The sequence below is a fragment of the Phascolarctos cinereus genome, unplaced genomic scaffold (genome assembly GCF_003287225.1).
Source record: "Phascolarctos cinereus isolate Bilbo 61053 unplaced genomic scaffold, phaCin_HiC Scaffold_4;HRSCAF=312, whole genome shotgun sequence".
NCBI lineage: Eukaryota > Metazoa > Chordata > Mammalia > Diprotodontia > Phascolarctidae > Phascolarctos > Phascolarctos cinereus.
Window position 1 is genome coordinate 622,942,515 of NW_027555847.1, and position 65,782 is coordinate 623,008,296.

The 65,782-nt window shown below is 41.8% G+C and overlaps 1 protein-coding gene across 2 annotated transcripts; it reads right to left on the reverse strand.

The window, feature by feature from the left end:
- Positions 1 to 20,242: 20,242 nt before the first annotated feature.
- Positions 20,243 to 46,553, reverse strand: KLHL38 (kelch like family member 38). Of its 2 annotated transcripts, XM_020964987.2 has the most exons (5): positions 46,302 to 46,553; positions 44,047 to 45,670; positions 29,929 to 30,034; positions 27,337 to 27,675; positions 20,243 to 20,652 (listed from the first exon to the last, which is right to left on the reverse strand). In XM_020964987.2, exons 2-4 carry the CDS (start codon positions 45,394 to 45,396, stop codon positions 27,386 to 27,388), a joined length of 1,746 nt encoding a protein of 581 aa, XP_020820646.1. In that variant the 5' UTR covers positions 45,397 to 45,670; positions 46,302 to 46,553; the 3' UTR covers positions 20,243 to 20,652; positions 27,337 to 27,385. The 2 variants fall into 2 exon arrangements, with proteins under 2 accessions (XP_020820646.1, XP_020820645.1); XM_020964986.1 differs by lacking the exon at positions 20,243 to 20,652 and having other exon boundaries at positions 26,222 to 27,675.
- Between the last annotated feature and the right edge of the window lie 19,229 nt (positions 46,554 to 65,782).

The following is a 65,782-nucleotide window of genomic DNA, read 5'->3' on the forward strand; positions in this document are numbered from 1 at the left end:
GAGAGACAGAGAGAGAGATGGAGAGAGATACACAGAGAGACAGTGAGGCAGAGAGAGAGAGAGAAACAGAGAGAGAGAAAGACAGAGAGGCAGAGAGAGATACACAGAGAGAGACAGAGACAGAGAGAGAGAGAAACAGAGAGAGAGGCAGAGAGAAATACACAGAGGGAGAAACAGAGACACACAGAGAGAAACAGAGACAGAGACAGAGACAGAGACAGAGTGAGACAGAAACAGACGGACAGAGACACAGAGACAGACAGAGACAGAGAGAGATGAGGGGGAGAGAGAAATAAATGAGGAAGAGAGGCGCATAGATAGAATAGAGGGGGAGAGATATATGAGGGGAGGGAGAGAGATGAGGAGGAGAGAAAGAGAGGTAGAGACAGAAACAGAGAGGACTTCAAGTTGCCTCTGGTGAGAAAGGCTGGAGTGCCAAGTCCTTGGCACTTGGCCCTATGCTGCCCATATCTGTGTTTGGGAATACGGGTGGCTAGGACGACTGGAGAATTGGCTAGACTGGCCCTTTGGCATCTCTAGTGATCAGGAGGCCTTTTCCAGGAGGCTCAGCGCTTCTCTCTAGAATCTTCTACAATCACATTTCTTTCAAAGCCTTTGTTTTCATTCTCCTTTGATCCAAGTACAATGAAGGGGAAGAAATCCCTGACTTAAGAGTTAGAAGATTTTGGTTCCTCAACTCTGTCACTTACTAGGTGTGTGATCTTGGGGAAATTGCTCAAAGGATTCATTTTCCTCATCTGTAAAACGAGCATAAGAAAAGCTAACCTGCTTTCAAGGGTTGTAATAAGAAGAAAACGAAGTCGTGTATATGGAGGTACTTTAAAATCTGTGAAACACTCTACAAGGGTAGGGCCTGGACCTCTGGGTCCTGGTGAAGAACTCCCTCCACCAGTACAGGTCAGCTCCTACTCTTGAGAGCTGCCCACAGCAGTGATAGGTTAAGTGATTTGCTCACACTTCCACAGCTGGTATGTACCAGGGATAGGATTTGAACCCAGGTCTTTCAGGCTCTAAGCCCCCTTTCAGTGTACCATGATGCGTTGCTTCTCCATCAAATATTATTGTACAATAGTGAAGGGTTCATATCTAATTGTAAATTATTTCTATTATTTAATTAGGGAGATGTTTCTTTCCCATCAACTATGTCACCATCATATCTATGATCCACTTTTCTCCATCTGACTGAACTAATGCGGGAGGGGAAAACAACAATACTAAATTCCATTTACCTAACACTTTAACATTTACCAAATCCCTTCCTCACAACAACCCTGCTAGGAACAAGTATCATCTCCACTGTAGGAGGTAAGGAACTCGAGGATGAGAGAAGTAGGTACAGGTCCTTGCCCAAGATCACACAACTAGACAATGTCGGAGCCAAGATTCCGTTACAAGTACGTCTCTCTTGCCACCAGGTCCAGTTTCTTCCATAAGGCCAAATTTCTCAGGACAACTGAGAAATTGGAAAGGCCAGGTTTGAAGCTAAGAGCTTCAGCTCATTGTTGATTAAATTCTGGTTGCTGAGCCAGCACCTGATGGGCAGTGGCCGAGTGGAGACCAAGGGGCATGAGTCATCCAGTCACGGGATGTGAAGAATGACTCAAGGCAGTCTGTGGGGTGTCAGGAGGCCGCTGGAAGGCTGCAACTCTCTGAGGTATAGATTACACAGTCAGTTATGCAAATGACCTCTCAATCATTATCTGTGGCACCATGATTTTCCTCCAAAGCTACATCTGGGAGAAAGAGTGCTCCTATCTCTTCTATCAGGGTCCCAGATCAAAGGATCTTGAAGCCTTCTTCAGTCCATCTCCAAATGCCACAAGACCTTGTCTCCTCAAGGGAAGGGGCAACAGCCACAGTTCCCCTAGTTGGCAACTTGTACCCTCCCTGTTATCCTCCCCTTCGACCTCTGGACATCAAAAGCAGTTCCTCCTCAGCAATCAGTTAAGGATCCCAAGATTATATAGGCTCTTTTCCTGCGCAAACTGTTCTGTTCGCTCTGGGTCTAAAGGAACAAGGCCGGCCTTACCTGTAGCCGGAGTAAGTGTCTGCCTACAAGGGCTAAGTTTACCCAGACAGCTATATATCTGGTTCCCTGATGCCTGAAATTTGGTCATTAAAGAGTCATTCCTTTGCTTAGAATTATGTCTCCCATCAAGATACAAATGTTCCATAAGAAGGCTAACTCACTGATGATAATTCACATTTATATAATGCTTCAAGAGTTACGAGGTGCTTTTCCCCCACAACAAAACAACTTTTTATGAGACAATCCAGTATTATCTCAATTTTATAGCTGAGGAAATAGACCCAGAAAGGTCACATAACTAATAGCTCACATTTATATTAGTGCTTTAAGGTTTACACAATCCTTTGTATACATTATTTGATTTAGCACGGCAAGGTGGGTATGACCGTTATCCTCATTGTTCAGATAAGGAAACAGAGACTCTGAGAAATTAAGTGTTTTGCTCAGAGACACACAGAAAGTGGCAATAATAACAACAATAATACAATAACTAGCTTTTATAGAGCCCTTTAAGGTTTGCAGAGCACTTTACAAATATTTTCTCTTTTGATCCTTGTAACAACCCTGGAAGGGAGGTGCTGTGATTATCTCCATTTTGCAAATGAGGAAACAGAGGCAAACTGAAATTAAGTGATTTGCCCAAGGTCACACAGCTAGTAAGTGTCTGGGGCTGCATTTGAATTCAGATCTTCCTGATTTCAAGCCTATTGCTCTATCTATTATGCCACCTAGCTGCTGTGGATAGTAAAAGGTAATTTTCTATGAGCTTAGTTTCTCCTGGCTCTGAGTCCACGGCTCTTTCCAGTGTGCCACAGTACCCTAGCCATTATCATCTTGATGTGAGTGCATTTAAAATAATAATAGTACCAGAGACACTGTTTCATTTGATACTCACAACAACCCTTTAGGGTAGGTTCTATTATTATACCCATTTTACAGATAGGAAACAAGGTCAGGAATGTTAAGTGACTTGTCCAAAGTCACAGTGCTAACTTTGACTAATGCAGAATTCAAACCCAGGTCTTTCCAATTCCAAGCCCAGTGGATGATCCACTAGGATACCTAATGGCCTCATTCATCAGAACTTTGCCTGACTTGAGAGTTCTGGGTAACTTGTGAAAAAACGGAAGATTGGGTACCACAGACAAATTTGATTTATTTTACATTTTCCCATGGGGCTAAGTATTAATAAGAACTGACATTTACACATACTTTAGTTTGCAAAGTGACATGTGTCTGTGTATATACATGTATATGTACATATACACACACATATGTATGTATTATATGTATAATCTTGTTTGAACCTCGCAACAGGCCCATTTTACAGATGAATACTACTAGCTAGCATTTATACAGTGCTTTAAGATTTGTAAATCATTTTATGTATGTCATCTTGTTTGATGCTCATAAACATCCTGTGAGGTGGGTGTTACTATTATCCCCATTTTACAGAAGAGGAAGTTGAGGTCCTGAAAAGGTAAGGGATTTTCCCACGGTCATACAGCTAGCAAGTGTCAGAGGCAGTGTTTGACACAGATCTTCTTGACAACAAGTCCAATGCTCCCTACATAGGAAGAGAGATGGCTGGAGTGAGGGGTGGGAAGCAGTACTGTTGTTTAGTTATTTTTCAGTCATGTCCAACTCTTTGTGACCTCATTTGGGGTTTCCTTGGCAGAGATACTGGAGTGGTTTACTATTTCCTTCTCCAGCTCATTTTACAGATGAGGAAACTGAGGCAAACAGGATGATGTGACTTGCCCAGGTCAAATAACTAGTAAGTGTCTGAAGCCAAATTTGAACTCTGATCTTCCTGATTCCAGGTCTGGTATTGTATCCACTGTACCTCGCTGCTCCTTTCTGAGCAGTCATTCTTAGAAACCCTTGCTTTAGAAGATGCTTTCCAGCAAGAAAGGTCTCTATGAGGGAGACATGACAGAGGGAACCTTTGTTTGAATCTAGCTTTCTCTTCTTCCGCAATGCTCTTCCTGGGCAAGGTAGAAAAGGAAACAAGCCTTCTTTATTAAGTGTGCTATGCCAGGCACTGGGATGTGCATACAAAAATAACAAAACAGAAAGACAGACTGCCATCAAAGAGCTTATATTCTAATGAGGAAAGATAGAACACAAAAGGGAGATGGGAAAAATGGTGGTGGGGAGGGCATGATTTTGAAGTTCAGAAGCCAGAAAGAGGCAAGGAGGGAAATTAAGCCTGGCCTGAGCTGCTCTACAAAATGGAGGCTCCAGGAAGAACCATAAAAAGATCTTATAAACTCATGGGAAGCATGCAGGTACAGTGGAAAGAATCCTTGATTTGCAATAGGAAGACCTGTGTTTTTGTTTTTAATTTTTAGCTAGGCAATGGGGTTAAGTGACTTGCCCAGGGTCACACAGCTAGTAAGTGTCAAGCGTACGAGGCCAGTTTTGAACTCAGGTCCTCCTGACTCCAGGACTGGTGCTCTATCGACTGTACCATCTAGCTGCCCCAAGACCTGTGTTTAAACCTTCTGCTATTTGCTTCCAGTTTGACTGTAGGCAAGCTACATGACCTATCTGGGCCTCAATGTCCTCATCTGTAAACCAGGAGGTAGGGAACTAGATGGCAGAAGGTCCCTTCCAACTCTACATTTTAGTGATGGGGTGATGGCACCTGGACCCCTAAAAGTCATGTCTTTGAAAGCCCAGTCCCTGAATTTTCCCATACATTTCAGTAGCCCAGATCACTGATGCCTCTGCCTAAGGCACCTGGCCCACCTTAGCCCACCTAGATCACCTAACTAGCTTATTTGATATTCCTTTCACTGTTGCACCTGGCCCACCCCAGACTCCTTACCACTCCTTAAGCCCATGCATTCACTGTCCTTTTGTATATAAGCATCATTAGTTTGCAGGTGCCCTAAGACTCTCATTTGCTTTATTGGTGTTACAATAAACTGCCGCTTGACTAGAAGATAGTTTGAGTGCGTGAATTCATTCCAGGCAGACACTGCCTTGTACCCTGACATTTCAGAGTTCCCATCAACCCTAAACTTCACCATCAGGGATTCTCCTTTCCTCCATCACTTAGAGCTCTCAGCATGGTTAACTTTAAATTAGTTTGTGATTGGAGCTAATGATGGGGTATTGTCCCAATTTGGGCCCCATTTGTCTATGGGCCCTAGAAAACCTTTGGACTGTCCTTGAACTCTCCCACTTGATCAAGGAGATCTCTGGCATTCCTCTGAGGCCATGATTCTGTCAATTGGCCTTTCCTTTTGGCTACACTCAATCCCCCAATTGTTATCCTTGACCTAGCCTGGCCCTCCATTGTCTTTCCTCCCTATGGCCCCAGACCACTTCCCACCTTGGTCCTATCTAGGCTCCATTTCCCTGGAATTCAATTACGTCATAGACTACTTGGCCACTCCTAGATCCTCCATTTCCCTAGAATTCTATTACCTCATAGACTACTTGGCCACTCCTAGATCCCTCCCAGTTTTTCTGTATATAAGGTCCATCTTGTCTCCATTAAGATGCGCAGATTTTTACAATCTAGCCAATAGCCCACAAATGCTCAGATTCCTTAAGAGTCTAGCTAATATGGCGAATCTTTAATAAACCTTGTTTTTGGCTGAAAGAAGGCTTGGGTTGAATTCTTTCAGACAGAACCCGCATGTCATGACTTTGGGATTCCAGGACCCTTACCCTCTAGACCTCATCACTGGGAGAGACCTAAAAAAGCATCTGATTTAGTAACCTAACTTTACTAATAAGGAAACTGTGGCCCAGAGAAGGTCACCAAGTAACTGAGCAGGGGCTCCAAACTCAGGTCTTCTGACTTGGTTAGATGTCCTTTCCATTAAGTTCTGCCTCAGTTGTACAATGGGAGGAGACCTGCATTTGGAGATAGAAGACTCAGGATCAAATTCCCCCCCCCCCATCCTCACTTGACTTCTTGCTTGGACCTCAGTTTCTTCATTTATAAAAAAAGGGGTTAGGCTTCATGGCCTCTAAGGTCCCTTACTATTTTAAATCTATCATTTTCTGTTGCCCTAAATTTGTTTTTTCCCCCAGAAATTCTACCTGGCTCTGAGCCCAGTGGCTTGGATACTCATAGATTCTTAAAAGTTGGAAGGGACCTGAGAGGCTTAATCCAACCCCCTGTCTATGCATGTACTTCCTGGGCCTGTGGGGGAGGCTTTCTGGCCAGCCAAGTGAAAAACAACTATTTCTATTCTAAAGGTAGGTGTGTTCCTTAAGAGAAACAAGTAGGTACATAGTTTGGGATGCAGTCCAAGCCTGTTGTTACCCTTGAGTAACTTTGGCCTCTTACCTGCATTATACCCTGGGGGATTTTTTTTTTAAAAGAATGGATTTCTCAATAAGTTCCATGTTATGGCTTTTTGGAATGAGAAAGAAGAACCCAAGTACCCAGGGGCATGTCAGACTCTGTCCTTTCTTCCTTTGGGGGCAAATCCAGATTGTCAACAGGCCTTTTGTGTTTCATATTCATCACCTGCTCCAAATTGCTGGGGGAGAAGCTTTTGGACTCTTTAGTGATGTCTCTCTTCTGGAATTTTCTCCCAGTAGATAAGATTCTTCTTTGGTTTAATTATTTGTGGCTTTGTATGAAGGGGGGGGGGGGGGGGCAGGAAATGACCCTTAAAGGCCCACATCTCTGTGATTCTCCATGCTTTCTCCTTGTGGAAGCTAATATCTCCAAGATTTCTTTTCATTGCACCTATGAGACATTAACTCTGTTTCCCTGCATCTCCATCTGTGAAAAGAATGTACTATCTTATGTCTCTCAGGCTGGAATCCTCAAGAAGGGTAGACTGTAATCCTGGATTAAAATGTTTTGAGGTTGATGTATGTGTGCAGGGGTGGAGTCATAGGAATCTTTTGGATTGTCAGATTTCCTTGAATTTGATATTTCTGCAAGAATATTCAGCTACATTAAACAGAAATTTGTTTGTATCTGTTACAGTGAAGTGCTCTTCTACTAGGTGGGAAAAGATGGGGATATGGAATTGTGGACAGTGATAAATATGCAAAAGAAGCACCAATAAAAAAATCTAAAAATGCACAGAAGAAAACAAAATTTCAGAAGGGAGCACAAACAAACTGAGCAGTTTTGTACTTACAAACATACATACATATTTTTAAAAACAAACTGCACATAATGGAAGCTTGCAGTTCTTTTTGTATATTCAAATATTCATTTTATTTTATTTATATTTAATATTTATTTTATTTATTATATTTTATTATGATACATTCACAATGAAAAAGAGTAAAAAAAATTTTTAAATGAGATCTGTATAATCAGCACGTATTTTTCCTGGAGAAGAGAAGACTTGGGGTGAGGGGCATGATCATTGTCTTCAAATATTTGAAGGGCAGTTTTATGTAGAAGAAAGATTAGACTTGTTCTGCTTTGGCCCCTCTTAAGAGAATTAGGATGGACATGTGAAGGTTATAGGGAGATATATTTCAGCTCAATATAAGGAAAAAAAATTCCTTATTTGACAATCAGAACTGTCCAACAGCCAAGTAGACTACCTGGGAATGTTCTGAATTCTTCATCTGGGGAGGTCCTAAGGTAGAAGCTAGATGACCATCTGCCATGGCTGTGAAAGATGGTGTCCATGGTTCAGGTATGGGTTGGTTGGGATGACCTCAGATAGCCCTTCCATCTCTAAGATTCGTTCTGAGTATTTGTATGAATGCAGTACACCCATTGCATATACATCATTTCCCATTGTGGCACATACACTGAAGAGTTCACCATTAGGTGCAAATGGGAATATCCTCCAGTAACCAAACAATGGCTTTATCTGCAAATTTGACTTTGTGTCAAACTGAAGTCATCATATAAAAGTTGTCTATGTATCTGTTGATGTGGTCCCCTCGAAGTGGCAAAGAAGATAAAAGAATCAAATAGTCAATACTGGATGGGCAGTGGAAACTGAGGCATACTTGTATACTTTTGTAGAACTATGAACTGTTTCAGTGGTTTTGAAAAACAATCTAGAACTATTGAAGAAAAGCTACTATTTGTATCTTAGACATGGACCTCTTAGAAAGGTCAGAAAGACCTCATATATATTCATATGTATTACATATTTATTAATTTATATATGTTTATACAAATATATATTACATATAAATATATCTATATCTATATCTATATATCTATATCTATATCTATATCTATATATCTATATCTATATCTATATCTATCTATATCTATATCTATATCTATATCTATATCTATATCTATATCTATATCTATATCTATATATATCTATTCATAGAGGCAATATTGTGGTAGCAAAACAAATCCCAACTGAAACAAAGTGAGTACCCATCAACTGGGGAATGGTCAGATGAATTATGAGGTATTAATGTAATGGAATATTTCTGTGCAGTAAGAAGCAATTTATTTGTGGAATGTAGAGACACATGAGAAGACTTGAATAGATGCGAAATGAAGTAAACAGAACCTGGAGAACAATACATAATTATAACAACATAAATGATAACAATGAAAAAAGGCTTACAAACCAATGACCAGCGGACAGAATGCTAGTGTACGAGCATAGGGTCATAGGGTCACAGAGCTGGAGCTGGGAGGGACCTCAGGTGTCATCAAATCCAATTCTCTCATTTACCAGTTGAGAAAAAAAGGGAGATTAAGTAATTTGCTCTAGGTCACACAGGTAGGAAGCATAGTCAGAGGTGGGATTTGAATTGAATTGGGATACTAGCTCTTACTCTCTGTGTGGTCTTGGCCAAACTATTTGACCTTCTGGGGTCTCAGTTTCCCCACCTGGAAAATGGGGGTTGGGACTTTTTGCCCTTTGAGGTCATCTCACATTTTGGGTCTAGATCCATGATCCCATGATCCTATGATCGACTTCATTTCTGGAAAATGGATGATGAAACACACACCTCTCTACCTGCAGAAAAGAGCTGGGGTATAGAATCTGATACACACAGTCAGACCAGGACCGTGATGTCAGTTGGTTAAATGTTTTTCTTTGTTTTCAAGGAGGGTTCTGTAGAGGTAGGGAAATGGCCGAGGAATAAGAACAAAAAGCAACCATGAAACTGGAGAAATGAGACACAGCAAAAGGAGGCCTGGACTAAGAACCAGAAGAGTGGAGTTTGAGCCTCTACTTTCTCCTTCAGGTATTCACCAAGTGATGTAGACAATATTGTGATTATGACAAAAGACAACAGGTACAAAGCATTGTTGCAAACTGAAAAGCCATTAAATGAATTTTAGCTACTGTTATTTCCGTATATTACCCTCACAATTAATCTGTGAAATAGGGAAGATAAGCATTATTTACAAATGAAGAGAATGATGCAAAAAGATACCAACTGTCTTGTCTACATCATTTGGTGAATACCTGAAGGAGCAGTCACTGATGGCTTAATGTCAACATGGAAGGACCCCTCCAGTTGTGGCAGTTAAAAGGGTTCAAGAGACATAGTTTCTGGGTAATTTAATCATTTTGTTAATAAGGCCAGCACGCATATTAATAAAAGGATGGTCAATTGACCTTCTCTCTTAGACCGAAGACAATCGTGGCAGCTGGGCTCACAGTTTATATACACTTAGAAGAGTAGTTGTTTCCCAGGTGGGAATCAACCCTGATTGGTTAACAATTAATGAGAGGATGGATATTACAATGGGGCTGAAAGTGACAGCATGTCACTCTTGGACAGAGAGATTGTCTCTATACCCACCCCCACAGCCTTGGGCAATCTATTCAAAGAATTTATGCCCCAAGCCTGAGCAGGCAGAGGCTACTCCACCTGGGTGGAGCCTGAACGAAAAAGTGAGTCTGATCTCATTATCAGAAATGTTCTTCTAGAGACTGAACTTTTAAAATCAAGACTTCAGAAAAGGGGGAGAAACTCTAGATCTCCCCAATCATTGGTTATTAATAATCATTTCTCTCACAGTAAAGTGCCTCAAAGGTTTATGCTTGTTCTACGATGTTCAGAATCTTTGTCGATGCCTTGGGTAAAGGCCTGGATGGATATTCAGATTAGGAGATGACACAAAGTGGGGATAGCTAGCATACCAGATGACAGAATAAGGATTTAAAACAATTAAAAAACTAGAACATTGGACTAAACTTAATAAGGTGACATTGAACAGAGAGAAATGTAAAGTGTTAAAATTGAGTTTAAAAATCAAGGTCACAAGTATATAAAGTATATTATGAGATACTAAGGTAACGGAATATTTCTGCGTGGTAAGAAATGATGGATGAGGAATTTAGAGACACATGGGAAGACTTGAAATGGATGCCTAATGAAGTAAGGAGAACAATCTACACAATGACTACAGTAATGTAAATGAAAACATTTAAAAGACTGCCAAACTTAGATGTACTCTAATGACCAGGGTCAGAGGGTCATGGGATCCTAGATTCATGGCAATTCTCTTGAAAATGATATGGGAGCTTTTTAGAGGACTGGGAGCTCAATATAGGCTCCCCATGTGATATGGCTCAATGTGGAATAAGGGGTGGAAACTGTAAAGAGACAAATTTAGTTTTGATATAAGAAAATGCTTCCTAACAATTGGAACTGCTCCAAAGTGAAATGGGCTGCCTTGGGGGTGGTGGGTTTCTCTTTCCCAATGTCTTCAAGCAAAGGCTTGTGGGACCACTTGTTGAGGAAATGATAGAGGGAATTCTTGCTTGGGTCTGGTTAGATTAGATGGGTTCTGAGGAATTCAATGGTGTGTTGGAACCAATTAAATAGGTTCATAGGAGTCTATTGTTAAATTTTCAGTGTGAGTATTTACACCTCTGAAATCAGCAAAGGCTACCAATCAGGGCTTGACTTATGGTTTTGTTGATTATGTAGACTTAAGGAGGTCGAGAAAATGTTAATAATGCAGATTAAAATTAAAAGAACATGTGCATATACTTTTTCAGAGAGCAGGCTCTTTTTTTTCCATATAAAATCACTATTTAATATTGCCCTTAATAAAGAGAAATCATTTACACTTCAACTTGTACCCTTTCCATTATACATCTATGGCAAAGTTGAGCTTGAATTCTGTAATTTTGTCAATCCTCAAAAATAATGAGTACTTAGACCCTTATTGCTTTATATTAAGGGTAATATTAACATTGTATGACTTAATTCAGCTTTTTTTTCTGTTTTAAAGTATGGCACAAGGATCACATACAAAGATGTTCCCACAATTTGAGTGGATCTTTGAATAGATCATTGCTACTTACTCAACCATTGTGAGAGCTCTAGGGCTCTGACTCTAGACTTTTTAGCCACTGGACAACCCAGCTAAAAAAAGAATTCACTGCAATGAAAGATTTGGGGGGAGGAGAGAAATGCGGGTGAAGCTACACCATGATAAGGAAGCCTAACTACACCAGAACTACAGAGAACAGGTTGTTAAACATTTACTAGAACATCATGACTTCCAAATCTAAAATTCTATAATTCTGCAATGGGTTGCCATTGTAGGTTTTTTGAGTAGGGATATGATGAAAGCAGTGCCTTAGAATGGATTCATTCTTTCTCTCTCTCTCTTTTTCATTCTTCTTCCACTTGGATCTTTATTCTTAATGTGTAACTCACAAGGATATACCTACTATTAGAGTTCTCTGGTGATATAAAATCTTGACTAGTGCAGGAATCTGCTATAATTGGGTCAAGATAAGGGGGAAGAGCTTCCATTTATACTACACTTTTAAGTCATTGGTTCTAAATACCACCCTCCAATTTCACAGCTTGTGCACCGATAAGTAAGAGTTAAGGCTGTTTAAGGAAGAGAACTCTAATGGATGACTCAATTGCTGTTATCAGGAATATGAAGGATTTCTGTGGGGATGCAATTTTGTATGTCTTCAGAAGGCTAGGTCAAGAGGAAATTAGGATAAGGCAGTGAAAGCCCCTGATTTACAGTCAGGAGAGAGCTGGTTTTGAATCCTGGGTACAATACTTACTAACTCTATGACTGTGGGCAAGTCACTTACCCATTCGGACCCTCGATTTCTTCATCTGTAAAATGCAAATAATATCTGTAGCATTTACTTCACAGAGTAGTTGTGAAAATGAAATGAGATGGTATATGCAAAGTACTTTGTAAATTGTAAAGCACTGTATAAATGGCAGCTATGATGATGATGATGACAGTGATCATTATTAATTAAACAGCCTCTCAGTCATTCATCAAATATTTAAGTATTTGTGCCAGGCACATGTTAAGCATGGAGGATACAAAAAAAAGTCAGTTTCCTCATCTGTAAAATAGGGTGGTTGTGAGGAAGACACTTTGTAAGTTTAAGGCAATGTACAAGTGTGTAATTATCATTGTTGCTATCTTTATCCCTTTATACCTATTCTACCTCTTGGCACTAATCAGATGTCACGTCCCTTGTCTATTGCCCATGTCCCACTCTAATGGGGACCATTTCTTCTCTTGTCCATGGACTCATAGGGCCAGGAGGTGGCATGACCATACTCCTTGCCCATCTCAGTCACTTGCAGACTTTAATTTTCCATTCTCATTTATTCATCAGCCTTTCCTCCCTTACAGTTCACTCCGGGGTTTTTAACTCTATCCAGATCCCACCTTCCTCAATTCTGTGATTCATTTGAACAAGATCTGTATTTGTCTTTATACTTAAAAGCCAGGAGTTCTAATCTGAAAGAAATGTCAGTGCTTAGAAAAAAAATAATAGCCAAAACTTAGAAAAAAATAGCCAAACACTTCATCCCATATTAGCTACTGATAAGAAGGAGGGTAAGAGTTTCTTTTGAAATCATTATTTTCATTGTTTTCAGAAGTAAAGCCTATCATTTGGCTAGGAAAATATGTCTTTTCTAATTACCATACTTTAACAATGATGGTTTTCATTAACAGAGCAAAAAAATGTGCTTTAAAATTTGGACGGTGTTTCAGACCTATAAAACTTGGGTGGGGGTGGGGTGGAGGGCTCTTTGGGAGGCTCTGCACAATGGTAGGCTATGCCAGATTCTGAAATGACCATATGTCACTGTGTATGACGCACGTTTGATGAAACCACAGAATTGTGTGGATTTGTAGACACTGAATAATGTAAGAAATCAGCATTCCAGATGAAAGGACTGAGGCAGGTCCTTGGACAGAAAAGTCTGTGTCATCTGGTTGCTCTGCTAACTCAAGCATAACTTTGTTTTGCATCTCTCTAACATAGTCATCATATAATATTCTGTATTAAAACTATTGGGGCTGGGGCGTTATCCCTTCACATGAGGGTAGGTACTATATCTTTCTTATCTAAAGTTTCTTTCCCCTAGAGCGCAGAGCTCTGCACAGAAAGCATTTACTAAAGGTGTGTATGTATTGATTTATCCACTATTTCTCCTCAGCTTGAGTCCACCTCCCCACATTTTGCTTCACATTCTCAGGGCACTGAAGTGGATGTTAAGGGAGAATTTTTTTTCCTTTGGGGTTGTAGCTTTTCCTTCATCTTTGAAGAGGATCAATGACATCACAGGTGATGTCTTGATTTGTGTATGAATTGCATTTAAGTGAGGCAAAGTCGCACAAATTCATCAGCCCCACTTTCTCTTCCTATGTCATCAAAGTCCAGTGGCAAGAAAAAAGTCAAGATGACTGGTGACGGCTTGGGATGAAAGGGATGACCTCGGCATCTTTGATGTCTGACCAAGCTCTAAGCGCTCCAAAGCATCTGCTTCAGCCACCTTCATGGTTGTTCTGGAACAAATTGTTTGCATCTACCCATTCTACTGGGGGTAGATACTTTCCTAACTCACAGGATGTTACATTTTTGTAGTACTTTAACATCACAATAAACTTCACAGATCGTCTCATTTCATCCTCAAAACAAATCTGTAGGCAAAGCAGTCACTTAACCTGCTTGGTCCTTGGCTGTGTCATTTACGAAATGAGGGGTTGGGACTAGAAGTTCCTTCTCACTTTGTATCTGTTGTTATTGAGTCATTTCAGTTGTGTCTGAGTCTTTGTGAGTCTATTTGGGGTTTCCTTGGCAGAGTCACTGGAGTGGTTTGCCATTGCCTTCTCTAGCTCATTTTACAGATAAGGAAACTGAGGCAAACAGGGTTAAGTGACTTGCCCAGAGTCACACAGCTAGTAAGTGTCTGAGGTCAAATATGAACTCAGGTCTTCCTGACTCCAGGTCTGGTGCTCTATCTACTGTGCCGCCCATATCTATCATCCTATAATTTTAAATAATAATAGCTAGAATTTATATAACATTTTAAGATTTACAAAGTGCTTTAAAAATATTTTCTCACTTGATCCTTACAACTACCTTGGCAGGTATGTGCCATTAATATCCCTATTTTACAGATAGGGAAATGGAGGCAGACAGAAGTTGTGACTTGCCCAGGGTCCCCTAGCTACTAAGTGACTGATGATGCATATGAACTCTGGTCTTCCTGACTCTAAGTCCTGTGCTGTTTCCACTGTAATGCTTAGCTAGAATAGATGACTTCTACAGTATGATGACTTGATCTCTCTAAAGTAGGTGCTATTATTATCATCCCCATTTTACAGATGAAGAAACTGAGGCAGACTGAGGTCAAAATAATTCTGCTAGGGTCACACAGCTAGTTAAGTCTCTGAGGCTGAATTTGAACTCAGGTCTTCCTGAATCCAAGTCTAATGCTCTAACCACTATATCACTTAGCTAATAGTTGATGAACATGGGACTTTGATTGTAGGATTTATAACTACTCCCTCCTCATCTTATACATGAGAAAACCAAACCCAGAGCAGAGAAGAGACTTTCTTAGTAGCAGACCTGGGATTTGAAGCCAGGCCTTCTGACTCTAAATCTATTGCTTTTTTAGAATCACCATGCCATCACAAAATCACAGAATTTCATGTCTGGAAAGGATTTGACGGGCCGGGGCAGGGGCAAGATGGCAGAGGAAAGCCAGCATTTTTGCCAAGTTCTCCTGTCACACCTCTTCTGCAACAATTTAAAAAACATTCCAAATTGAATTCTGAGATGGAAAGTCAACAAAAAGTCATAATGAATCTTTTTCTAGCCTAGGATAGCATAGGAAGACAGAAAGAGAGATCTACGGACACTGGGCTGGGAGCTAGCTTGGATCATTGAATGGCAGAAGTGGCACTGGCTTTGTGCTATAGCAGTAGCAGTAGCAGCAACAGTGAGCTGAACACCTGGTCAGAAGAGATTCAGCAACCCTAGTATAAGCAATTGGAAGCAGGATTCAGTGGCATCTGGCAGTTCTGCTGCCTATTACCTAGTTCTGGGTTAGAGTTCCAAAGCAGAGAGGAGTGGTCCCTATTTTGAGGAAGCAGGTGCCCTACTTATGTAAGGGCAGCGTACAGACAAGGAAGCCAAACCTCTCCCTGGATCACACCCACTTTGGAAGCACCAAAAGTGTATAGGCCCCCAGTGAATTGTCAAAGCAGCAAAAGAACATGAAAGATAAGCTCAAATCAGACATCTCCCCTACTCCCAGAGATGAACAGAGACCAACTCTAATATAAAGTCCCAAGTCAAGAAATAGGCTGGAAAAACAAACAAATAACAACAACAACAAAAAGAAACTGACCATAAAAAAAATACTATGGTGACAGGGAAGCTCAAGACACAAACTCAGAAGAAAGCAATGACTTTAAAACATCTATAAGCAAAGCCTCACAGAAAAATTCAGATTGGACTCAACAAGAATTCCTAGAAGAGCTAAAGAATGAGATTTTTAAAAAGAGGAAAAAAGATTTTAAAAACCAAATAAGAACAACAGAGGGAAAACTACAAAAAAAAAATGAGAGCAATGCAAGAAAATTATGAAAAGAAAATTGACAGTTTAGGAAAAGAGGCACAAAAATATTGAAGAAAAAAGCTCCTTAAAAATCAGAATTTGTCAGGTGGAAGCTAATGACTTTATGAGACATCCAGAAACAATAAAACAAAGTAAAAAGACCAAAACAATTAAAAGAAAATATTAACTATTTAATAGGGAAAACAAGAGACCTGGAAAATAGATCCAGGATAGAGAAATTAAGAATAATTGGAAAGGGCTTGCCATGGCTTTTGAGTTCAACCCATACCTGACTCCAACTATAATTAAATGTAAAATGTTAATTGATTCACAGAGAATAATAGAGGTTGCTCTTTATGTGGGAATGGGAACAGAATAGTTTAGCATACCCCTGAAGAACAGAATAAAGATAGAGAAAATCTGAGAGGAAAGTTTTTTTAGTTCAGAGGAAGTCAGTCATGAGAAAAGACCTCTTGTTTGAGTATAGTTCAGTCTGTGCTAGGAATAGAAGTGGGAATGTAAAGAGACCTATGGCTACTTCGGGAAAGAGAAGCTCACTAGTAGCTTGGCTGGGATTGGCTGTTGGAACTAGGGTAGAGTGAAGGGGAGGGTACGGGCTCCTCTGGGATGAGAGAGTGTGCCAGGGAGAGAATGATCTGTATTGGAAATAGAATGAATTTAGGTGACTGGCTGCAGTTGTTTAGATTTCAAACATGCATTAGGAATTCATTCATTCACCCCAAAGCACTGACTCTGTGTGATTCGTGGTGTTAAGTACTTGGAGGGACTAAAAAGGCAAGCATTTTTGTTTTCATGGCATTCATAGTCCAGTAAGGCTAGTAAGACATATGCACAAATAAATATAATAAAACCTAGAATAAGATAAATGCATGAGAGAAGCACAAGAAAAATGTGATGAGATCTGATGGGTGAATACTATTTAGTAAGAAAGAGTCATGGGAAAATGTTCATGGAGGTTTGCCCAAGGTTGCAGTTTCTACATATGCACGTCTGTGTTTATATATAGAAGGTGGGGTTGGGTACATTGGAAAACTCCTTCTAATTTAATGCTGAGCCATTAGTGACTACTCTGGGTCCAGCCATTCAACCCATTCCAAATCCACCTAATTGTCTAGTTCACTTCTCTCCATCTTATTTCCAAGAATACCACAATAGGTTTGGTTTAATGCTTCGCTAAAATATTTCCCCAACATTCCCTTGATCCTACTAATCTCACAACCCTGGATAAAAAAGGAAATGAGATTGGTCTAAAATGGTCTCATTTTGTTGATGCCATACTTGTTCTTTGTGTTCATTTCTTTCTTTTCTCGATGTTCCTGGAATAATAGTTCCAGGATTTTGTCAGCAATCAAACTCAGGGTCTATAGTTTGCAGACTACATTCTCTTCCCTTTTTGAAAACGGAAATGTTTCCCTTTCTCCAAACCTATACCTTTCACATTCTCTCTCCGTGAACTTCCAAAGATCATGGAAAGCGGCTGAGCATCATTCAATTGTTTCAGTACAGATATAGTTCATCTCTGCCAAAGGATTTGTTTTCATTAAGGGCAGCCAGGTGCTCTCCTACTATTTTCTTAAGTTATCTTGTCTACCAACCCCCTAGCAGTAATTTTTGTTGCTTCTATTTGTGATATTCTTGACATGGAGCAACAATGACAATAATAAGAATAGTAATAGTAATAATAAAATAGCATTTAAAGACAGCTTAAAGACTTGCAAAGTGTTTTATAAATATCTCACGTTATCCTCACAACAACCCTGGGAGGTAGGTATTATTATTATCCCTATTTTGTAGTAAAATCACAGTTGAATATCTATGCCTTCCCTCCTTCTGTTACCATCATTCTATTCAGACCCAGCAGGGCTTCCATCCCTTCTTCAATCCTCCTCTTTCCCCCCAGTACGACTCAAGAAAAGCTCAAAGATCCCTAAACCGTCCTTTCTGGTCCTCAAGTTTTCTCAGTTCTGACACTCTGTAACCTGTCCTTGCTTCCATTTTCAGGGTGTGTCTTTTCAAAATGTGAGTTGGTTAGTGAATTTCCAGCACATCCATTCCTTTTCCATTATTCACATTATTCTCTTTTGACAACTCACCTTTTCCTCCTCGGACAACTGCCCATGTGTCCTTAGGTAAGCTAATTGTCTCTCTGCGTCTCAGTGTTCTTGTTCATATAATAAGAGAGCTAAAAATGCCAGTTGCAGCTCTAGTTTTGTTCTTTCTTTCTTGGAGAGGGATGGCAATGGTTCCACTCCAAATTGTTGTTTGGATTTGTATCCCCAGAACTTAGCACAATGCCTGACACATGGCAAACATTTAATAAATGCTTGTCACCCACCTACCAAACCAGGGAAACAGGCCCTTCAAATCTGTTTGTTATTTTTGGCTCTGACAGAAACCAGTAAACAAACTCACTTGGAGAAATAGTTCTGAGCTCCTAGGCCTTTCAGTCTCATCATAGATAAGTTCTTAAAAGCCAGACGTATTTACTAATGGATTTTATTGTTTTCTTTCAGAAGGGATTTATCAGTACCCCTATCTTCCTCTTTACATCCGATTTTGGACTTTGCTTGGCCATTAATGGCTTTCTGAATTGGATAGGGCTGACAGTTGGGGAGATTACAGAGAAAGCCTCCCTTTTGGGGCTGTGTGCCTAAATGGAATTGTCACATTATGTGTCTGCATCTTCTGTTGCAACTATCTCCCTCTTCTTATATCTATAAGCTTTATATACAGAGATAAATATATCACATTAAGATTTGCAAAGCACTTAACAAATATTATCCCATTTTATTCTCACAACAACCTTGGGAAGTAGATACTGCTATCATCTCCATTTTACAGGCAGCAGACATAGGTTAAATGACTTGGCCAGGGTCACACACCTATCTTTAACAAATATCTGTGGTAGGATCTGAACTCACATCTTCCTGACTCTGGGGCCAGGGTTCTATCTACTCCCCAACTTAGTTGTCTGTTTTCTTAAAGGGCCATTTTCTTTTTGATAGCTAGTACTTGAGAGTTCTAAATCCTAGGCCTGACATTTAAAATAAATGAAAAAATAAAACTCAGCAAAGGGAAAGAAAGAGTCATGAATGTATTTCGGGGAAACAAAAGCCACATGTGTAGAGGATGGAGAGGCATTTGAATGAAAGCCTAGAATTCCTATAAGGCTGCGGGAGAGCTGGCTTTTGAGAGAACGGCCTCCCTCCCTCCCTCCGCCCCTCCCTTGCCTTTCCTCTCCTTCTCTCTCCTCCCCTCCCCCATAATAGATTTGCTTTATTTAACATGTAGCTTTTGATTACATCACCCCAAGAATTTGTGTTGGCTGGACTGAGAACAGGGCATCACTTGTGACCCTGAGATAACAGATCGTTTTTCTTAAACAGTTTCTCATGCATTTCCCTGGGGTTTTATGTATGGATAAAACATACACTGCTCTCTTTATGGTGGGCATTTGGCAAATGTCAATTCAGTTCAATTCAATAAACATTTATCAAGAGCCAGCCAGTCTAGGTCACTGAGGGCTGTATATTTGTCAGTCCTGGCCTTGGAGTCCTGGAGAGCTCTGTTGAAGTTCCAGCTCTGTAACATACTTGCTGCGTTAAAATCTGGGTTGATTGACTGCTATCTAAATCTACAGCAGGCTCTACATATAACCCTCTCTTTTCTTCCTCTGACACTACCTCTGTGGTCTATGGGAAAGTCACTTAACCTCTTCTGGCCTCAGTTTCCTCATGTGGCCTTTTTGCTGTTCCTCATATGCCAGATTCTATCTCCTACCTCCATGCTTTTACACTGATTGCCCCCTTCCTGCCTGGAATGTATTCCTTCCTCATCTGTGCCTCTTAGAATTCCATATTTCTTTCGAAATTCCACTAAAGTATAACCTTTAACATGAAGCCTTCTCTGATCCCCCCCTCACCTCAGTCAGCTAATGCCTTGTCACCTCCCCATAAATTTTCCTTTTGTATTTATTTTGTACACATACACACATCTACATACACACACACACACACACACACACATATCCATATGCATACATATATGGCCTCTCCTGATAAAATGTAAGCTTCTTGAAGGCAGAAACTATTACATTTTTTTTTTAAATCTCCATTGCCTACCACAGTGTCTGGCACATAATTTGTGTACTTAATAAACAAATGTTTGTTTGATTGATTGATAATCAATTTGCATATAAGCATAGGAGTTTTCATCCCCAATTAATGTCAAAATAGAAGGCCTAGACTTCTTTTAAAATTTTTTATAAAAAATTTTTTTATAATATTTTATTATTCCCCCATTACATATTACAACAATTTTTGATATATTTTTTGAGTTTCGAATTCCGAATTCTATCTCTCCCTCCCTGCCCTCCCCCTTCCCTGAGTCTGTAAGCAATCTGATACAGGTTATACATGTAAGATCTAAATTTCTTAATGAAACCAAAGGTATAAACGACTCCTTAATTGATTTCAGAGGACTGAAGTTCTTTGATCATCAGATGAAAATGTATAATACTATATAGGAAACATTTTGCAGTGCATCGAGATAATCCATCATACCCTATGGGGGATTTGTATAAAACAGCAAGCCAGTCTAGGGGGTTGGGAGGACTAGGGCTTCAATCTTTTTGGCAGCTGGCTAGCTGAGGTGTAGTTGAAGAAATTTTCCAGGTGACAACAACTTTGTGAACTTCAAAAGGTTGGAAGATCTGCAGCTCTCATTGTCAGGGTAGCAATGTCCAGTTGACCCATAGTGGCTGATGGCAGCATCTGTATCAGAACCTGAGAGACACACCAAGGATAAATTAGACAATTAAGAAAGGCAGCTTCAGGATTCTACAAGGTAATGGACTTCAGAGTCCAGCAGAAAGCTACACCTAAGTAGAATTCCATGAGGACCTCTTGATGAAGGGAGAAAAGGACCTGGCTGTGAAGTTACCCTTTGGCCATAAGGGATGTCTATGTTTGGGCCCACCCTCCTCAGGAACCTTGTGAGTATAAGGAGCAAGTGTGCTCTGTGGTTTCAAGGGGATGTTTCTGTTAAAATGATTCTTATTATACCTGCTTAGAAAAATAATCCTTTAAAAAAGCGATTAACTCTGGCTGATAATCAACAGGGAATACTCCAGTAGGGGCTTGTAAGCACTAGTACTAAAAATCCCAACCCCTCAGGGTTACCTCCAGAACCCTGAAGGGAGAAATAGTAGGCTGCCCTCTGGGAATTCAGCCTGCTAGTCCTGGTAGAAGTTGGAGAAATAATCCTAGAATACCATTACATGTAAAATGAGGCAGTTCCAGTTTCAGCATTGTTATGCATCAAAGTGGAAGCTCCTTGGAGCTGTCCTATAGGTGTGGGTCAGTAGCAGCAATAATAGACTCTAAAGTATGGAATCAGTAGAGGAAAGGAAGGTTAGATCTCAATTCCCTACTGCTCTCCTTTTCAAATACCCCTACCCATCAGAGAAAGACCAGATGTAATATCTCCTAAAATCCATCAAAATGTGGACCCTAGTGCAAGGAATAAAATGAGACCGCACAGTTTCTGCACACCATTATTTCTGTACTACTAGTTTCTGTGGTCCCCTGAGTTAAGTAACAATGGAATCAGGCAGAGGTATAAAGTCCAGCCATATTGAACTTACTAGTTGCAGAAGGGAAAGAGCTGCGCTTGAAGTAAAGAAGACTTAGAGTTAAAATCCTATCTTGGGGGACTGCTAGGTGGCACCAGCCCTGCAGTCAGGAGGACCTGAGGTCAAATCTGGCCTCAGACACTTATGAGCTGTGTGACCCTGGACGAGTCACTTAACCCTGATTGCCTCAGTTTCCTCATCTATAAAATGATCTGGAGAAGGAAATGACAAACCACTGTAGTATCTTTGCCAAGAAGACACCAAATGGTGTCACAGAGAAAAGAATGAAAAGCAACTGAATTGAATGATCTGTATGATACCATGAAAAATGAAGGTAGAAATGGGATATGAACTAGCTATATGACTTTGGGAAAGTAATTTAACCATTTTTTGTGCCTCAATTTTCTCATCTGTAAAATGGGGAAAATAATAGCAACTACCTCATAGGGTTGTGTGGATCAAATGAGATAACATATGTAAGGTACTTTGCCAGACCTAAAGAGCCTTGTAAATGCTACCAACCATAATGATGATGATGAGAAGGATGATGATGATGTGAAGGCAGTGATGGCCTCAGGGAAATGTGCTGTGAAACATACGAGGTTTCTCACCTATGTGAATGCTTCCCTGGCCCCAACCCTCCTGGGATTCAAACTTCTTGAGGGCAGGGAGCATGTCTTACTTCTAAGATTATAGGACTTAGAACTTAATTGGTCTTTTGAGATCACTGAATTCAACTGTGTCATTTTAGCTGTGAGGACACTTAGGCCTCTCAAAGTGAGAGGGCTAGCTTGAGGGCTGACAGGAAATGATAAGCAGCCGCATCAGTATTTGAACCCGGGGTTCACTCGGAATCATTTTGCATGGTGTTTGTTCCGTGATCATTCATGGCTCCTTGCAGCAATGCTTGGCAGTGAGTAGGAGCTTAGTAACACTCGTTGACTGATTCAAGTACATAGCTGTTCTAAGCTTTACAAAGTCCCTCATCCACATGATCCCAACCACCCTGAGAGGCAGGTGTTATTTTTGGTTGCTTTCGACAGATGGTGAAAAAAAGCTCAGAATCTAAATGAATTGCCCAGGATCATGCAAGAAGTAAATACCCAAAGTGGGACTTGAATTCAGATGTTTCTGACAGAGTCTGGTGTTCTCTCTACTAAGCCACACAATCTCTTTTTAAACATCAGCTGCTAAGAGAAGTGGGGTAGGCAAAAGGGCGTTGGCAGGGACAGGGCTGGAACAGGCAGTAAAAACTCTTCTGATGCCATGTTGTTGCCTCTGCCCCTGACCATCCTGATGCTGAGTCAGGGACTAAGGACTGCCTTGATCCCCACTACAGCCACCGCTGTATTGTCTGGCATGAGAAACATGGGATTCAGGCACTGTCCCAAGGTGTTTTATGGGAGTTCAGGAAGGGGGCTGCCAGTCCTGTCAAACCAGCCAGCTTCCCTCCCCTTAACCCACTCTCACCTCCAACTTTCCTTGCCCCAGCCTCTAGCCAGCATTCATATTGGCTGCTCTAGGGCTGGGATTTAAAGGAGAATTCATTTATTCCTTCCACTTTCGTGTGGTTTTAAGTTGGAATGGCATGCTTGATATCAATGTGAACCCTTCTCCCCTAAGCTCGTTTCCCCCCCCTTTGCCTTGTTGTCTATTGAGATACTTAGCTGGGCTGTTTGACATTTTTACCTAAAACCGTTGGGCTTAACTGGTGCTGGCTAAATATATTTTGACCTCAGTTGTGACCTGCCATTCCCTCCTCCTCAACTAGTGTTGCCAAGGGCTGTCCCAAGCCAAAACCTCCCCTTTTTCTGGACGGCGATTAACCTAAGCAGATTGGCAGATTACTCAGCCTTCTCAGCCTCCTCAGCCTCCCCAGTTTTGTGCTAAATGGAGAAGCCAGTTGGTAGGTGGGAAGCTCAGGTGTGTCAATTTCTTCCACCGATGCATCTGCTTTGTCTTACAAAGTTACCTTGCAAAATGGGCCTTTCTAAGTAGGTTGGTTTTGTTCTCTGTTCCTCATGCCATCCTTCTTCATAATCTTGGGGCTGCTTTAAAGAGATTATTTGGGCCTCCGATGAGGCTTTGGGTAGACACAAACTCCTATAGCTTATTTTATATGGATGCTAGAGGAAGAAGGAGGGGAAAAATTAAGGGCCCTAGAATGGAAATTGCTACTTGGATGCTACTAACTTTCCAGAGTACAAAAGTTTCCATTTCTTTTTAAAATGTTGTTTTATTGATATCTTTATTTATGTTGTCTAAATTTCCCCTTGAATCTTTTCTCCTTTTTCCTCCAAGAGAGACATCCTATAACAAAGAATGTAAGTTCCCACTTCAAATATCATTATCTTCCCAAAGAGAAACCCTCCTTCCTCCACTATTGTTACCCCTTCCCTCTGCTAGCCTCCCCCCCAACCCCCACTTGCCCCAGTGCCTTTGGTCTGAATTCCTGTACGTGTTTCTAGTCCTCATCTTACATACTTAGACTTGCCAGACCTGGCTGAGGATTGGCTATAATAGGGAAGGGGAATGGAAGAGAAAATAACCCCAAACTCAGAGGCTTGAGGACACTTGAAGCTCCCATGCAGCAGCTCATTTCTGGGTTAAAGGATGGCTGGTGTAATAGAGCTCAAAGGCAAGTCTTTTTTAAAATTTTTAAAAAATTTTATAGCCTTTATTTCTCCAGTGCAACATTTTTACATGTCTTCTCTCTCTCTTTTTTTAAAAATTAATTTATTTTGATTTATCAACAATCACTTCCATATGCTTTTGCTCAAAGGCAAGTCTTAAACCTGGATATTTGATTGTGCGTCCTGAGTCCCCTGCGGGAGGGAGGTGGCTTCCTCTTCACTTGGCTTCTCTGAGACTTCTCTCCCCCAAACTCCTTAGTCTAAACCAGGGTGAGGAAGCAGGTCCCCCACCCCTTGCCTAAGGCCCGGATCGTCTCTGATGGAGTAGCATGGATAGTAATGACTGAGTATGGGGTGACTCATAGTTCTGGGTCATGAGTACTCAGTAAACACTCTCAACTTTATCTTTCTTGCAAGATGAGTCAAATCTTATTGGGTCTTTATAATAGGATGCTGGCTGATGCTCCTCTCTTGTTGCATCTTCAGAGAAAAAATGGCTCCCCACAACTGCTAGCTAATATCCCTCTGCTTACTCTTTGGCAAAGTGGGATACTGACTTTCCTATTCCCAAGTAGAGGAGTAATAATAATAATAATTCATATTTCTATGGCACTTTTGAGCTTTGAGAGCTAGGCAGGATGCATAATATTATCATTTCCATTTTGTTGTTCAGATGTGTCTGACTCTTTGTGACCCCATTTGGGGCCTTCTCCAGCTTATGTTACAGATGAGGAAACTGAGGTAAACAGGTGTAAGTGACCTGCCCAGGGACACATAGCTAGTAAGTGTCTGAACCTGGTTTTGAACTCAGGAAGATGAGTCTTCCTGATTCCAGGCCTGGCACTCCATCCACTGTACCACCTAGCTGCCCATTTTAAAATCAGAATTTCCATTTTACCGATGTAGAAAACAAAGCTTGGAGAAGTTGGGACTTGCCCACTGCCACAGAGCTATTGCATGGAGGAAGGACTTGGGCTTCTGACTCCAAATCTTTACCTCTTTCTACCACGCTACAGCCTGCATAGTACCAGGGGAACTGTGGTTTAGTGGAAAGCATATTGGACTTGGGGGCAGGGAACCTGCATTCAAATCCTTCAGACATCAGGATTTGAACCCAAGTTCTGTGATTCCAAATCAGCATTTTCTTCACTACACCATTCGACCTCCCTCTGATTAGCTTTGTGACCATAAGCAATTTCTCAGAGATTCAGTTTCTTCATTTGTAAAATGGGGATAATAAAACTGTTACTCCTCTCCTCACAGGATTGCTGTAAGAAAAGTACTCGGCAATGTGCTCTAGAAACGAGCTTTATGGTCATTATTACTAGGAGCACATATAAATTCTTGTTTGTCTTAGGATCACAGAGTTAGAACTAGAAGTAATGTAGAGGTTATCTGGTCTGGGCCTCCAATTTTACAAGTAAGGGAATTAAGGCCCAGTCACTTATTTTACATAAATTCAGAGCTAGAAGGCACTGAAGAGATCATCTAGAATTCAGGAGTGGGGAACCTGTGACCTTGAGGCCACATGTGGCCTTCTAAGTCCTTGGGCATGGCCTTTTGACCGAATTAAAGTTTTATAGAACAAATCCTTTTATTAAAGGGATTTGTTCTGTAAAATTTGGATTCAGTCAAAGACCCATACTTGTACCTAGAGGGCCACATGTGGTCTTGAGGTCGAAGATTCCCCACCCCTGTTCTAGATCAACCCTCTCATTTTGTAAATGGGGAAACTGAGGCCTAGAGAGGTAAGACACTTAAAGTAGTAGATAAAAGAGCCTGTTTGGGAATCCAGTTCTTATGACTGGACTTGAAATCATGAAGACCTGGGTTCAAATCCTGTCTCAGATACTCACTGTCTGTATAACCCTGGACAAGTCAATTAACTTCCTTGGGCCTAAATGTCCTTATTAGTCAAATGAGGGGGTTGGACTTGATGGTTTCTAAGGTCCCTTCTAACTCTAAATCTGATCCTTTAACTCTCAATTCAACATTCTTTTTCCTGTACCATATGGTTTCCTTATTCCGTACTGCAAGAAGACTCAAGCCAAAGGTGGGGTCTGGAAAACACCACAATGGTCTGAAATGTGAAATGCAAAAAATTTAATTAAATGGTTATGTAGTCAAAACAGTGGGCATCCGGGCATCCCTCCTCCCAAACCTTCCTCCTGCTCCTTTGAATGGACAGGATGTTTTAGCATTGTACAGAGAAGCGAGGATGCAGCAGGCTAAGTATGAGAGTGTCAGAGAGGTATAATTTCCAGACCCTGGGCTTATTCTCCCACTCACACTCTGAGTCATGTTGCCAATTTGTAAAGCTCGTGAAGATGAAAGGAACTCTGGAAATAGCCAGTATTCTCAGCATAAGGAAGATAGCTGTGTCAGTTAACCTCCTAAAGAACTTATTGGCTCTCTGTTCCCCACAAACAACAATTCTCCTAGCATGATTCCAAAATAAAATACTGATTTTAATCACGAGGTTACAGTTTATGCTAGGCTGGAGGAAAACATCAGTGGGTACCAGCAAATGTTATTCCTGGGTTCATGGGATTTCAAGCTGAAGGGGATTTTAGAGATCCTCTAATCTAATAATGATAGCTAACTTTTACATCATGCTTAAAGTTTTGCACAACACATGGTATACATGATTTCATTTTATCCTCACCAGAACTCAGTGAGGGAGATGTAATAGGTATTATTTCCCCCATTTTACAGAATAGCATACTGAGGTTAAGGGACTGACCCAAAATCATACAGTTAGTTTCAGAGATTCGGATTCAAACCCAGGTCCTTCTTGCTCTTAAGTACAGCCTTCTTTTCACTACACCCCAAGCCCTCCATCCTCTCTGGAGATCTAATATATTATGTATATAGAGTGATTTAATTAATAAAAGTAGCTCTTGATAGCCCCTTTATCCCTCCTGCCACAGATCAGCAACTCATCTGGAACTTTAGTTTTAGAGAGTTGCCTGGGGCACTGAGAAATTAAGTGATTTGTTCATGGCCACATAGCTAGTGTGTCAGAGGTGGGATTTGAAGCCAGGTCTTCCAGCCTCCAAATTTATCACTCTATGCTCTCTGCCATGCCTGAACCTTTCCAGGTCCAGACCACATGTATGTGGTGAGAGGTTCAGAAGAACACAAAAAAGCCCCTTTTCATGCTATGAGCTTGGATATGTTTAGTACAAGGGTCCTATTGTTACCTCCGAATCTACTTATCCTTTCTTCCCATCCACAGTCCTATTGCTTTCTTTAGGGAGATTCAGAAGGATAAGGTAGGCACTGGAGAGTGAGACATCCGTGATCAAAGAGTTTGTGTGGTAATCTACCCTGGGATGTCCAAGTATCTGTCTCTGGGTCATAACAATCAAATGAGTCTGAGTCCTCAATGTTGCTGTCCACGGTTAGCCTCCGGCCTCCAGTCACATAGAGCTTGTCCCCAATCACCGTGGCCCCATGGTGCATCCTCCTGTCTTTCATGTCAGCACGCTTCACAAATTTGTTGGCTTGAGGGTCATAAGCGAGGAGCCTCCTTGTATAACCTGGGAATAGAGTAATGCACTGTCACCATCAGCATTGTGTTAACATTTTCACTGATGACTTGGATGAAGGCAGACACAGCGTGTATATCAGGTGTGCACATGACACAAAATTGGGAGAGGTGGCTAAGCCAAAATTCACTTGGCAAAGACATAGTCGTATATTTGAGTTTAAGAAATTGACTTCAAAAGTACAAGATGGTTAGTTGGCAATTTGTCTGAGAAAGATCAAGGGGTCTTTAGTTGGCTCTAAATGCAATCTGAGTCAATAGTGTGATTTTTGTTCCTTTGCTCTAGATCTGGGATTTTATTTGTGTAGGGAACTCCCCTGTGAGGAAATTCCTTCTACCAGTGCAGAATGACACTTCAATGTAAGGCTTAGAGAGTTGCTTGGGATATGGAGAGCTTAAGCCACAGGCTTGGGATGCCAATCCAGCATGGATCAGAGGTGAGACTTGAATCTAGGTCCTTCCCACTCCAATTCTAGCTATTTCTCATTCCATGCTGCCTCTCAGTAGTCAGAAAAGCTAATGCATAAGAGAATGCATTTAGATTGCATTAAGATAACATGCCCCAAGTGTAAGGAGGGGGTAGTCCCAAGTACTCTGTTCAGTACACAATACAGACTGGAATATTATATTATAAAATGTGATCATCACATTTTAGAAAGGACAGTGATAGGCAAGGGATTATTCAGACAAAGGCAACTAGAATGGTGAAGGGATTTGAGGTTGTGCCATATGAAGCTTGGATGAATGAAATATGGGTAAAAAGAAAAGAAAAGAGAAAAAGAAGGAAAAAAGTCTCTTCTTGGGAAGAGAAGATTTAAGGTGGATTTGATCTCTTCAAATACTAAAAAGGCTGGCACAGAGAAGAAAGGTTGTGCTTGCTCTGTTTGGCTCAAGAAGGCAGAATTAGAAGCCAACCAGAATGGGCAAAGAGGCCAATGTGGGCTTTATTTGAAGTCCTTCCTAACAATTAGTACAAGCCCAGCATTGAAGAACTTGTCTTGGGAAGTGGTGGGCTCCCCATCCCTGGAGGTCTTTGAGCAAAATCTGATGCTTCTTTGTCAGGGTTTTGTAATGTGGGTTCTTTTGGGGGCAGGAGTCACTAAATGACCATTAAGGGTCCTCCTAACTCTGAAATTTTGGAAATCTCAGCCCACTCCAGCTTTGGGGAACAGCCCATGCCAAAGCAAAGAGGCAGAGGAAGGAGATGGAAGGCTCCTGGCCTGTCTGGCTGGAACCCAGAGAGCAGACAGAGAAATGACATGGATCCTAGGACCAAGAGCTGGAGATCACCAATTTCAAACCCTTCCTAGTATGGAAAGGTCTCCATTTGACAAGGGCTTTAAGAAGCTCAAATGGCCAGTGAAACAATTTTGGTTTCTTTATTTTTTCCTCTAAAATGTCAGCTATTCAGCGGCAAGAACCATAGCTCATTGCCCAGCCACATGCAACATGTTACCTGATGACATAATCTGTCACCTAGAAGAGTGTCATGTAGGCTGTGGGCACTAGGTCAATGGTAAAAGTCCTAAGTGGATTGAAATGATTATTAATGGGTTCTCATTTCTGACCACTGGATACAGTAAACCTAGTACTTGATGGTTATTTAGCCCTGATTACTTAGAGTCCAGACATATCTCTTTAACTCTGACATGTTTGTTTACCTATTTGTTTGCCTATTTGTTGTTTGTTTTCGGAGGCAATTGGGGTAAGTATCTATGGCCGGATTTGAAATCAGGCTCTCCTGACTCCAGCGCTAGTGCTCTACCACTGCACCACCTAGAACTCTTATATGTTTAAACCTGTTCAAGAATAGGGAGCTGGTATTCTCTCATTAATACAATTTAATAAAGAGAGGATAAAGAATCTTGTAGATTGCTCATTATTCTATTGAGAGAGAAGTCCCTTTAAAAACAAAAACCTGAACTAAACTAAACACATTAACATGAAATAGTGTTTTAAGGTTTACAAAGTGTTTTCTTCAGGACAGCCCTATGAGACAGAGGGTGTAAGTGTTGTTACCTTCATGATACAGATGAGGGAATTGAGGCTGAGAAAGGAGAGGGCACTTGCCCCAAATCCCCAAGGTAGTAAATGTCAGAGCTGGGATTTCAAGACCAGAGCTCTTTCTGATTTCTATAAAGAAAGGTGAATGGTCAGTTAGAATGGCATATTCTTTTGAGTGACTCTTCTCTAATGGAGGATCCAAGTTCATACCCAAATGTAGTCATACTTTATGCAAACTTACCTCCAACAATGATAATTTGGCCCCTGAGCACCACTGCTGGAGCACAGACATTCTTGATCATTCTGGTCTCCATTCTGAACCATGTGTTTCTGGAAATATGGTAAACCTGTAAAAGAATATGGCAGGGTCATAGCAATCAAAGCACAGCATTGTTTTTAAGTCATTGACGTATATTCCTTATCCAGGATAGAAGTACAGAAAGTAATATGCCTCCAGGATGATCCCATGATACTCAAAGTTTGATCTTGACGTGGCCAAGTGTTTTATAAAATAGTCCAGTATTTGTGCATAATAAGATGCTCACAGGATTGAGACCTGGATCATGCATAGCTCAACTCTCTTGTTTTTAATATTTGGCTAACCAAGGAACTCATGACTTACATAAATGGTGAATTTCAGAGATAGGGCTCAAACCCCAATCTTCCAAAGCAAGCACACACATCGATTTAAATGCCACTCCACTCTTGATTCTCTACACTTTTCTGCCTCCATCCCCGCTCCCCTCTCACCCTAGAGATGCATTTGTCTCTGTGGCTTCCTTCTCTGACTGGTGAAGAAGTCCCCGAACCAGTCATACTCACTTCCTTCCTGGCTCTTCTTACCCTCTGGCCTTTTACACCTTCCTCCCCCAGCCTAACTTTTCAGCTTTATTTTATATTAGAAGGTAAGCTCCGTGAGAGTAAAAACTGTCTTTCTTTTTCCTTGCATTTGTATTCCCAGCACTTACCACAGACTACATAGTAAGTGCTTAATAAATGTTCTCTCTCTCTCTCTCTCTCTCTCTCTCTCTCTCTCTCTCTCTCTCTCTCTCTCTCTCCCTATATCTATTTCTTTGTCATCTATCCATCACCGTTTAACCATCTATCTCTCTACTCATTTTTCTATCACTATCTCTCTCTATCCATCTGTCTTTCTATCCATCTCTTTCTCCATTTCTCTCTCTATCCATTTCTCTCCTCCTCCCACCCCTGCTGTTCCTTTCTCTCTCTAGAAGGGACTTTGAAGGTCCCCTCATTTTATGGTGAGGAAGGGAGGCCCAGAATGTGAAGTGACTTGCTCAGGGTCACACACCTGGCAGGTGCCAGAGCTAGAATTGGACAAAGGCCCCTGACTCCACATCCTGCTCTCCTGCCCAGCATTATACTATCTCCCACTTCCTTCTACACCACATTGCCTCTCAGAGCTTTGAATGTTCCCCATTTAACAGGAAATGTAGAGACATGTACACCTTCTAGATCAGTGTATTTCCACCAGTTTAATGCTAGATCCCTCCTACTTTTCAACATACTCTGAAGGCAAGAAAAAAGGGTCTGAGTTCTGCTTATTCCATCTGGAGCAGGTGGGGTGGCCTTTGAGCCACTTAGCACAGAAGCAGAATCTGAGAAGTAGAAGACATTTAAGGGCCATCTGATCTAGCCTGTATTCGAATGGGAACGTCCACTACAACATAAGTGAGCAACCAGCCTTGTCCTGAAGACCTCCTGTGAACAGGTGCCCACCACTTTCTGAGACAGCCCATTCCACTTTGGGGTAGCTCTAATTGGTAGGTGGCACAGTACATAGAGCACTGGGCCTGGAATCAGGAAGACCTGAGTTCAAATCTGGCCTCAGACACTAATTGTGTGTTCCTGGGCAGGTCACTCAACCCTGTTTGCCTCAGTTTCCTCATCTGCAAAATGATCTGGAGAAGAAAATGGCAAACCACTCCAGTATCTTTGCCAAGATAACCCCAAATGGGGTCACAAAGAGTTGGATACAACTGAAACAATTCAACAACAAAAAAGTTGTAAGAAGCTTTCCCCCTTACAGTTTCATTGATCTGAAGCTGGAAAGGTTTTCAGAGGTGGTTTTTAGCTCAGCCCTTTCATTTTGCAGGTTAGGAAATGGAAGTACAGGTCACACAGACGGTGTCAGAAGCAGAAGTCTGCTGACTTAAGAACCAACATTCTTTCCTTTATACCACACTGCTTCCATATAGCAAGCCTAAATCTCTCTCTCTGAATTCTTGCTTACAAATGATGGGAAGAGTTTTTCCTTTTATTATGGAAAGTTTTTTTTTCCTGATGAAATGAAGAAGAGAAAAGGAAAGAATACAGGAAAAAGAAAAAGGAGGGCAGTATTTCAGTGGGAGTTATAATACCACCTACTTTAAAGAGATTCGATAATATATGGAAGGGGCTTTGTAAACCTTAAAGTGCCTTATAAATGTCAGCTATCCTCCTCTTCCTCATTGTTATTAGACACACCTGTGAGGTATAATGCTTACAGTGTTCCAACATAGTGGTTGGGAAATACAATATTAACTAATCATTCCCTACATAAATTTTATCGTGTGAATTTCCTCTTTAAAAAATAACAATGATAAGGGCAGGTAGGTGGCACAGTGGATAGAGCACCAGCCCTGGAGTCAGGAGGACCTGAGCTAAAATCTGGCCTCAGACACTTGACACTTAACTAGCTATGTGACCCTGGGCAAGTCACTTAACCTCACTGCCTAGCAAAAAAACCAAAAAACAAACAAAATAACAATGATAAATAACATTTTAGCGCTTAATTTGTGCTAAGCACTTTATAATTACTAGCTCACTTGATTTTCACAACAACCCTGGGAGGGTTGCTATAATTATCCCCATTTTTTGCAGCTGAAGAAGCTGAGGCAGATAGAGGTTAAGCGACTTGCCCAAGGTCACACAGCTAGTAAGTGCTAGATCTGAACTCATGTCTTCCTGACTCCAAGTCCTGCATTCTATCCACTGAGCCACCCAGGTGCCCCATAAAAAGCATCCTAAATTGAAAAGAATCCATTCATGAGAAACTTGGGGATTATCAATATGGCATAATTTTCATATGAGGATACTTAAGCATGGAAATGTATTACAGGTAGAATCTCCCTCTTTGGAAGATGTGATAGAATGAGTTCTTATTGGTCCAGGATTGTATAAAAAGGACCCTACCTGGAGGTAGGGAGATGCACTGGATGGAACTCCAGAGGTTTCTCTTGGCCTTTGATTCAATGAAGCAAGGAAGCAAAAACAGGAGATGAAAAAACAGGAAAGCAATTCACAGCATTGCTAATCATCTTTGGAAAAGACTTGAAAACCTTCTTAGGAAAAGCTAATCTGGGTTGTATTTTGCCCAGGTGAGTAAATGCCACCTTGTTTTCCCTTCTGAATCTGTATTGGGTACAGTTTCATGAACAGAATAATAATGATAAAAGCTCTCTATGGTTTGCAAAGCAGTATACATGTGTTAACTGATTTGATCCTCATTTGAATAAAAATTTTCTTGACAATATTAACCATTTCTTGGAAAGTAAGTGGCAAGTTAGCCTGTAGAAGAGAAGACTTGGAGTGGGCCATTGGAGGAAACATGATACCTATATTTAAGTAGTCAAAGATTGGTATGTAGAAGAGGGACTACACTAAATCCATTTGTGACTAGAGGGCAAAACTGAGAGACTGGGTAGAAGATGGAGAGGCAAATTTGGGCTCAATAAGAAGAAAAATGTGTTAATAATTAGAGCTATCCAAACATAAATGGACTTTGTCAGGAGAGGATGAGTTCCCCATTATTGGAGGTCATCAAGTAGATGCTATCAGGGAAGTTGTAGGGGGGACTGCAGTGAATTATGAACACAAAGTGTGTTATTATGATGATGTGGCTTGTCACAAAAGCTAGTGCAATCTCGGCCCAGAGTAAGGAGATAATGGTCATGCTCTACGCTGGTAATGTGTTTCAGTTCTGGGTGCCACATTTTAAGAAGTAAATCAATTAATTTGAGAATGTCCAGAGGAGGGCACCCAAGATAGTAGATGACCTTGAGATCATCATCATCATTATCATTATCATCATCCTTATCATTCTCATCCTCCTTATCCCTAGAATTTATATAACACTTTAAGGTTTACAAAGTGTTTTACAAATATTATCTCATTCTATCCCCGCAATAACCCTAGGAGGTAGGTACTATTATTACCCCCATTTTACAGATGAATGGACTGAGGCATATGAGATCATGACATATGAAGACTGGTTGAAGGAGCCAACTATATTTAGCTTAGAGAACAGAAGACTTGGCAGGGATGTGATAAGTATCTTCTAGTATTTGAAGGGCTGTCAAGTGGGAAGAGGGATTATACTAATTTTGTTTGGCCCTAGAGGGTAGAAGCAGGAATAGCTGGTGAAAGTTGCATAGAATTAGATGGTGGCTTGAAGTAAAGGCAAAATTTCCTACCAACTAGACCTACTGGAAAATGGAAAGTGGGCTCCCTTGAGGTCCGGTGGGCTCCCTGCACTGGAGGATTTCAAGCTAAGGATGGATGAACACTCATCTGGTATGTCATAATTGGGTCTCTTCTTCAGGTAAGGGCTAGAGTAGATGGCCTCTGAGATCCTTTCCAATTCTGAGTCCAATTCCTGTAGTCCTATAAAGTGTCAGCCATTTCCCCTTGCAGAACTTAGCAAGATTATCCAGAGGTAGTCAGGAGCAAAGGTTGGATTGATAAGACAGGAATGTGCATGCTTGATCTGAATAGCAAACCCCACTCAGTGGAAGTTCTGAAGGTCAATGCCCTGTTCCCCAAACCAAACCCCATAGTTGTTCTTAAAAATCCCAACCTGCTTCATCAAATAACTCTAAACATTCATCTTCGATATGTTTGAATGAGTGAAATTCCCTTTTCAAAGCCAGGGCTAAAGAGCCAAGAAAAGCATCTGAGCTTACTACTTTTAACTTTTTTTTCCCCATTGCTCCAACTGGAAACAGCCACATGTATTATACTTCTTGGCTCTGTGACTTCTTTGATTGTATCATTTAATTCTTGAAAGGGTAGCATGGATGATTCAGAGGTTTTCAGGGTGATATTGTGTTCTATTCGTCTTTGCTGAGGAGGTAGAAGACCAAATCTCAAATCCCTTTCTCTCCCAATGGGAAGGTAGCAGGACAGGGGAAGAAGGACGGCCAAAAGGAACGGGTTGGTTAGGAGAGGAGGTGCCCTTCAGTCTCACACGGCATCACGTAGGCATGGGGTAGCATGAATAGGGGATAAAAATTCCTCATTATACCTGCCTTCTATAGTTACAGGTTGGGGAAAGCCAGAAGTGACTCTTTCTCTCCATCTAAATGAAGTAGGGTTTGTGAAAGTCTGTTGGTAATGGGGAAGTAATCAGCCTCAGGATTAGCTGAGGGCAGGCTAGACAACGGATGAGTCAGTAAGGTATGAGCAATAAGAAAAACAAGGATTAAGTTAATTAAGACCAAGAGTAGGAGGGGAACAGTTTAGGGAGGTGAAATTAGAATGGATACCTATGAAGAACCCATTCAGACAGACTTCCTTGTGTGGCAATCAGGGAAAGAGAACAACCATTTCAGACTGTCAGGGAACTGACTGGGATTTCAGTTCTGTGTGAACTCAAAGGAAAGAGAGGGATGGAAAAAGAGCTTTAAAAATACTCGTTTTCTCAAAAGTCAAAATTTAGAGACAATTATCCCTAAGGAAATAACTCTTGGTAAGCTTAAGATCAGAGCCGGCACAGTGGAAAGGGTGCTAGATTTAGACTCAGCTGACTTGGGTTCAGATCATGGTTTGGATACTTACTAACTGTGTGACCTTGGGAAAGTCCTTTCCCTGGCAAAATCTGTAAAAATTATCTGTAAAATGAAGGATTTGGATTAGATGGCCTTTAATATCCCTTCCAGCTTTAAATCTATGATCCTATGATCTGTGAAGGGCAGCCAGGTGGTACAGTAGGTAGAATGCCAGGCCTGGAATCAGGAAGACTCAGCTTCCTAGATGTGTGACCCTGGGCAAGTCACTTAACCCCGTTTGCCTCAGTTTCCTCATCTATAAAATCAGCTGGAGAAGATACTCCAGTATCTTTGCCAAAAGATCCCACATGGGGTCAGAGAGACAAGAATGAAAAACAATTGAATTGAATGATCTGTATGATACCATGAAAAATGGAGGGAGAAATAGGGAAGAATTAGGAAGAGAAACTAGGTTTATCTCTTAGCCATCTTTCTATCTAATACTCAGGGAGCAATAATCAAATCAATATAACTATGACTGGAGAAGAAATGATGGTTTGCTATTCCCTGGTTTCACTCATTATCCTCGTGACTGCTTAGAACAAAGTTTCCTTCCTTAGCCACCATTCCCTAGTAAATGCTGTATCCTCATAGTAGAATGTAAGCTTCATGAAAGTCAGAGACTTTTGTTTTTGTTATCCAAGAGCCTAGCATAGTGCCTGGCACATATTAGGCACTTAATAAATATTTGTTGATTGGTTGAATCTGGGGAGCCAGGGGGAGAAAGACCTTGGCTGGGAGAGGGCTGATTTACCTACCTGTATATAGTCAATGCTTCTCAATGATTCGCAGATATAATAGCGTGTTTCCTTGATGACTTACTAGTGATAGGGGGAAATAGAAGAAAATAAGGGAATTGGTTCCCAAGGCCATTATCAAATGCCCTGAAGCTAGGTTTGCAGGTGATAGAATGGGAAGGCTCAATTAACCCAGAGCAATGTACTTGTAGGCAATTCCATTTTTTAAGACTGGGCCTACCTTTAGAGTATTTTAACAGAGGACTCAACTTGTGATGAAATGAGCTACTCAGGAAGGGTTCAAACACATCAGTGATTAGGGCAATCATCCCACTAGGAGAAGGTAATCTCTCCTCAGATGAATGGGGTCTGAACTGGCATTCAAAGATCAGGCTGAGTCAAGACTGTTTCTTTGAAACATCAAAATCCAAGAAGCTGAAAGAGTCTAAAGCAGAAAATCAGATGGAAGAGCAAAGCACTGGGTCAGGAGACGAGATACAGGGGGAGAAAAGGGACCTGACCTATTTTTTCAAATCTTCCATCTTTCATAGAAGCTGCCTACATTTCTGCCCCCAGCTCATGCCGATAGTTTGGAGGGATGTGAATTGATTCCTCCACATCTTCTTCTGATTTAGCAAAGTCAGGCAGGTTGTGGTCTTGGACATCATTCCTCTTCTCAGAATTCCTCATCAGATCTTCAGACTGTGATATGACACGAGTGGAAGGCTTTTGCCAATTTCAGGGTGTACTTCTTGTGGGCTGACTCTCATGTTTTATCCTCAGACCTGTGTCCATGGCCTGTCAAGCCTCTCAGATGGATATATATGCACAGACTCTTCCACAGGTGAGGGCATCATACCTTCACGGAAGGCTTAACTAGATTACCTTCAGATTTCGGGCTGTGAAGTTTCTAGTTGGTAGAAGGGCCTGTCAAGACGATGGAGCCACTGTCATCCACGTTGAGGATTCAGTGACAGTGTCTCTTGCCCACAGACCAGGAATGAAAATGACCTGCTGCAAAAAATTCTATGTGGTGTTGATGGGCAGGGAAAAGTTCTGAAGGCTGTCTAGGTTGTTATACCAGCGTGAAGAGGTCACACTCTCCCTAGAGATGGTGATCCAGACTTCAAATGCAGTCTTAATTCTGACTCACCCTTTTTCCCAATCAAGCAACCAATTAATAAGTATAGTACAGTACAGTCTAGAATGGTATAGCATAGTACAATATAGCATAGCATAGCAAAGTATAGCGAGTATAGTTTTCTCCTATAGTTAACTATTGGTCAATGTCTGTGCGGGGCTGGGAGAACAGAGGAAGGTGGTGTGGATTGTAAGAGAATGACCCATATGATGACATCAGATGTAGTGGAATGACCTCCATTATGAATGGTTTCTATGGTTCCCAGTATATCAAGGCAGGGGCAGAGGTGAACCAGTTAGTTCTTTGGGTTGTTAAATACGTCTTCCTCTGTGTTTGAAATTTATTGGAAAGCTTTTGGATTGTGCCAGCAATAGGGGTTCTGTTAGGTGGGAAAACCTGGGGATAAAGATGGAATGGAACCTCATGAATCTGAAGAGCCACTGAAGAGCCTCTGAGGAGGCAGGGGTCCCTCCCCCACTGCAGGGTTCATCTACTTTGCATATGTTCTCTGCCATTTCTTCAATTTGGCAAATAGCTGGTGGCGTTGTTAGGTGCAAGGGAACAGCTTGGATCAATTCTGAGTGCTGGGTCGGATCCCAGGGGCATATGCAGGAGCACATCATTGAGATTAACTGCCCCTCCCTATTGAGGAAGTCTTGAAACACCAATTTCATGAGCCTCTGCTAACAAGAAGTGGCAGTGCACAAACCAAGCAGTTTCCATACAGGTGTGTCAGGCTGGCTTCTGTTGATTTCCCCTATGCATCCAGATTAGCTTGTATGTGCTGCAGAAGTGCAACTTTTTATGTATCATCACCTCTTCTATTTGGTATTTCAGATATGATATTGGGGCAACAGCTACTAGTGAAGTAGATAGGTCCTGTGAAATAACACAGGTAAAGTGCTTTGCAAACCTTAAAGTGCTTCATATGTGTTAGCTATAATTATCATATGGAGAAGGAAATAGCAAATCATTCCAGTATCTTTGCCAAGAAAATCCCCCAAAGGGGTCACAACTGAAACAACTAAACAACAACAACAAAATTATTGTTATTGAGTTATGGTCTTAGAGTTCAGGAAGACCTAGGACAGAACGCCACTGCAGGGGCCTACTAACTGTAATTCTAGGTTTCAAAATTTCCAGGACAGCTGCTGTCTCTGGAATGGTCAACGCATAGATCAAGCAGGCTGGGATTGAGTCTCCTAGAAGCAAACTGATCATTCAGTCGAATGCAATACGTAAGGATAACTTCTTTTTCATGACCACACTAAACATATCTCGATAGTTCTGTCACAGGGGAGGAAACTCTGACTTAGGAGTCGTAAGGGGCAAGGGAATTATCTAGATTTTGTAACACCATCCAACATATTGGGAAGAGGGGAGAACTGAGGTCTATGTGGGCGGACACCTGACTTTTTCCCACTCAGATCTATGGTGGCTTACTGAGATGAGGTCTCATAGACTCTTTCCATAACCACCAGGACAACATAGGAAGTCTGGGATATTTACCTTCTCTGGTTTATCATATCTGGGATATTTATCTTTTCTGAGCCACAACAGAGTTTATAAAATTCACAGAGGCCCTTAAGTCCACCATAACTGGTGGCAGAATTGGGCCCAGCAACATTCTAGAGGTCCTAGCAGTTTGATTTCAAATGTAAGAAATAGGTGGGATGATGGATGGGAGAGGGTTGTAGTATAGCTTGATGGGAAGTATAATGGATTTGGAGAAAGAAGACCTTGATTCATCAGCCTATTCTGTCATTTATTACTTATGTGAACTTGGGCTCAACCTTTTTGGGTCTCATTTTCCTCATCTGTAAAAGAGGGCGTTGGACTAATTGGCCTTTAAGGTTCCAAGATTACAGTTCTTAATCCATGATTCCTATGAGAAGTCTCATTACCCCTTCTTCTAGTGGCAGGGACGCATTGGACGTGGTACACATTGATTTAGCCCAGCTCTCCCCCACTGTTCAATGGACTCCCAAAGATAGGCTGGTATAGTGACAGAGGGGACTTTCCACTGTGACTAAATGCAGATATTGAAGTGCACACACTTCCAAATAAGTAGGGGGTGAGTTGGTAACAACACTGTTTTAGAGTGATCCATTGCAGATAGCAGAGGGCTAATCTTCTAAAAACTGACCCACCGATGCCTGATTTACAGTCAAGAAGGAATTGCATCTTCTACCATCATTCCTTCCTCTGCTGGAGTCAAGTCTTTGGCTAGCAATCTTGGGTATAAACACATACAGGATGAGGAATGTCTTTGAATTCCTAAAGGAAGCCCTCAAAATTGTACATTAGAGGGCTATTTTCAGTGACCCAGCAGGCACTCTACCCTGTTGGCATGCAACCAGGAAAACTCCATTGGCCTGGACTTTGGGGAATGCCCAAGGGAGGAGGTCCAAATGAGCAAGGAACTCAGGAATGTCCTCCACCCAACCCTTGAAAGAACCTGGGACACTCCAGGTACTATCAGGGAAACTGATACCAGCATAGCCCAAGCCAAGTGTTCACTTTCCTCAGAGTGCAGATGCATCTTGCAGAGCAGCCATTTCCTCAGAGGACTGTGCTAATTGTCACCAAAATTCCAGAATCTCTGGAACCCCCTACTAGAGAGTTTTCAATATATATGGCTCTAATGTTGTCAACCGCAGGCCAGATCACACTGTAATATCCCTGCTACCAGAGCTGATAGTTAGAAACAGTGTCGAGGCTGGAGAGGCATCATCCCTTTCTGGTGTAGATGGGCAGAGAACAGGATCCAAACGAGAAAAGTCATGTGCCAGGTTGGTGCTAGTGCTCCTTTGAAATGCCCAAGTGCCAAGAAGTTAAAAACAAAGTGGGAAATTGGTTGTAGGAGCAAAAATTGAAGCCCATAAAAGGAGGCGAGATTCCAAGGAAGGTAACTTTGTTTGACTCAACTGGTATCCCCAAAGCTTCTGCCTTTGTAGTGACTGTGCAGCTTTCCTGCCCTGACTATGGTGATAATGTCTATCTGGTCATTGGTTGTGTTGGCCATACCTCTCCTTGACTTAGTAATGTTAAAAAGATTGTAGATCCTAGTACTATCTTTGATTATTAATGGCAGAGAATAGTTTCAAGTGGCTTGGAGAAAATGCACTGGTTTCCTCGTGATATGTGGGAGTGGGAGTGGTCATATACCATGTCATGGTACCATGTCAAATCTGGAGTTCTTTGTATTAGAGCATCATCCTATATCCTCTTGAGGGGTTCATTTTGCTTGACTCGACTGGGCTCCCAGGAGATATGGCTGACAGCTATGGTCTATGACTGGTCTTGTCCATCCAAGGCTGTGAAAGTAGTCGATTTAGGAATTGGAAACACTAGTTTTTACAGAGGAAACTCATCTATGATGTGAAGCAGGGAGGGTGTCCACACACTTCAGATATCACTTGTGAGAACCCACTTGACTCAAAGCATTGTTATCCTCAAGTCATCAGCAGTAGCTGAAACCCTGGGTCCTTGAAAACCACAGCCCCATTTCACCTCTTTGAATTATTGGTGTCATCTCTGGAGAAGTAACCAGAGCAGAAATGAATGCTGGTTCCAGTTGAAGGTGCTCCTGACATTTTGCTAGAGGTATAGGAGTTGGGGAGGAAACTCAACCTGGACTCTGATAAGGCTTCGGTTATTCTTTCAATCAATTAAGCCATTACAGCCAGTAGGATGAAATGAATGGTGGACTTGGGTTCAAGTTCAGGCTTTGTCACTTACCAGCTGTGTGACCCTGGGAGAGTCATTTTACCTCTTCTGAGCCTCAGTTTCCTCATCCATAAAGTGGGCCAATACTTATACTTTCTACCTTACAGGGTTACTGTGAGGATCAAAGAAGATATAATATACATAAAGCACTCTATAAAGTGTCATATAAATGTTAGCTACTGAGTTTGTGTCTGAGTGGCCTAGGTGAGTTCTTTCTACAGAGTAAAAACAATGGTTAAAGATGTTTATGGAAAATGGAGAAAAAAACCTTTTAAGATTCTAAATGTTTTACTTTTATTAAGTAAGCTTCTCTGGGGGCTCAAGAATGCAATTATGTATGAACAAATCTTTTATCACCCACTTCCAATCCCAACCTTGGGGTATTATCTGACTACCATGGCTAGAATTGAATGTTCTATAGGGGAAAGGGAACTGAATTTGGAGTAAAGGGCCTGGCTTTTAGTTGCAGTTACTATCTATATGGGTTTGAGCAAGTCACTTAAAATCTCTGGGCTTCATTTCCTACACATGGAAGATTAAAAGGGTTAAACCAGATGATCTAATTCTCAATCTAAATCCACGTGTAACTGATTTCTTTTTCCTCATTTATTATCAGTAGACTTCAGAGGCAGCTAGGTGACACAATGGATAGAGTATTGGAGTTGCAATTGGGAAGACCTAAGTTCAAATCCAGTCTCACACAACTACTAGTTTTGACCCTGGGTATCAGAAATGATTCATTTGGAACTTTATCTATTCCAATTAGTATTAATTAATTTGGTATGATTTCACAGTGATTCTAAGTTCTGTATATTAGGCCACAGAGCTGTGAATTGCAGATTGTAAGTTCACAGAAATCTAACTAAAGGCCCTCCACCCTTGTTATTCCTTGTTATGGCGACCAAGCCCAGCACAGCAAAGGTGACTCAATTACATGGAAAGTCCTCCAACTTATTTTTGTGCCTCCCAACCACTCTCTCTTGACCAACATGAGCAGGTGACTATCTTATGACCATCTTATGATCATTCAGTCAGTGGAGATCCTCCATGCTTTGCCCAAGCCAAGACCCTCCCCTTGCTGACACACCACTTTTGGGCTAATATGTCATTTTGGGCCCTTGAAGCAAGGTCTATCAACCAATGAGGTTATCAGGTATCAAACCCAGTATCAAGCCTTATAGAAATAAGGCCATGGAGGAAGGGGGCATCTCAGATCATGAGCAAGATCTGAGGGCCACTTCATTAGAGGGGATCATGGACCCTTTAATAAAGTACCATTGGCTCAGAGCTCTCGCTCATTTCCTTTTATTGTATGTTGGACGATTTTGAACTCCACACAGGCAAGTCACTTAATCTTTCTCAGCCTCAGTTTCCTCATCTGTAAAATGGGGATAATAAGAGTACCTACCTCTCGGGTTGTTATGAGGACAAAATGAGATAAGATATGTCAAGCATATCACAAACCTTAAAGAACTCCATAAATGCTAGCTGTTTTTATTATTTGAAATCTATGGCTGCTTTGTATTGCTAATTATTTTTGTTACATATCGTGTAGTTGTTTAGTAGTCATGTATGTGTAGTTGATTATCATCCTTTATTCTGAGTCAAGGTGAAGTGTGTCGACTGTGGCTGATCAGACTAATATGAGCTCAGAAGGCTTTATCACAGGTTGGGCACCCGTGAACATTTGGGATGGATTCTCTAAATTTTCCTAGCTCATGTTTCTTTTGAACTACTTCAATTTGGCTTTGCTCATAGAACTCAGTGCCTTATCTGATGAGGGTTCACCATGCTGGGTGGTCCTGTGCAGTGTCTCCCATGTCATGTAATCAATTCCAAAGTTCTTCAGAGAGACCTTGAGAATGTCCTTGTATTGCTTCATATACATACAAACATATATTTATGTACTGGGCTCCTGTTAAGTCCAAAGGTGCTAATAGTAGTTGGAGATACAAAGTAGTATATGATACAATGGCTTGTCTCAAGGAATTTATCGTCTCCCTGGGAAGATTATTTAAATGTGCTGACAGAAATCTCATGGTGTAGTATATTGAGTACTGGACTTGGAGATAAGAAGACCTGGGTTCAAATCCCACCTCAGACACTTACAAGCTTGGGCAAGACTCTTAATATTTCTAAGTCTCAGTTTCCTCATCTATAAAATGAGGGGGTTGGACTCAATATCATATATAATCTTCTCTTTGAAACTCAGTAGAGACCCTGAATTTGGAATTAGTATCTGCCCTCAAGGAACTTGTGTTCTAATTGGGAAGATTATATGTATATGTATAGAGGGGTGTGTGTGTGTGTGTATACACACTACATATATATATATATATATATATATATACGTATATATATATATATATATATATACGTATATATATATATGTATGTATGTATGTATAATACAGGGTATAGAGATGTGATTATTTCATATATACTTTAAACATATATGATATCTTTCCAATTAGACTATAAGTTCCTTGAGGGCAGGCATCACACCTTGTGCTGCTTTTCATCCCCAATAACCACTAGCACTTTGCACATGATAGGAGCCTAATAAGTTTTTGTGAAATTGATTGAAACTCACTGAAAGGCAGAAGTCTTTCTTTTAGTGACATCAGATGCTACTTAGAAAAGTGAATACAAAGCCTTGTAGTAGATAGAATTCTTGACAGGAATTTAGTTTCAAATCCCATCTCTGACACTTGCTGGTTGTAGGAGGAGGGGCAAGTCATTTAATTATAATGAGCCTCAGTTTCTTTATCCATAAAATGGGGGTGATAATACTCTGTACCTACAGTATCTCACAGGACAGTTTGTAAGGCTCATATGAAGTGATATATGTAAGGTATCATATAGCCTTAAAGTGCTATATAAATGTCCGATGTATTTATAAAAGTTGCTAAGAATGAATTTACCTGTATGAGTCGTACAGGATTTTGCATAATGTCTTCTCCTCCAAAAAGATAGAGTCTTTGGTCTTTCACAGCTACTGCAGGGTGAAGGACAGCTACAGGCATGCTGGCCATGATCTTCCAGACATCATAGATACTGTCGTACCTCTCCATGGAACTCATTATCTCCTGGTTTTCTCCAATTCCTCCAATGGAGAAGATGTAGTTCTTATAGGCTGCACTTCTGTGGGAGTATCGAGCCACCAGCATGGGTTCCCCCAGCCTCCACTGATTGAGCTTCAGGGAGAAGATGTATACATTGTGACTCACTTGCTGCTTCCCTACCCCAACAGACATGCCCCCCAGCACGTAGGCACTACTGTGCAAGGTGACCGAAGAGGATTTGTAAAGGCGAGCTGGGAGCTTGGCGAGGCACCGCCACTGGCCAGTCTTCTCATGGTATAGCAGAACTTCCCTAGTGGTTTGCTGATTGTCCTTTCTACCTCCCAAGAGGATGAGGAAGTCACAGTAAGAATCTCTCCGAGGGACATGCCACAGTGGCTTGAGGTCTGGGCTGCCAGTGCCATACAAAGAAAACACTTGTCTCCTCACCACCTCCAGAATGGCTTGGCATGCTGGTGAAGACTGAAGGAGGGAGTCATTGACAATGAAATGGAAGAAAAATGTTGGGTGGACATACTGGAGTCTGACTTTCTTGAATAGCTCTTGGATATATTTTTTCCGGGCCTGGAGGTCATGCCTGATCCAGACCATTAACGTTTCAAACACTTCTTCTTCCTCACCACAGAGTTCATCATCTCCCAGGTAGTCACTTAATTCCAAGGGACATAACTCCTTTAAGTCTTCTGATAAGGCAACTTCTGGGAAACACCTTAGGGCCATTGATCTGGCTTTTTGTTTGAGACTTTCACAACTCAAAGTGTCAGACAGTCTGATCATGCTAAGGCAGTTGCTTGGGGTCAACTGCTTCTGAAGATACAATGAACAGGCTTCAAAAAGCCTGAGATACTGCAACATGGATGCGGCTTCCATCAAGTGCAGGACATTCTCCGCAGTGATGTGAACCTCCCCAGTGTACACGTACAGGACGATCTCACTTAAAGTATTGGCATCAATGCCTTTCAGGTCAACTTTGTCCTGAGCGCTCTCTCTGAAGTTACTGCAGAACATTGCCTGGAAGTAAGGGCTGCTGGAGGCCAAGACATTTCTGTGGCAGGGGACTTCACAGTTCCCAATGCATATAGTCACATCAATCAGGATCCTTTTTTGTCTTAAGACATTTAACTGCCTCAAGAGATCAGAGGAGAAGTCCTCATCTTTGAAAAGCAGACCCTCTGGTGACTCCCCATCCATCTCACAGTAAAGGGAGGAGGCACTGGATTGGTAGCTTGTCTGGGATGTTCAGTTGCAGGTGAATCAAGGCAGACCATCTATGTCTGTCTCAGTCTCTTGAATCTGGTGGTTTCAGTATGAATATTGATTAACAAAGATGGAGTAATAAAAGTCACATTGCATCTAAATTTCTGAAATTTACTGGTCTGGTTTTTTCTCTTGTTATTTCCTTGCTATTGTTGTAGTGGAAGTGAACAAATCAATGAGAACTTGGGTTCTGGGGTCTTCTGCTAATCTGGCAAAAAAAAAAAGTGCAAGTTGCAAATGATTTGACTGCCTGAGGCTGAAGTGTTAACCTACAAGATTTCAGAATCACAGAACATTAAAGTTGGAAGAGAACTTACAGATCATCTATCCTAAATCTCTCATTTAACAGAGGAGGAAACTAAGGCTTTGAGAGAGAAGATGACTTGCCCAAAGTCACACAGACAATAAATAGTAGAGCAAAGACTTGAATACAGATCTCTTGACTCCAAAGCTTAGAGCTCTTTCCATTGCCCCACAGGGAGGTAACAGTTAATTTTATTTTGTACACTAGAAATATAGTTTGTTTGTTTTTTTCATGGTTCTCAACAGATTTGTCATCCAGCAAATGCAAGCATCTCTTCCTGGGACTTAGTCATTCCCCAAACATGTAATGTTGGCAACTCTGCCCTCCGGTAACAGATAGACTTACTCCAGAAAATGAGTGAGAAACTTGCTTTTTTTTTTTTTTTAAATCATAGCTTCTCCCTTTCCCTCCTCCCCTTTTTTGGTTCATGTGGTAAATAAAAAACAAATACTGAGCAAGTTTCTGGCCTGGGTTTGTTTTGATGCCAACTGACAGCTTCTTACCTGCAGGGTAATTGAATGATAGAGATATTTACCTTCTGCTTTTTGCCCCCGGCATCCACTGACTCCTGAGCGGTTTATGCTCCCTTGAGATTTTCCATCATTAGGACACAAGTGAAATTGTAAACCCAGGACTCTCCTTCAGCTGGCAAGTGATTTATACAGGGCGATTTCAGGATTTGTTTATTCTGACGTTATTTTCACTGCCTTCTGGAGCTTTGTGAAAGAACTACCGGGCAGAGAGACATTGTATACATTCCATGACTAAGAATAGTTGCATATGTACTTTCCACTGTTCTCACATGTGACTTTCCAGTTGCCTTTGCAACAAGTTGAGCGGGGCTGGCGTGAGCCGCGCATGCCCAGGGGATGTTTTGCTGGCCAGGGTTGGCATCAATAAAAATAGAGCCCAAGTTGAAGCTTCTCTTTTATAAAAGACCTTGCTGCCCCCTTGGAATACCCTGAGGCCCTTATCCTGAAAGTGCCTGGGAATCTGAGAAGTCTGTAAATAGGCTTCAGTGCTTAGAATCAACAGCTTCTTTCAAAGCCTAGCTCAGGTGCACCCAGGGCTGGAGGCCTTTCTTCACCCCCTCAGTGATTAGTGCTCTTTCACTGGGAATTACATTGTATATACTTTGTACATTCTTGATTGTGAACATATTGTATCCCCTGGCACCCCAGAAGAATGTAAGCTCTTCGAGGGGTGAGACCATTTTGTTTCCACTTCTGTATCCCTGCCTAGTATAATGTGAACAAAATTGTTAATATAGTTTCAGAAAATTTTGAAGTCAAATATACTATGGACTGGCACAATGTTCCTTATAAGGTCAGAATTTCAGTAATGTCCTTGCATTCTTATTCTTAAGATATTTACTCTTTTTTTTTTTTGCTTTTTGGTGAGGCAATCAGGGTTAAGTGACTTGCTCAGGGTCACACAGCTAGTAAATGTTAAGCGTCTGAGGCTGGTTTTGAACTCAGGTCCTCCTGACTCCAAGGCCAGAGTTCAAGATATTTACTCTTGATTAGGTTGAGCTGAACCATGCCCCAGGTCCCCCCATCCTGAGATCTTGCCTTGTGAGGGAACCTGGATCCAGCCGGATCTGGGCCTTTGATGTTCTTGCCATTTCCATTGGGATTCATGGCATGAAAGGCAAAACAGCCAGAATGAAGTGGCTTTCCTTGCCCAGGTTACCAAGGGTCCTGGGGTCTCATGACCAGGCCTTGCTCCCTCATACTGTCTCTTCCCCCTCTTCTAAAACTAGAAAAACTTTTTCACGGGTCTTTGGTTGGGAGATCTATTGGACATCCCCCGGAGTAGCAGGTTTACTCAATTCAGGATGTTTTATTTCTCAGCTCATAGTTTTGATTTATTTCAGGACCTGACAGTACTTTGTTGGTACTAGGTGCCTGATAAGTGTTCATTTGCTGAACTGAATTCAACATCCAAAGCCAGGTAGTTAGAGTCTTTGCACTGAACATTTGAGTGTGGACAATGGAGCTGAGAAAAGACGAGCCAAAGGGAACTGAGCAACTGTCGTCTTGAGGGACCACGTAGATGAACGTTTCCTGTTGCGCCCAACGGTCCTGGTGGCAATGGCTTTGAAGTCCCTTATGGTCTTCTGGGTACTTTTAGGCACAAGGAGTGAAGATGCTTAGTTTCGTTTTTATTAAGCATTCTTAATTGTACCAAAGGGCAGCTAGGTGGTACAGTAGATAGAGTGCCAGCCTGGAGTCAAGAAAACTTGAGTTCAAATTTGACCTCAGACACTTACTAGCTATGTGACCCTGGGCAAGTCACTTAATCCTGGCTGTCTCAGGTTCCTTGTCTGTAAAATGAGCTGGAGAAGGAAATGGCAAAGCACTCCCATATCTTTGCCAAGAAAACCCCAGATGGGGTCATGAAGAATTGAACATGACTGAAACAACTGAGCAGCAACACCACACAGTACATTTATGCAGCATGTTATGGGTCACAAAATGCTTTCCTCATTTCTACCTTGCGAGGTTGGTGGAAATGTGAATTTTACTGTAGAACTTTACAGTTTGCAAAGTGTTTTCCTCACAACAACTGTGTGAGAAAATTCAAGATTATCCCCATTTTATAGAAGAGGAAGTTGGGGCTCAGAGAGATTAAATGACTTGCTCAAGGCCACACAGATAGTAAGTTACATTCAGGAGTCAAGCCCAGGTCTTCTGAACTCAAATTGCATAGGTGTTTTCATTATATTACATTGCCTTTTACAAACTTATTGAATATTCTTAATTTGATTTTTTACAAATTGCTTCTTGTATTATTTTTCTGTTTTTGTTGGATACACTGGAGATGGAGACAGTGGGGTAAGGTAAATGCTGAAAAAAAGGAGAAGTGGCAACTGGGTGGAGGGGGCTCCAAGCAGCTGCAGAGATAGCATACTCAAAGTGCTATATAAATTCTATTATTATTACTATTATTGTTGTCATCATGAAGGATTATAGAGACAGAACCATAACGAGGGAAGGGCCACTGGGGCTTTTCCCAGGGACTCAAGTTTAGCCAGTGGTGATAGCAATTTTGGTGTAGAGACTTCTGAGCTTAGCACTTCGTTAGCAAGAATAATTAGTTAAGAAAGTGGTTTCATACACGCTCCTTTCTTTTGCTCTTTTTTGCCCATGTTTGTTAAGTTCACAATGAAAAAGAAAATTTAAAAATAGTTAAAATAGGACTCAGCCAGATGCAACAAGCTTTCTCTCATACCATTCCCTACAGAGGTTCCACAGGTGAGTTTCCTCTCCCTCATTGGCTTCACCGTGGGGACTGATATCCTGGGGTATCGGTTTCCTACTCCCACCCAATTTAATTTGCCCTAGAAATCTGATTGAAGGTAGTTTTCATGCTAATTATCCTGGCTGTAGTTTTTTTTTTTGGTTGGGCAATGGGGATTAAGTGACTTGACCAAGGTCACACAGCTAGTAAGTGTTATGTGTCTGAGGCTGGATTTGAACTCAGGTCCTTCTGAATCCAGGGCCGGTCCTCTATCCACTGCACCACCTCGCTGCCCCCATCCTGGTTGTGTTTTTTTTGAAGCTTACCCTTGTTTGGCACATACACAAAGATCATCTGAAACTGTATATAGACTCAACCACTTTAATTGATTCTGTGGGGACATGGTATTAGGCAAAACGATGTGATAGATTTTCTATAGGATGTTATAAATGACCGATCAGCTGACCAATGTGATGATGAGGTTTTACCACTTCATAGAGGAGTCCAGCTAAAATGTTATTAACTCAATTGAAGCTATTTTATGCAGGCTTTTTAAAATCATAGCTGGAAGGAAAGTTTCAAGCCGTGTCATTCAGTGCTGTCCTGACAAAAGACCTTCACTTTGGCCTAGGATTTGCAACCTGAGTGGTCAGTTTCCTTAGCTCCTAATGGTGCCTGGGGAATACTGTTAATAGTTACTGCAGTGAGATTGTTTGACTGACATACACAGCGGTGGAAGGCTGTCCTGGGACATGGAGGTAGACTGAGGACTATGTGAGATGGCTTGCCTGCTATACAGGTTGGTCTCCAAATCTAAGACTTTTATTTTTAGCAAGAACACAACTGAGACAGTGGGAGGTTAAATGCTTAGCCTGAGACATCAGAGGACAAAAATTGAGATGAGGTCTCCCACCTCTCATATCATTGGCATCAGAGTTAGCACAATAAAAAAGCAGCCCCCATTCTGTGCAGAAATGCACTTATCCTTTCACCTTCAGCTCACAGCGAAGAGATGTTATTTTGAACTTGGCCCTGAGAGGAATAGGTAGAAATTCTTTTGGAGTAAATTTGCATCAAGTACCCCTAACCAGGAACATTAATGATGGTGTGTCCTCTGCATTCTTCTCACTGGGCCTTTTGAAATTCAGTTCTTGCTTCCAACCAGCCCTGGAAGGGAATCCAGTCACACTGACCAGCTGTAACAAATCCTTTGGAAACGAAGGCTTCATGCTGTTGGCTAGCCTGTGTGGTGCTTTCCTGATCAACACTTAGATGTCAAGAAAAGATACAAAGACGACTCAGTGTTTACTTGTTGGGATCCTTTTTATAACCTCTTCCCCCCCCTCCCCCTTACCAATACATTCATGTGTGCATGCCTAGATACTTATGTACATGCTCTCCACATACATGCCCCCCCCCAAAAAAAACAAACCCAAAAGGCTTCTCATGCCACCTAGATGTAATCTCAAGCAGCCCACATTCGTCCAGAGAAAATAGCTCTCCCAGAGGACTTTGTAATGTCTATTTGTTTTAGTTTCTGTCATGAAGACTTTTTAGCTTCGGGTCTGAGTGTGTGGGAGCCTGAAAGGATGGCGGGAGTATTTCTGGCGAACCAGTCTGCAGTCTTGGTGTTATTTTACATCCCTTACAGAATTGATGGCTGGGTCTCAGCTCTTTCCCTCTTCCTTCTGGGTGGTGGGGAGAACAAGTCACTCTTCTAACTCTTCACTCTGACCATCAATAACTTGGGAGTTCACATTGCTCCGTCTCCATGCCCTGCTTTAAATTGCTGGTTCCTCATCATGCTTGGTGTGCAGGGTCTAATTTGGCCTTCTGCTTACTTTGGCTGGGTTACTGGTGGAATGAGGCCTTTTTTCCTTTGCCCATGGCAAATGCTACCCTCTCTGCCCCCTTAGCTCTATGCCAGTCCCACCACTGACAAGCTTCAGGATCTTGGGCAAGTCTCAGTTTCTCTGGGCCTCAGGGTTTGCTTCTATAAAATGAGGGTATTGGGCTGAATGGTCTAGAAGGACCCTTCCAGGCCTAATATTCTCTGGCTCAATACTTCAGCAGTGCACTTCCTCAGACTTGGAGTTTGGGCAGGAACACTGCCAGAAGCTGGGACTAAGTGATTATGGTCTCCTCAGAGCTGTTTGAGCCCTGAAACATGATGCAGAGAAAAACCGGCTAGCCAAGTTGGCAGCTGCTCCTTTTTATTGTTTTGCCCTTTTAAGTAAATTCAGAGAGACTTTTTCCCCCCTTCAGAGTTTTTGAGGATGAGCTGATTGACTTTCATGAGCACAATTGTATTATAGTGGGTTTTTTTTCTACCTAGTTCGTGTGTCAGAGCCAAGAGCCTCTGAATAAGGGATAGTATAATGGTCCAGGTCAGCAGCAGATTTGACTACAACAAAGAAGGAAAGAAAAAATCAGACTTGTATCCCTTGTCCTCTGGGTGTATTCCTCCTTTCTCCCTTCTTCTCCCCTTCCTCCACTTGAGCTGAGTGACTGGGATTCTCTTAGCTGTTACCAGGGCGAAACATGACTGTAGAGATTCAATGAGATTTACTTCAAGAAGTTACACAAAAGCATTTCAGAGGCACTTGTAGAGGCCTTCTCATGACTGGAGGTCCTTTCGCTCCTCCCAGCAGACCTTTGGCTATGTCCAGTGAGCTATAAGGAAAAAAACAAAACACAGGGACCGTCACAAGGCGTTTTAGTCAGCCAGTTCCTGGACAGGTGGGGGAAGGGACTTTGGCTCTTATAAAGTGAATTTGTTTTTGTGGGTGTGTCATATTTGTAGTCTATATATTTGTACTGACTTGTAATGAGTTGAACGAGGACGTTGTCCTCTAAACAATAACAGAGAGGGTCCTTGGTACTTGCATCTCAACGGTTGCCATGGCTGCCCTCCTCAGGGAGATAACAACATACAAGATGTCTCTTACAGATTTCTATGATCCCAGTGATCACACTTCCCCCACACTCTTCTGACTTAAGAAAATGTCTTCATTTGTTTCTGAAGAGTGCAGGGAAGCAGGGATGGCAGAGGGGATGGGGACATAGTTGATTGTTGGTCTAACCTAACAGTCTGGCTCCTCCTCTTCTCTTCCAGCTGAGCGCTGACCTCATATATCATTTATGCTACAGATTAGCTTTCTCAGCCTTAGAGCAAGCTTGGGGTGGTGGTGGAGATAGATGGGGAGGGGACAGAAATAAATAATATGATCAAGGATACTTTCTTATCCTTTTCTCAGCCCAGGTGGTCACTGATGACAATACTAAGCATTGAGCTCTATTCTCCTCCTCAGGGCCTCGGGAATCTGGCTTACTATCACTCTCTGATAGTAAGATAAGCACTGGGGAGGAAAATTAACTCCCTCAGTCCACTAGAAGTGTTTTCCAAGTCAAACTATACTGTTGAAATTTTCCACTGAAGACTTTTGGGTAGCATCAGCCTGACAGCGGCTGGGATGGGGTAGGGGGTTGTAGAGACTGAGGAAACGCAAGGAGAGGAGAAAGACAAATCAGATTGGGTTGGTTTTTTTTTAATGTTTTAAGAAATGAAGAGCAGTTCTTGAAGTAATAAAAGTTTTGTGGATTGGTAAAAATTGCCTTGAATCAGCATTTGGAAAACACCATACTAGAAGGCTCTTTTTTCAGTTGTGCTTTGTGAGATAAGACTAAGAGAAAGCAAGGACAGAGGATCATAGAATATCGATGAGGCTGGAGAGCCTTGGAGCATGGACTTTTAAATCAAATATATATCTGATGCTGTGTTAGTCTGAATACTTTCAGCAATGCTCAGAGTCCTTTAGTGGTGGCAATGGGATGGGGAGAGACAACACAAAAATCCACATACTGGCATTTCGGAGTTTTCCGGAAGAGGACACAAATCAGATTTACTAAGAATCAACCTCAGATTGTAATCCATGCCTCAGAAAGTACCTTTGGACATAAGGTCACACAGACAATTTTTTACATTGCCTTTCTATAAATCTCTCTAATTTGTGCCCATCCAAGGAAACTCTGGAACTCTTAGTGCAGGGGTGAGGAACCTGCCATATATGGCCCTCTAGGTCCTCAAGAGCAGCCCTTTGATCGAATCTAAACTTCACAGAACAAATCCCCTTGATAAAAGGATTTGTTTGGTAAAACTTAGACTCAGTCAAAAAGCTGTACCCAAGGACCTACAAGGCCACCCCCACCCCTATCTTAGTGTGTGGCTTCTTCCCTCCCTCCTCTCCCTACCAAAGAGTCCTTAGTTCTTCTGTAAGAATTCAGGATAATAAGGCATCAGATATACAACAGTTTTATTTATTCCTACAAACATGGCATTAGAAAGAACATTGGTTCTGTCATCAGAGGACCTGGAGTCAAATTCCATTTCTCATTGCTTTCTGCCTTTGTGACTTTGGACAAATCATTTAAACTCTGTTTTGTTATCTGTGGAAGGAGAGGGTTGGACCAGAAAGCTTCAGAGATCCTTCTCTGCCCCTAGACCCACCATCCTCTGATCCCTTAATAGCCCAGAAAATGTTTTCCCCTTTTCAGAAGGCATCAAGCAATTCTGTCCTCTAGTAGGTTCTGCCTTGAAGATCTCCACAGCCTGCATTACTCAAAGAGCAAAATCCAAAAGGTTCGTGCCTCCTCAGCATGGCTCTGTGTTTTGTTGTTCCTCTGGGGTACACAGCTGCCGGCTGTACAGATCCTTCTCGCTTTGCCTTGGCTCCCTAATTTGTTGGTATCACTGAGTCCTCATTTCCCTTGCCTCATTCTTGAATCAAAGTTCCATCTCTTTGGGGACCACATGGATGGTGCACCCTTCAGCACAGGCCTCAGTCCAGGGCCTTATAGTGGCCCAGCATCCTTATTTCAATCTAGTCCAAACTCCTGTGGATGCCCCAGAGAGCCTCCAGGCCTACACTGTGTTACTCTCTGTCTATATGCATCTCTCCTCTCGGGCATTCATTCTGGTGTTGTTCCGCATATGAAGAGAGAGGCTTAATCAACTCCTCTTGGCACATGCCTGTTGCACCCAAAGTTTGGCTTTAGACTATGTTATTGATAGTAACCTATTTTGCTGCATAAGGATGGAGTTCACTGAGTTGGTCAATCATTTACCACACTCCCCTTTGACCAACTCAATAACTGTCACACTTACAGTTGTCATTTATCTCCATTTCCAGAAGTGGAAAGCTGAAATTTCTCTTTACTTGAATATCCCAGTCAGCTGGTTAAATTTATGGTTATTTCACCTCCTCTGTGTGAGCATCTTCAATTGCCCTGTTAGTTACTGAGCAAAGTTCAGTCTCCTTTGACTGGCCCAGACGGGCATTCACCTCGTCCTTCCTCTCCACCTATCCTATCCTTCAGCCAAACTGAGCTATTGACTGTTTCCTCCCAAACAAACTCTGTTCTTTTCTATGTCCATGCCTTTGTTCATTCATATTCTTCTGTCCCCTCTTCACCTATTGAATTTCTACCCATCTTTTAAAGTCCCTTGCCAATCCTACCTCCTCTAGGAAGCCTTCTCTGATCTCTTGTTGGTAATAACTTTTCCATTGAACCTCACATAGCACCTTATTTTCGCATACCTCTCTAATGTGCTTACAGTGTATTGTTTTCTCTTATAGTTGTCTGTAGCTGTGGGTGGCACAGTGGGTAGAGCACCAGGCCTGGAGTCAGGAAGACCTGAGTTCAAATCTGGCCTCAGATACTTACTAGCTGTGTGATCCTGGGCAAATCACTTAACCTGGTTTTCCTCGGTTTCGTCATCTGTAAAATGAAGCTGGAGAAGGAAATGGCAAATCACTGCAGTATCTTTGCCAAAAAAACCCAAACCAAACCAAAAGAAACCCCTCAAATAGGATCATGAAGAGTCAGACACAACTGACGAGGACTGAACAGCAAGCATTTGTTAGATTATAAATTCCATGAAAGCTGGGATCGGTGTGTATCTCCCTCAGTGCCGAGCACAATGCCCTGCACGCAGTAGGTTCTTAGGTATTTATTGACAAGAATTAAAACAAAATGAAATAAATCCATTGAGGTTTTAACTCTAGCTAACATTACCGGGGTATGGCTCTGTTGATGGGGACTCTCCGGCTCATATACCCCGTGCTGGTTGCCCACGCTAGTCTACCCTTTTCCTGGGGTTTTAGTCAGGCTTCAAAGGTATTGTTTCGACTATTTATACTCCCCTAAAGTCAGTGTCCCTTAAACATGAGATTTAGCCCCTTATAATATGCTGTCTTATGTAGTGTTGATCGTTTTATGTATGTGAAACTTGTCTCTCTAATTAGTTAGTAAACTCCTGGTAGGTAGGGATCGTGTCTTTGGCTCTCTTTTATCCTTCTAGATAATTAGCATTGTTCTGGGCCCAAAGTAGGTACTTAATAAATGCTTTTTTGAATTAATAAGAAATATTTAACTAAGTAAAACTTCTTCTGCCCCCTTCATCCCGCTGTTATTTTTTTCAAGTAGTGGCAGCAAATGGTGTTTAGGGAAAGATTCTAGTAACCTCAATGACCTCTTTTTTTTAACATTAGGGAAATACTTCAAATGTCTATAATATTCTGTAAATGATCATTTTCTAAACCTATATTCCATCAACTTATCTATGTGGCTCCTTGCAGTAAATTATTCCATATAGGTAGAGCCTATCATATAAAAAATACTTCCTCTAATTTGTTCTAGATCTGAGCCTTTAATCAGTGACTCTTGCTCTTTTGTTGTTAGTTTCAGCTGTTTCTGACTCTCCATGACCCCATTTGAGGTTTTCTTGGCAAAGATACTGGAGCGGTTTGCCATTTCCTTCTGCAGCTCATTTTCCAAGGAAACTGAGGCAAACAGGGTGAAGTGACTTGCTTGGGGCCACGCAGCTAGTAAGTGTCGGAGGCTGGATTTGAATTTAGGTCTTCCTATGCTCTGTCCAGTGCACCACCTGAGGCTCTTTGAGCCAAAATAAATGAATGAATCTGTACCTGCATGCTGACTCGTTTCAATAATGAGTAGACATTGACTATGATCATAGAAGTCTTTGAGCAGAAAGTAGATGACTGCGTACTGAAGATGTAGAGAGAATTCCTTCCCAGGTACAGGTCAGATCTTTCAGTCTAGGTCCCTCATTTTACAGATGATGATGATAATGATAATTGGCATTTATAAAATGCCTTTAGGTTTGCAAAGCTCTTGACAAACCTTATCTCATTCGATGCTCATTAGAACACTGTCAGGTACAGAAGTATTCTAGGTGTTATTAATGTTCCCATCTTACAGAGGGAACAGACTTTTAAGGGTGAGGTGACTTGCCCAGGATCATACAGCCAGTAGTGTTAGAGGCAGAATTTGAAGCCACTCTCTGATGACTCCAAGTGTATTATGGGAAAACCAAGGACTGGAGAAGTGGGATCCCCACTGCAAGGTCAGTGGAGAATTAAATAGCAAAGCCAGGATTTGAAATCAAGACCTCTGGCTCCAAATCCAGGGCTCCTTCTTTCCCATGGACCATGAGCCCTGCTCCTCTTGAGTAACCAGAAGGGAATATGGATGGGAAACCAGCAGCCTCAAGGCCATATGTGGCCTTCTAGGTTCTTGGGTGCAGCCTTTTGACTGAGTCCAAGTTTTACAGAACAAATCCTTTTATTATGGGGATTTGTTCTGTGAAGTTTGGATTCAGTCAAAGTGCCACCCTTGAGGACCTAGAGGGCCACATGTGGCCTTTGAGGCCACAGGATCCCCACGCCTCCATAGGGTTCCAGGGGCAGAAGCTCCAGGGTTTGGCATGCTCATGAACCAAGCAGACACATCCCCCTCCCTATTTTATCCCCGATCACCTCTTGGCAGGTCTTTCTCTCTCTCCCTGACCTCCCCTCCCCCCAAGAAGAATAAGGAGGCAGGGAAAGGAGAAGGCAGAAGAAACCACTGTGGATTTGGTAATCCCCATTCCTAGGTCACTCTGCCAAGGCCCCTGGGCCCTCCTGGTAAGGAAGTGGGGAGTCCCCTGGGTTTGCTCTCCCTTCCAAAAGACAGGCAAGCACAAGCTGTGGCATTTAAACTATGAGCCCAACAGTCAGGAAGCAGGTCTGTTTAAACATTCTACACAACACCTAGTACATTGCCAATCTTCCAAAGGTATTAAGTAATAGTAATAGTCCTAATTAAAAGCAAGAGCTTGGCAACCCACCTTGGAGACAGATTCATCCTTCCCACTGTCATCTCAGTCATTTACTCCAGCCCACTAGGGCTTGAAGGAGAGCTTTGTCTCTCTCCATTTCACAACCTGGTGGAAAAGTGAGTCTTTCCAGCTATAGACAGAATCACACATGGGACCGTATAACAGGCAGCTGTTGGTTTGCAAATTGGGGCTCCCAGACATCACTGGACTGTGCTCTGTAACATAATAGTAAGGAGAAAAAATGATAGCTGAGAAATTAATATCATGATAATAATAATAATGATGATGATGTTGTTATTATCCTGCCTCTGACACATACTGGCTCAATGACCCTCGGCAGATCATTTAAGATGCTGCCCTGCAGTGGTAGTGAGAGGCATGCTAGATTGAGCACAGGATTTGGAGACAAGAAGGCCTGAGCTCACATCTAGCCTCAGACATTTCCTAGCTCTGTGACCCTGGGCAAATCACATAACCGTTGTCTGCCCCGGTTTCCTCTGTAAAATGGAGCTAATAATAGCACCTCTCTCCCTGAGCTGTTGTGAGGATCAACTGAGGTAGTATTTGAATGGTGCCTAGTATAGTGCCTGGCACATAGTAGGTGCTTAATACTTGTTTCTTTCCTTCCTAGAAGGAGCTTCCTCACCGGAGAGCTCCCCAAACCAATGAAATCATGAGTCCAGGTCCTATCATCATCATCATCATCGTAATAACTGACGTTATGTGATACTTGACAGTATATACAATTCTTTCCTCACAATGACCCTAGGAGGTACGTAATGCAAGTATTTTATTTGAATGAGGTTCAGAGAAGTGACATTGATGTCACATGACTAGGTGGTGAAGCCAGGCCTTGAACCCAGGTCTTTGGACTTCAGATTCAGTGTTCATTTTGCTCCATACACCACGCTGTTCTCTTAGCTGAGTAGTCCAAAGAACCGTGAGCTCTAGCCCTACTTAAGTGGGGTACAAGTTATGTAGTGAAATTTGAGGCTCTGAAAAGCCCCTGACTCACTAAATACATGTCTTCTGCCCATGTCAAGCCCTATTTACCCTCATAATTGGTTTGAAATTCCTACCACTAGAGCCATTAATGAGTTGGACAACAAGGAATGGAGGGTAGTGGGGCTACATTGTTTTCAGAAGGCTGCTATTTGGAAGGCCATTAGTTAGCTTCACCCATTTACCTGGAGATGCTTTCCTAAATCTCACCTTAGCATGAATTTATCAGGTTATCTAGTCCTGGACTCTTAGGGAAAGACATGTAGGCAAGATAAGTTAAACACTAGTGAAAAGTTCCCTCTCAGATGTCTCATATTCTGTATATATCTTTTATTGTTGTTCAGTCATTTCAGTTGTGTCTGTCTTTTCATGGCCCCACTTCGGGTCTTCTTGGCAAAGATACTGGAGTGGTTTGCCATTTCCTTCTCCAGATCATTTTACAGATGAGGAAACTGAGGCAAACAGGGTTAAGTGACTTGCCCAGAGTCACACAGCTAGGAAGTGTCTGAGGCCAGATTTGAACTCAGGAATTTGAGCTCAGTAATTCCCATCCTCCTCTCTGGTCACACTGACCTCTCTTATTCCACTCACTCACCTTCACCAGCAGGGAAGACTCTTAAGCAGAAGACCAAGTTCAGGGGTGTTTAAAGCACAAGATCTGGACTGAGAAAGGAAATCCTTTCCAAGTGACTAGGAGTTTGATCTATGGAGGGACAGAAAGGAAGCCAAAGATGGGCAATGGGTCACTTGCTGTTTTCTCCATGCAAACTTGATAAAATCTTGGAAGAGAATGTCCTTATGGTATTTGGAGGACTCTCCTGTTCCTGGTTAGATCTTATCTCTGCCAATAGGCAATAGAAACATAGGAAGCCAGCATCATCTGGGGCTGAGAATGCTTAGCGCTGTACTGTTAGATCTCTTCCATGTTTACAGTCTGGGTAGCTTTTGAATTCTGTCAAGGGAATGATGAATATTTGTTTCTTTGGCTGAATCATGACTAGAACTTTGACCTTTCTCAGGAGAATGTGGCAAAGTGGTCAATACAGATGAAGAGGTATCAGGAGTTAAGAATTCTCTCCTTGGCTCTGGGTCTGACTCACTCCCTGTGATTGGGTCACATCATTTAGTTCTTTTGTAATTCAGTTTCTTTGCTCATCATACAGGGATGAGAAAGCTGACTCTCTCACCCAGCCATGGCACACCATCATGGAAGAAAATGGGGCTTTAAGCAACAGATTGGAAATAAGGGGTTATGAATTCTGTATCTGTCTCTGTTCTTCATCTGCTCATTGGTTCATTCCTTCAAAGAAGCCCTCAGTGAGTAGCTACTACATGCCTATCTCTGTACTAGATGATACTGAGGATACAAAAGAATTCAGAAAGGACAATCCCCTTACTGACTGAATTTCCAATCTAGTCTGAGAGGCCTCCAGGCTCTGACACTTAATAGCCATGTGACCCTAGGGAAGTCACAGGATCACAGATTTGGGGCTGGAAAGGGACCTCAGAGGTTATCTAGTCCAATTTACTCATTTTACAGAGGAAGAAATTGAGGCCCAGAAAGGTTAAATGAATTGCCTCAAGTTACCAAGGTAGCAGAGGAAACATTCAAAAGGAGGTTCTCTGACTCCAAATCCAGGATGCTTTGAACAGAACCACACTGCCTGCTCCCTGAATCTTAGTTTTCTCACCTGAAAAGCTGAGACAACGTCTCAGGTGGCTGATGGAAGCCTGTATTGCTCTCGGCTCAGATACTGCTTCTAGTAAGTAACAAAAGCTGGTCTTTCTATGACATTTTAAGGTTTGCAAAGTACATTACGTACATTATTTCATTAGACCAACTGGAATTGCTCTTTAATGATAAAGTGATTTATAAATTATGTAAATTATAACATTTGCAATATTATAAAAATGTAAAACATCCCTATGTGTGGTAAAAGGTAACCTCGGTTTGTGATTATGATCTAGAACATAGTACTCATAGGTGGCATAGTGGACGGGATACTCTATTTGGGATCAGAAAGACCTGAATTCAAATTCGGCTTCAGACACTGATCAGCTATGAAACACTGGGCAAGTCACATAACCTCTGTCTCAATTTCTTCCTCAGTAAAACAGGGATACTAATCCCACCTTCTTCTCAGGGTTGTTGTTGTGATCAAATGAGGTAATATGTCTAAAATACTTTGTAAACCTTAAAGCACTATATAAATACTAGCTATTATTATTATTAAAAAGCCTTTTCCTTCCAAGGTTCTAATCAACAACCATGACATCTATAAAAACAGGATTAGTTTTGTTTGGGGGGTAGAAATTCTCTAATATGGTTGAATTGGGACTCACTAAGCATTTCTTGCACCTAAAACGATGATGTCGCTAGCCTTCAGATGCCCATCTGACTATCCCTAGTTGCTTTAGATTGGACATCAGCAGCTCCTCCCATAGTACTTAATGTCCTTATTTGCTATCTTTTTACTGAGTGACTTGGCCCAGCCATGAGCCTTAACTCTCACTTTCCCTGTGGTTGCCACATCATCTAGGCTCTTGGTTATTTCTTCTGCAATACGGTTTCTCCGCAGTAACTGAACCTGGTTGATATTATTTACATCGCCTGTGGCGTGGTAGCCTGGTGTCTCCTCAGCTATTCCTCCCCCAGCTGACCTGGCTCCTTTCTACTCTCTGCTTTTCTGAAATGAGGGGTTGGTCAATCTTAGCTGAAATAGAATCTCCAATGTTTAGAATTCTTCTCCCTCTTTTCCCTACCCCCTCCCCAACTTGTTCTCTCTTCATCCCCTTTGATTCCTTCTTGGAACTCATATTTATCTGAAACGTCTCGTGCATCATTCCAGAGCCCTCGCCTTCCCCAGCCCAGCTATCTACTCGAATCGTCTTGGGCTGGATATGCAACGTGACCACTGATGAAATTGAACATCTGCTCAATTATTCATGCCCCTCTTTCTGAGTGGTCTAATTATAAAACAATTAGGAGAAGCGCAAGCCTGGGACACCTGACCTGACCTGTTCCATCCAGCCTGGTTTCTTGGAGCTAAGTGAGGGCACTCAAAGCAGTAGCCATGCTCTGAGCAGCAGATTTCCTCCTGAGAAGAGTTCAGGGCACACTTTGCTCATCACTTCTTGCTCCAGGAAACCTGACTCACCTCTGTGCCTACTCCCCCCATCTTATTCCTCCAAACAAGCACTTACGAAGCACTTAACGTGACTGAACAGTAACAACAACAACAAAAATGTGGCCACTTGGAGGCAGCTAGGTGGCTCAGTGGGTAGAAGGCTGGGCCGGGAAGTCAGGATCACTGAGTTCAAATCCGGCCTTGGACACTTACTAGCTGTGTGACCCTGGATGAATCACTTAACCTCCGTTTGCCTTGATCCACTGGAGAAGGCAAATCACTCCAGTATCTTTGCCAAGAAAATCTTGTGGACAGTAAAGGTGTGCTATGGTCATGGGGTCATGAAGAGTTGGACATGAATGAACAATGACAACAACAATGTGCCAATTACTGTGCTGAGTGCTTTACAAATATCTCACTTGATCCTTACATGCTTCCTTTACAAATATGATCTAATTTGATTCTTTGTGTTAAGCACAATTTCTGTAAGGAATATTGGAGTTGTGGAAACCATGGATGTTTCTGCCTAGTGCCTTGATGCCGTGGTGGAAGGTATGAAGAATCACTGGTTTCGTCAGTTTGAAGGACTCCCTCCACCAGTTCAGACCGAAACCCTTCTATGACTTAGTGAGAGAAGAGAAAGGGAGCAAGCATTTATTAAACACCTACTATGTGCCAGGCACTCATGTGATCTTCACGAGTGCTATTATTATCCCTGAGAAAACTGAGGCAGAGGCTAAGTGACTTGTCCAATGTCACAAAGCCTAGGCAGTGTCTGAGGCAGGATTTAAATTTTGGTCTTTCTGACTCCAGGCCCAGTACTCTGCTCTGCCTGGCTGTGGATTTAGCTGCCTATAATTCCATAGAACTTATTTATATACTTATAAACTTATTTTATTATAAATGTATAAACTTGTAAACATGCAGAGGTCAAGTTACTTATCCTGAACCAAGCTATTAAACATCAGAGGTAGGATTTGAACCCAGATCTTCTGGACCTTAAGCCAAGCACTCTATTCACCATGCTGCTTTGCACGTGGATTGTTGCCATTTTTGGGGGGTTGTTGTTGTTCGCTGTTTTTCAGTTGTGTCCAACTCTTTGTGACCCCATTTGAGATTTTCTTGGCAAAGATACTGGAGTGGTTTGACATTTCCTTCTCCAGCTCATTTTCCAGATGAGGAAACTAGTCAAATTAAGTTAAGTGACTTGCCCAAGGTCATATAGTTAGTAAGTGTCTGAGGCCAGATTTGAACTCATGAAGATGAGTCTTCCCGATTCCAAGTCCAGTGCTCTGTCCACTGTGCTGCCTAGCTATCTTATTATTACCATAGCAGAAGTATTAAATCCTTTTAACTCTGCCTTTGCTTAAGAAATGTTTATAGATCTCCTTATGGGTAATCCATCTGCTTAACTCACAACAACTCCCGAAAGGGAGATCAGCCTGGTCGTGTCCCATGTCATAGATGAGCCCTCAGCACAGAGAAAATAAGGCAATAGAAGGGCCTGGATGAAAGTAGTTGCCAAATTCATCCACTAGGAAGAAGTCTCCAGACTAGTAACAGTCTTATGTGTCACTGATAGACAAAAGAATTCAAGGAAAATAATATCAGTGAATTTTTGGGCCCAGGGACCATCTCACTCGGGTCTTTGTATACCCATTACTGGTATAGATCATGACCTTGATAAATGCTTATTGATTATGAAATGTCAATTGGACAACTTTTGATTTTCTCATTTTGATCTAGTGTAATCATTTAAAAAACTTTAAAGGCCTGGTTCTGGTTTGAACTAGTTGGACCAGCAACCTGATGGTGGATAAAGCACTGATTATGCAGTCAAAAGCTCTGGTTAGCTTCTGTGATCCTCAGTTTTTCCATCTGTTAAGTGGAGCAATAATGCTTGGCTCCATACCTCAAGCTACAGGGTTGTTAAAATTCTTTTTCAACATAAAATATTCAATGAATGGAATCGAGGCTGTTCCCCTGTATTGATACATGATTACATAAATGTAGGCTATTATTTACGTGTTTTAGGGAAAAACACCTTTCGTCTGCATTCTCAGTTCAGTAAAAAGTGAGTACTCATTTTTGGCTCGGAATTTAATTGGTTACTGTGGATCTCATCTTTTGAGTAGGGCAGCTAGGTGGCACAGTGGATAGAGGGCTGGGCTTCAGGAATGCCTGAGATCAAATCAGCCTCAGACATGTAGTAGCTGTGTGACCCTAGGTAAGCCAGTAAGCAATCATTTATTAAGCACCTATAGGTGCTAGCAGCTAGGTGGTGTAATGGACAGAGTGCTGGGCCTGAAGTCAGGAAGACTTGTCTTCGTGAATTCAAATCCAGCCCCAGGCACTTACTAGCTGTGTGACTTGGCCAAATCATTTGACCTCTGTTTCAGTTTCCTTACTTAAAAATGAGGATAATCGTAACACCTACTTCTCAGGGCTACTGGGAAGACAAAATGAGAAAATATTCATAAAGCGTTTTGCAATCCTTAAGGAACTATGTAATAATGATGCTGCTGCTGACAACTATTAGACTTGAACCCAGGTCTCAATTGCTGAGTGAATCCAACATTCTTTCTGTTAGGCTATACTGAGGGGTTGGACTAAATGGCCTTTGAGGACCTTTCCAACTTTAAATCTATGATCTAAGCTCCTCCACTCCCCTCATGTAGGTCTGGGCTACATGCTCTTCTGAATGATCCACATGGGCCACTTCCTGGAGGACTAAATACCGATAATCAACCAACAAACATTTATTAAGCTCCCACTGTGTGCTAGGCACTGGAAATACAAAGACAAAACCGAAAGAGACCCAGCCTTCAGGGAGTTTACTTTTAATTGGGTGAGATAGCCAATTTTTAATTGGGTCCTACAGAAATGAGGAATGACCATTAATTTACATACACACATATATACATATAAATACACATACATAAAACACACAATATATCTATATGTAAACATATATAGGTATTATATATACATATAATAAGTATATGTATATATGGATACATGCAAAATACATGCAAAGTAAATATTTGTTTTTAAAAAGTGCTTAGCATTATGCAATGATTAATATTGTTAAACTGAACCCTTCTCAGCATTACAAGGATCTAAGACATCTCCAGAGGCCTCGGGATGGAAAGTGCTGTCCACATCCAAAGAAAGAACTATGGAAGTCGAATCGCTATCACTTATTTTTACCTTCTGTGGAGTTTCGTTGCATCTTTCTGATGGTTCCTCCTATTGGTTTAAATTTTTACTTACAACTTCACTAATGTGAAAATATGTTTAATGGGTATGTAAATGTAAAGCCTATATCAGATTGTGCGCTGTCTTGGGGAGGGTGGGGGGGAGGAAGGGGGAGAAAAATTTTCAACTCAAAAGCATATGGAAGTGATTGGTGATAAATCAAAATAAATTAATAAAATTTTTTAAAAAGTGCTCAGCACAGTACCTGACACATAGTAGGTGCTATGTTGAGTCATTTGAGCTGTGACCAACTCTCTGTGACTCTATTTGAAGTTTTCTTGGCAAAAATATTGGAGTGGTTTGTCATTTCCTTCTCCAGCTCATTTCAAAGTTGAGGAGACTGGGGCAAACAGGGTGAAGTGACTTGCCCAGAGTCACACAGCTAATAAGTGTCTAAGGCCATCAGCTGCTCCTGACTCCAGGTCCAGCATGGTTTCTCAAGGCAGGTAGAGCAGGAAAAACCCTTTACTCGGGACCTTATTTTCTAGTATGAAACCTTCCATTGATGAGATAGATAAACCACAATGTGCTCATTGCCTCAATTTCCCCAGTCACACATTAAGCTTTATCAGACTTTCTCTTTTTCTCCCTTCCCAGGTGATCTCAGGATTTACTGAAAGCCCTTTGAGATCCTTGAAAGCCAGATACCCTAAGAACAAAAGGAAAGATAGAAACTGGCTCAGCCACACCTGTTGGCACAGGTGACATCACCAACCAGGAGAATCATCGTCAAGACAAATGATGCCACAATACCACCCACATGCAGATTGGCAGGTACCTGAGACCCAGAACGAATCTGCCAGGTGTCCAGTCAGGGAAAGGCTAGTCCCCTGCTCTGCTCTGTGGGATAGAAATGGAGTCAGTGGCACGTTGGTGCAGAGTGGGCGCAGCTCTGCGCGCTTTGGATTGGCTAGTTTTTCTTCCCACCACCCCTCCTTTGAACTTTCTTTTCACTGCTTGCTATCGAGGAGTCCTGTTTTTGAGATGACATCTCTCGAGTCTGGCCTCTTTCTATCCCTTTGACCTGATGACTGCTAGCACGTTCTTCTGGCCTCCCCAGCTCCGATCCTTCAAGGAGAGACAGCGACATGAGGGCTCCGAGTGGAGATTTCATCTTGAACCTAGGAGTCACGCAGATCTGGAAACATCTTCCTTGTTGGCTCTGGGGGATGAATGCCATTTCTGGTTTTCAGGCGCCCTTGTTAA

Coding starts and splice junctions, on each gene's coding strand:
- KLHL38 (XM_020964987.2), bottom strand. CDS start 45,396: ATGGATGGGGAGTCACCAGAGGGTCTGCTTTTCAAAGATGAGGACTTC. Junction 30,035..44,046: donor ATCCTGTACGACTCATACAG/GTAAATTCATTC, acceptor ATTCTTTTACAG/GTTTACCATATTTCCAGAAA. Junction 27,676..29,928: donor CCAAATTATCATTGTTGGAG/GTAAGTTTGCAT, acceptor CTCTATTCCCAG/GTTATACAAGGAGGCTCCTC.